At 46.8% G+C, this 72,089-nt stretch overlaps 1 protein-coding gene across 1 annotated transcript; it reads right to left on the reverse strand.

Annotated features, from left to right (window-relative positions):
- Positions 1 to 22,574: 22,574 nt before the first annotated feature.
- LOC123398066 (syntaxin-132-like) lies at positions 22,575 to 26,152 on the reverse strand. Its single transcript, XM_045092575.1, has 13 exons — positions 25,838 to 26,152; positions 25,085 to 25,201; positions 24,912 to 24,968; positions 24,532 to 24,580; positions 24,339 to 24,427; positions 24,122 to 24,195; positions 23,983 to 24,025; positions 23,666 to 23,726; positions 23,542 to 23,567; positions 23,369 to 23,446; positions 23,212 to 23,292; positions 23,061 to 23,126; positions 22,575 to 22,949 (listed from the first exon to the last, which is right to left on the reverse strand). The coding sequence occupies exons 1-13, from the start codon at positions 25,853 to 25,855 to the stop codon at positions 22,788 to 22,790; spliced, it is 921 nt and encodes a 306-aa protein (XP_044948510.1). The 5' UTR covers positions 25,856 to 26,152; the 3' UTR covers positions 22,575 to 22,787.
- Between the last annotated feature and the right edge of the window lie 45,937 nt (positions 26,153 to 72,089).

Consider the following 72,089-nt stretch of genomic DNA (forward strand, 5'->3'; position numbering starts at 1 on the left):
TTCACCTTTCACCATCACTATCTTCTTAGTGCCGTGCAACTTTCGCCGGTGCACAAAACCTACCATTAGCCTCCCTCAAAACAGCCACCATACCTACCTACTATGGCTTTTTCAAAGTCATTCGGAGATATATTGCCATGCAACTACCACCATGACATGTGCCACCACGTCTACTTACCTTTGCATGATCGTAAGATAGCTAGCATGATGTTTCCATTGATGTCTATGCCATGCTAGATCGTTGCCACGGTACACTACCAAAAGCATTCCATATAGAGTCATAATTGCTCTAAGTTTTGAGTTGAAAGTGTGATGATCATCATTATTGGAGCATTGTCCCATGCGAGGAAATAAAAGAGGCCAAAGAATCCCATAAAAAAAGAGGCCAAAGAGCCCACCAAAATAACTAAAAAAAATGAGAGAAAAAGAGAGAAGGGACAATGCTACCACTTTTTCCACACTTGTGCATTTTGAGCACCGTGATCTTCATGATTGAGAGTCTCTCGTTTTGTCACCACCATATAGCTAGTGGGAAATTCTCATTATATAACTTGGCTTGTATGTTCCAATGATAGGCTTCCTCAAAAATTGCCTTAGGTCTTCGTGAGCAAGCAAGTTGGATGCACACCCACTAGTTTTCTTGAAGAGCTTTGACTTACTTGTAGCTCTAGTGCATCATTTGTATGGCAGTCCCTACTCACTCACATTGATATCTATTGATGAGCATCTCCACAACTCATTGATATGCCTAGTTAATGTGACTATCTTCTACTTTTTGTCTTGCAACCTCCACCATACTCCACACCATATATAGTGCTATAACCATGGCTCACGCTCATGTATTGTGTGAGAGTTGAAAATGTTTGAGAAAGTAAAGGTGTGAAACAATTACTTGGCCAATACCGGGGTTGTGCATGATTTAAATTCGTTGTGCAATGATGATAGAGCATAGCCAGACTATATGCTTTTGTAGGGATAACTTTCTTTTGGCCTTGCTATTTTGAAAGTTCATGATTACTTTGCTAGTTTGCTTGAATTATTATTGTTTCCACGTCAATAGCAAACTATTGTTTTGAATCTAATGGATCTGAACATTCACATCACATAAGAGGAATTACAAAGGACACCTATGCTAGGTAGCATGAAAGCATCAAAACTTCATTCTTATCACTTCCCTACTCGAGGACGAGCAGGAGTTAAGCTTGGGGATGCTTGATACGTCTCAAACGTATCTATAATTTTTGATGGTTTCACGCTGTTATCTTGTCTTCTTTGTATGTTTTATGTACCTTTTTATATATTTTTGGGAACTAACTTATTGATTCAGTGCCAAGTGCCAGTTCCTGTTTTTCTGTGTTTTTGACTCTTTTCAGATCTGATTTTGGAACGGAGTCCAAATGGAAGAAAAACCCCAAAATGATTTTTTCCCGAACGGAAGAAGTCCAGGGAGACTTTGGGCCAGGCCAGGTGGGCCCCAGGGAGCCCACAAGGGCCCACTCCGCCACGAGGGGGGAGGCGGCGGTGGGCAAGCTTGTGGCTTCCCTAGCCGCCTCCTGACCTAGGTTTTGCGCGTATATATTCCCAAATACTCCGCAAAAAATCAGGGAGCCTCGAAAATACTTTTCCGCCGCCGCAAGCTTCCGTTTCCACGAGATCTCATCTGGAGACCCTTCCCGGCGCCCTGCCGGAGGGGACTTTGGAGGTGGAGGGCTTCTTCATCATCATCATCGCCCCTCCAATGACTCGTGAGTAGTTCACTTCAGACCTACGGGTCCGTAGTTAGTAGCTAGATGGCTTCTTCAATCTCTTGGATCTTCAATACAAAGTTCTCCATGATCTTCATGGAGATCTATCCGATGTAATCTTCTTTGGCGGTGTGTTTGTCGAGATCTGATGAATTGTGGACTTGTGATCAGATTATCTATGATATATATTTGAGTCTTTGTTGATTTCTTATATGCATGATTTGATATCCTTGTAAGTCTCTCCGAGTCTTGGGTTTTGTTTGGCCAACCAGATCTATGATTCTTGCAATGGGAGAAGTGCTTGGTTTTGGGTTCTGCCATGTGGTGACCTTTCCCAGTGACAGTAGGGGCCGCAAGGCACACATCAAGCGGTTGCCATCAAGGGTAAAAAGATGGGGGTTTTATCATTGGTTTGAGATTATCCCTCTACATCATGTCATCTTGCTTAAGGCGTTACTCTGTTCTTATGGACTTAATACACTAGATGCATGCTGGATAGCGGTCAATGTGTGGAGTAATAGTAGTAGATGCAGAAAGTATCGGTCTACTTGTTTCGGACGTGATGCCTATAGAAATAATCATTGCATAGATATCGTCACGACTCTGCACAGTTCTATCAATTGCTCGGCAGTAATTTGTTCACCCACCGTCTACTTGCTTTCATGAGAGAAGCCACTAGTAAACACTACGGCCCCCTAGTCTATTCACATCCATCGTTTACAACTCCACTTTTACTTTGCTTTGTTACTTTGTTACTTTCAGTTCTCACTTGGCAAACAATCTATAAGGGATTGACAACCCCTTCATAGCGTTGGGTGCAAGCTTTTGTGTTTGTGCAGGTTGGTGAGATACTCTTCCGCCGGATTGATACCTTGGTTCTCAAACTGAGGGAAATACTTATCGTCGCTGTGCTACATCACCCTTTCCGCTTCGAGGGAATACCAACGTGCCGTAGTAGGAGTATTTCTGGCACAATTGTCAGGGGTACACAGCAAACATCAAGCCACCACCTATGACACGCAAGGCAAACACAAGAAAACGACAAAAGAAGTCAATGCAAAGACCAAAGTAAACCAGAAAATCCCAAAGCAAGGCGAACTGGTAGGACAAAACATTAGAACTCAGGGAACAGCGATAGTACCGCTGCTCAAGCGACAGTAAAAATTTACTACCACTCTAGTAGCGGTAGTACCGTCCTGCCAGCGGTAGTACCACTGCTCAAGCGGTTGTAAAAAATTACTACCGCTCTGACTACGGTAGTACCGCTCCAGGAGGAGCGGTAGTACCGCACGGGCAACGAAGTGCCAGATCTGACAAGGGAACTTGTAGATCCGGTACGACCGGAGACCCAAACCCACATGTTGCAACCTACAGAGAAAAGTTTCTACCACACAAGTACTCTCCAACCCTCCTTGCATGAGAAGATGGTGCCATGAAACTATGAACGAACACACATGCCCCTAACCCTAGATTCAAGAAAAACCAGGCAAGGAGAAGGGAACGAGGGGCAATACCAAGGTCCATGGCACGAGGAAGAGGAGGGAGACGATCCCACCAAACGAAATCAGAGGAGAGTGGTCGGAGAAGGAGATCTGGTGAGTCCCTCCGACAGCATCTTGTGAGGAGAGAGAGAGAAAAAAAAAGAGATACACGAGATGGATGGGTATGGGGGAGAAAGAACTGCCCCGTGCCCTAAAATAACCCCCCATGGCCCTGGCGGTGCGGTAGTACCGCTTGGCCAGCAGTAGTAAATTTTTACTACCGCTAGTTGAGCGGTAGTACCGCTTGTCCAGCGGTAGCAAAAGTTTAATGTCGTGCCTGGAGTGGTAGTATTGTGCCCCTTTTGACAATAACACATTGAACCTTGGCCCCTTTTATGAAAACACTTTGAACCTTGCCAGAGGAAGAGAAAAAGCACAGGAAAACTCAAGGGAAGATAAAAATAAACACGCACACAACTTGAACACAGAACAGAATCTTCTGACGAAGAGAGGGCGATGGCCGGAGCCACCAATGTTTGAGACAAATGGAATGACACCACGAAGAATTATCCTTGGGTTCATGACCACAGCTCGTCTTTGAAGCACAAGTGCCATCAAAAATGGCTAATGTGAAAAACATGATCAATTTATGCATAATGGGGGAGGGAAAGTTCATTGAGAGAACAACACTCCCCCTATGTCCATGCCTACACCTAGAGCAAAATATAATGATGAGTGAGGTGTGGTGTGCCTAGTTTCAATCCACATTACTTGAATCAATGACATTTATCTCATGCCTTAACTCGCGAAACCTTGCTTCATCTAGAGGTTAAGTGAAAATATCCGCAAGTTGCTCTTGAGTGTTGATGAAGAGGACCACAATATCTCCTTGCTTGATATGATCTCGAATGAAATGATGATGAATATCAATATGCTTGGTCTTGCTATGTTGCACCGGATTGAGAGATATCTTGATGGCATTTTCATTGTCACATAGAAGAGGCACTTTGTCACAAGTGACACCGTAATCATTTAAAGTTTCTGTCATCCATAATAATGGAGCACAACAACTTGCGGCAGCTACATACTCAGCCTCGGTGGAGGAAAGTGCACACGGTTTTCTTTCTTTGAACACCAACTTACCAAAGAGCGACCAAGGAATTGGCATCCTCCAGAAGTTGACTTCCTTCCAACACGGTCTCTAGCCCAATCCGAGTCAGAGTAACCTACTAAACTAAAGCTTGGTCCTTTGGGGTACCATAAGCCAAAGTTTGGGGTATGAGCCAAATATTGAAAGATTCGTTTGCCTGCCGCATAGTGGCTTTCCTTTGGCGCGGATTGAAACCGTGCACAAATTCCCACACCCAGCATGATATCTGGTCTAGATGCACAAAGGTAAAGTAAGGATCCAATCATGGAGCGATATACCTTTTGATCCACTACTTTACCATTGGGATCATTATCGAGCTTGCATTTGGTTGGCATGGGAAATTTGACCGGCTTGACGTCCTCGAGCTCGAACCTTTTGAGCATGTCTTGAGTGTATTTGGCTTGTTTGATGAATGTTCCTTCTCTTCCTTGTTTGATCTCAAGCCCGAGAAAGAACTTAAACTCTCCCATCATAGACATCTCAAACTTCTCGGTCATTAGTGCAACAAACTCTTCATTGAAAGATTCGTTAGGAGAACCAAAAATGATATCATCAACATATAGTTGGCATATGAACAAATCCTCTTTGACCTTTTTGGTAAAAAGTGTGGGATCAATTTTCCCAATTTCAAACCCATGATCTTGCAACAACTTGGTAAGGTACTCATACCACGCACATGGGGCTTGTTCAAGGACGTAGAGTGCCTTATTGAGTTTGTATACATGAGTGGGGAGCTTGGGATCCTTGAATCCCGGGGGTTGTTTGACATATACCAACTCATTTAAAAGACCATTAAGAAAAGCACTCTTCACATCCATTTGTTGCAATTTAAAATCATGATGAGAAGCAAATGCAACCAACATGCGAATAGATTCAAGGCGAGCGATAGGAGCAAAGGTTTCACCGTAGTCGTTACCCTTGACTTGGGAGTAGCCTTGAGCCACCAGTCTTGCCTTGTTTCGAATGACAACACCATTTGCATCCTGCTTGTTCTTAAAGATCCATTTGGTTCCAATGATAATATGTTACTCCATTCGCCTTGGCACTACTTCCCAAACTTGATTGCACTCGAAGTTGTTAAGTTCATCATACATGGCTTCAAGCCAATCCTCATCATCGAGCGCATCATGTACCTTTTGGGGTTCAACACACGAAACAAACGCGTGATGCAAACAAAATTTTGATAATTGTTGACGAGTGGTTACCCCCTTATTCAAGCTTCCAAGCAAATTCTTGAAGATATGTTGTCGAACCCGGAGCCTGTTAGCTATCCTTGCAGCGCGGTGCTTCAAGACTTCCCTACTTGATAATTTAGGAGTGTCTTCTTGAACATCTCGAGCAACGTCTTGAGCTTTCTCACTAGTTTGCCCTTGATCTTGTGGTTGCACTTGATCTTGAGCAAACTCGGAGCCTTGAGCATGATCTTGGACATCATTTTGTGCAACACCATCTTCATGAGGTTGATCTTGTCCTTTATCTTGTTCATCGGGTTGAGGGCCTTCACTTTGTTCTTCGGAAGCGTGTGGGTCTAGCAAGGGTGATGGCTCCACTTGAGTAGAGCATTGTCCTTCTCCTTCGGCCACCAGGGGTTCCTCAATGAGGAGTATTTGACCAATCCCCATTCTTCTTATGGCTTGAGGAGGAATTTCATCACGTACATCACAAAGACCACTTTGCTCCACTTGGGAGCCATTATTTTCATCAGACACCATGTTACACGTATCCTCAATGAGTCCGGTGGACTTGTTGAGAACATGGTAAGCATGAGAGTTTGTAGCATAACCAACAAATATGCCCTCCTGAGCTCTAGCTTCGAATTTAGACAAACGAACACTTTTCTTGAGTATGAAACAATTACAACCGAACACCCAGAATTCCTTGAGATTGGGCTTGTTCCCGGTAAGAATCTCATATGGATTCTTGTTCAAGCCTTTGTGGAGGTACATCCGATTGGATGCATGACATGCAGTGCTGATGGCTTCGGCCAAAAGTTGTACGGAGATTTGAACTCCACCATCATGGTTCTTGTCACATCCATCAATGTCCAGTTCTTCCTCTCTGCCACACCATTCTGTTGGGGGGTATAGGGTGCTAAATATTGGTGCTTGATCCCCTCGTCACTAAGGAACTCATTCAAGGTGTAGTTCTTGAACTTGGTGCCGTTGTCACTTCTAATCATCAATATCTCTGCTTCATGTTGACGTTGAGTCTCACTCCCACAGAGCGGTACTACCGCCCACAGAGCGGTAGTAAAAAACTACTACCGCCCCGAGGGCGGTACTACCGCCGGCACCAACGGTACTACTGCTGGCCCTTTTGCACATACAAGGAAAACATGGTAGGAGCTCCATTTGAAGCAAGGGAAAGGTGGTGCAATAGAAATGTGTACGTGTTGATTCCACCCAAACCTTTCCGAAGCGGACCCCCTCTTAATAGTACGGCTTTCCTACGACTCAAATCCACCAAAGAGAAACGTAGAAAGCAACCGTCTTTGAAACACTTCGAGGGGCATCGAATCGTCTTGTGCCTAGTCATGAATTATCTGAAATTCTCAATGCACACGATTAGTCCGCACAGGCATTGTCCTCAATCACGAAAACCACCTAGGGAGAAATATGTCTTAACAGCTTGGGACAGATATTTTTTTGGGAAAGTGTCTGAGTATTTTTGGTGGCTATCTCTAAGCACTTGAGCAACAAATTCATCATAATACCTCATCCCCTTTTAATAGTATTTGCTTTCCTATGGACTCAAAGTGATTTCTCACAAATATAAAATGTAGAGTCTTCTAGCTTGAAGCTTTAGCCAATCCTATTTGTTAGGGCATATTTCTCTCTAAGTGGTTTTAGTGATTGATGGCAATGCCTGTGCGGACTAATCGTGTGCATTGAGCATTTCAGATAATTCATATCTAGGCACAAGACGATTCGATGCCCCTCGGAATCTCTCGAAGACGGTTGCTTTCTATGTTTCTCTTTGGTGGATTTGAGTCATAGGAAAGCCGTACTATTAAGAGGGGGTCCGCGTTGGAAAGGTTTGGATGGAATCATCACATACACATTTAGTGCACCACCTTTTCCTCGCTACAGTGGAACTCCATCCCTAGCTTTGATGCTTATGCAAAAAGGTCAGCGGTAGTACTGCTGGTGTCAGCGGTAGTCTAAGAGCGGTAGTAATTTTTACTACCACTCCATGAGCGGTACTACCGCCCTCAGGGCGGTAGTAGTTTTTTACTACCGCTCCATCGGACTTTTTCGCATACTCCCCCCCCCCCCACAGTAGTAGGCACGGTGGTATTTTTTTTACTACCGTGGCTGGTGAGATGCAGAGTGGTAGTACAACTCTTAGGAGCCGTAGTACCGCTCCTAGCAGCGGTAGTACCGCTCCAGAGCGGTAGTACCACTTGGCTATTGCTGTGGTGGGTGGGTAACGGTTGGATTTTACCCCCACTATATATAGGTGTCTTCTTCCTCTAGAAGCTCACCTCTTACCTCTCCAAGCTCCATTGTTGCTCCATAAGATTATTCTTGCCCGATCTCTCTCCCTAGCCAATCAAACTTGTTGATTTTCTAGGGATTGCTTGAGAGGGCCTTGATCTACACTTCCACCAAGAGATATTTTATTTCCCCACTAATCCCTTGCGGATCTTGTTACTCTTGGGTGTTTGAGCACCATAGACAATTGAGGTCACCTGGGAGACACATTCCATCATGGTGAAGCTTCGTGGTCTTGTTGGGAGCCTCCAAGCTTTGTGTGGAGATAGCCCCAACCTTGTTTGTAAAGGTCCGGACGCCGCCTTCAGGGGCACCAATAGTGGAATCACGACATCTCGCATTGTGTGAGGGCGTGAGGAGAATACGGCGGCCCTAGTGGATTCTTTGGGAGCATTGTGCCTCCACACCGCTCCAACGGAGGCGTATTTCGTGTCAAAGGGAAGGAACTACGGTAACACATCCTCGTCTCCACCGGTTCCACTTGCGGTTATCTCTTACCTTTACTTTGTACTTGTTATTGTTGTGGTGTATTCTTTGCTTGCACTTGTTATCCTTGTAATTAGCATCATATAGGTTGCTCACCTAGTTGTTCACATAGATAACCTTTTGTTGCTAACGCTAATTTGTTAAGACAAGTTAAAAATTGGTAGTTGCCTATTCCCCCCCCTCTAGTCAACCATATCGATCCTTTCAATTGGTAACAGAGCCACGCCTCTTTATTAAGGGTTTCACCATCGGAATAGTATGGTTGACGATGGTGAGGTTTGGCCCGAAGGGTCCGAGGCCGTGGAGGTGGTTTCGGTCACACGAGACGATTTGAATGAGGCCATGGCTTCACTCAAGACGTCCGCGATGACCGAAGTCAAATGCATGCTTAAAGAATTACTTGAGGGGATGAGGAATTCTATGGACCCGTTGCTTGTGGCTAAACCCACCTCATAGGTGTCAGAGGGCAATACCGACAAGGACGCGGCTAAAGGTACTCAAACTTCCTCCCCTCATGACAAGAATGGGCCAGGGACTTTTGCCTCGGTTCCCCCTCCCCCGGTCTATGGAGGGCCGGTTCCTACACCACATATTAATAACCTAGGACCTCCTCCAAAACTTGTTAAAGGCGATTTCGCTAATTGGGGTTTTTCCATCAAGTCTCATTTGAATCACAGCTCAACAAATCTTTGGAGAATCATCGAGGAAGGCTTTTACCCTCATGATCCCAGGAACCTTACTCCAAGAGAAGAGGCGGACAACCAATACAATCATTTTGCGTTGTTCATCCTTCAATCCGCAGTTCCACCAGAAGAACTCCCACACCCGCGCCCCTTCACTCATGCAAAGGATTGTTGGGAGCACATCATGGTGTTGTACAAGGGGAGCTCAAGCATTCAACGGTATAGCTTTGAAGTGGTCCTTGATCAGGCCGATGAGTTTGTGATGCTAGAAGATGAGGACCCCCGTGATCTCTATCGAAGGGGACTGCCCTTGCTGTTGCTCTCCAAGACCATGGGAGCAAAGATACGGATGGCACGTGGATCAAGCGCAAGTTTCTCAATGCCATCATGCCTTTCAACAAAGCCATGTCTTCCGTCATTCGGCAAAGACCATATTTCCACTCCTTGACCTGAGGCGAAGTGTTGGATGAGTTCATTGCTATGGGTATTATGAACAAGACTGCCGACAATGCCCTTGCTCGTGTTCGGTCAAAAATAGCATCACCCAACCTTGCCTTAAAGACCAAGGCCATTGTTGATGAAGAAGAAGAGGAAGAAGATGGCTGCCCCGAAGACACAAAATACGCTTATCATGAGCACATGGCTCTTGCTTCAAGGCAGTTTTGGGGAAACAAAAGAAACTCAAGACCCAAGTTCTCCAAGGACAACTCAAGTGGGTCCAAGAACAAACAATCAGTACGGACATGCTACAACTGCGGCAATGTGAGTCACTTTGTGGTAGATTGTCCTTATGAGAAGAGGGAAGACAAAGGGGGCAAGCTCATTCGCAAGGACAGGCCCAAATCTTTCCCTAGCAAGAAGACCTTCACCAAGAAGACTCGTCCAAGGGGCTTGGTGGCCCATGAAAAGTACACCTCCGATGATGACGAAGACGATACAGGCCGTGAGGGGATGGCAACGGCCACCGTCGCCATTGCCACTTCCTCCCCCAAGGTATCTCTCTTTGGTGCCACCAACGAGAACCGTATCGCCAAGTGCCTCATGGACAAAGGTATCAATAAGGAGTTTGCTTCCGGTGGAGTGTCATGGTTGCTCAATAGTGGAGCAACAAATCATATGACCGGGAGCAAGGACTTGGTGGTGGATGTGCATCCAATACCATCTATGCCCACCCATGTCCAATTTTCTGATGCTTCAACATCTTAGGTAATGGGATTTGGTAAGGTGGTCATCTCTCAAGATTTATCTATAGTGAAGGTCATGCTTGTTGAGTCCCTTGCATACAATTTGCTTTCCGTTCGTCAGCTTGCAATTATGAGCTTTGTCACATTCTTTAATCTTGATACTGTGGCCCTTTTGTGGAGCAAGACTCTTAAAGTAGCCTTTGTTGGATATGTTGAGAACGGTCTCTATGTAGTGAACTTTTCAGAGTGACCTACTAAGATCACGATTTGTCTAATGGCTAAGGTTGATGTGGTTTGTCTATGGCATCGCCAACTAGCCCATGTCAATATGAGATCTTTGCAAAGTCTCCTCAAAGGGGAACATGTTTGTGGACTAACAAATGTGAGTTTTGCCAGAGACCGTGCTTGCAGTGCTTGTATTGAAGGAAAGCTTCATGAAACAACTCACCATCCCACAACTGTCATCTACTCTAAAAGGCCTTTGGAGCTCCTTCACATGGATATCTTTGGTCCTCCTTTTGATAGTCTTGGGGGAAGAAAGTATTGCTTGGTGATTGTGGATGACTACTCAAGATACACTTGGGTATATTTCTTCAAGAGGAAGAGTGAGACTCAATAAACTATCATTGACTTTGCTAATGAAGCTCAACGTCAACATGAAGCAAAGAAACTGATGATTAGAAGTGACAACGGCACTGAGTTCAAGAACTACACCTTAAATGAGTTCCTTAGTGACGAGGGGATCAAGCATCAATATTCAGCACCTTATACCCCCCAACAGAATGGTGTTGCGGAAATGAAGAATCGGGCACTGATGGACTGAACCATGATGGCGGAATTCAAATCTCCATACAACTTTTGGGATGAAACCATTAGCACCGCGTATCATGCATCCAATCGGCTCTACCTCCACAGAGGCTTGAACAAGACTCCGTAGGAGATTCTTACCGAAAACAAGCCCAACCTCAAGTACTTCCGGGTGTTCGGTTGTAAGTGTTTCATACTCAAGAAAAGTGTTCGTTTGATTAAATTTGAAGCTAGAGCTCAAGAGGGCATATTTGTTGGTTATGCTACAAACTCTCATGCTTACCGTGTTCTCAACAAGTCCACTGGACTCATTGAGGAGATGTGTAACGTGGAGTTTGATGAAAATAATGGCTCCCAAGTGGAGCAAAGTGGTCTTTGTGTAGGTTATGAAATTCCTCCTCAAGCCATAAGAAGAATGGGGATTGGTAAAATACTCCCCATTGAGGAACCCCTTGTTGCCGAAGGAGAAGGACAATGCTCTACTCAAGTGGTGCCATCACCCTCGCTAGACCCACATGCTTCCGAAGAACAAAGTGAAGGCCCTCAACCCAACGAACCTGATCAAGGACAAGATCAACCTCATGATGATGGTGTCGCACCAAATGATGTCCAAGATCATGCTCCAGATTCTGAGCCTGCTCAAGATCAAGTGGAGCCCCAAGATCAAGTGCAACCACAAGATCAAGGGCAATCTAGTGAGCAAGCTCAACACGGTGCCCAAAGTGTTCAAGCAGAAACCCCTCAATTATCAAGTAGGTAAGTCATGAAGCGTCGTGCTGCCAGGATAGCCAACATGCTCCGAGTTCGACAACATATCTTCAAAAATGTGCTTGGCAGCTTCAATAGAGGGGTAATCACTCGTCAACAATTATCAAACTTTTGTATGCATCACATGTTTGTTTCATGTGTTGAACCCCAAAAGGTACATGATGCGCTCGATGATGAGGATTGTCTTGCATCTATGCATGATGAACTTAACAACTTCGAGCGCAATCAAGTTTGGGAATTAGTGCCAAGGCAAACGAAGGAACATAATGTCATTGGAACCAAATGGATCTTCAAGAACAAGCAGGATGCAAATGGTGTTGTCATTCGAAACAAGGCAAGACTGGTGGTGCAAGGCTACTCCCAAGTCGAGGGTATCGACTACGGTGAAACCTTTGCTCCTGTCGCTCGTCTTGAATCTATTCGCATGTTACTTGCTTTTGCTTCTCATCATGACCTTAAATTGCAACAAATGGATGTGAAGAGTGATTTTCTTAATGGTCCATTAAATGAGTTGGTATATGTTAAACAATACCCGGGATTCGAGGATCCCAAGTTCCCCACTCATGTATACAAACTGAGGAAGGCACTCTACGGTCTTAAACAAGCCCCACGTGCGTGACATGAGTACCTTACTGAGTTATTGCAAAATCGTGGGTTTGAGATTGGGAAAATTGATCCCACTCTTTTTTTACCAAGAAGGTCAAAGGGGATTTCTTCATATGCCAACTATATGTTTATGATATTATATTTGGTTCTCCTAACAAATCTTTCAATGAAGAGTTTGCTGCACTAATGACCGAGAAGTTTGAGATGTTGATGATGGGAGAGTTGAAGTTCTTTCTCGGGTTTGAAATCAAACAAGGAAGAGAAGGAACCTTCATCAAACAAGCCAAGTACACTCAAGACATGCTCAAGAGGTTCGACCTTGAGGACGTTAAGCCAGTCAAATTTTCCATGCCAACCAAATGCAAGCTCGACAATGATCCCAATGGTAAAGCCGTGGTTCAAATGGTATATCGCTCCATAATTGGATCCTTCCTTTACCTTTGTGCATCTAGACCTGATATCATGCTGAGTGTGGGAATCGGTGCACGGTTTCAATCCGCACCAAAGGAAAGCCACTATGCGGCAGTCAAACAAATCTTTCGGTATTTGGCTCATACCCCAAACTTTGGCTTATGGTACCCCAAAGGAGCAAGATTTAGTTTAGTAGGTTACTCTGACACAGATTGGGTTGGAGACTGTGTTGGAAGGAAGTCAACCTGTGGAGGAATCCAATTCCTTGGTCGTTCTTTGGAAAGTTGGTCTTCGAAGAAGCAAAATTGTGTGTCACTTTCTTCCACCGAGGTTGAGTACGTAGCTGCCGCAAGTTGTTGTGCTCAATTATTATGGATGATGCAAACTTTAAAGGATTATGATGTCACTTGTGACAAAGTGCCTCTTTTGTGTGACAATGAGAGTGCCATGAAGATATCTCTTAATCCAGTGCAACATAGTAAGACCAGGCATATTGATATACGTCATCATTTCATTCGAGATCATATCAAGCAAGGAGATATTGAGGTCCTCTTCATCAACACTCAAGATCAACTTGCCGATATTTTCGCCAAACCTCTAGATGAAGCAAGGTTTCACAAGTTAAGGCATGAGCTAAATATCATTGATTCAAGTAATGTAGATTGAAACCAGGCACACCACACCTCACTCATCATTATATTTGGCTCTAGGTGTAGGCATGGATATAGGGCGAGTGTTGTTATCTCAATGAACTTCTCCTCCCCCTGTTATGCATAAATTGATCAAGTCTTTCACATTAGCCATTGTTGATGGCACTTGTGCTTCAAAGACGAGTTGTGGTCATGAACTCAAGGATAATTCTTCGCGGTGTCATGTCATCTATCTCAAACATTGGTGGCTTCGGCCACTGCCCTCTCTTCGTCAGAAGATTCAGTTCTGTGTTCCGGTGTGAACGTGTCTCTTCTTATCTTCGTTTGGGTTTTCTCTGTTTTTTCCTTGTTCACTGTCCAAGTTCAATTCCTTTTTATTATCGAGGAGAGTAGAGCAAGTTTTCCAGGGTGTTTTGTCAATAGGGGCACGGTACTACCCCCCCAACACGGTAGTAAAATTTTACTACCGCTGGGCGAGCGGTACTACCGCTCAGCAAGCGGTACTACCACTCAGCAAGCGGTACTACCGCCCCTAGCACGGTAGTAAATTTTTACTACCGCTGGGCGAGCGGTACTACCGCTGGCCAAGTGGTACTACCGCAATGACATCGGTACTACCGCGCCGCCACGACCTTAGGGGTTACTTTAGGGTAGGGGGCAGTTCTTTCCCCCCCCTTACCCATTCATCCCGTGTCCTTCTTCCTTTTCTCTCTCTCCTCTCTCAAGTTGCTTCCCAAGGGACTCACCGGATCTCCATCTCGGGCCACCCTTCTCCGATTTCGTTTGGTGGGATCCTCTCCCTCGTGACATGGACCTCGGTACTACCCCTCGTTCCCTTCATTTTTGGCATAGTTTTTGTTGAATCTAGGGTTAGGGGCATGTATGTGTTCTTTCCTTCATGGCACCATATCCTCTTGCTAGAAGGATTGCGGAGTTCTTGGGTGGTAGATATTTCATGTAGTAGGGTGACTTGTGTGTTGGGGTCCTTAGTAGTACCAGATCTGATAGTTCCATTGTTAGATCTGGCACCCTGCCTCCCGTGTGGTACTACCGCTCCTCCTCGAGCGGTAGTAAAATTTTACTACCGCTCGAGTAGCGGTACAACGGTAGTAAAATTTTACTACCGCTCCAGCGGCGGTACTACCGCCCTTCCTTTAACACACACATTGTACCCTCTCCTTTTTGGGATTTTCTGTTGCATATTGATCTTTGCCTTGACTTCTTGTGTCCTTTGTGTTGTGTTTGCTTTTTGTGTGTCATAGGTGGTGTCTCCAGGCGCTCTAACCCACCTCGGGATGCCAGTTCCAAGCGTCCCCGCTCATCAGATGTCCCCGAGGGTTCTAAAGCTCCAAAGCGCAATTTTAAGAAGACTACTCAGAAGCCCAAGAAGAGTGTTGACTGGGATGCCATGCCACTTGCAGAGTTCAGTTCCCTGGAGGTGACATGTTCTAGACTAAGGACCAATTTATTATTTATGAACATGTCATCAAATCGAAGAAGAATATGTATGTTCCTGTGAAGTGGATTGATATCAACCATCTGAAGAAAGACCCTGCATACTTTGATGATGCTCTGTCCATGGTGGAACAGCTTCAGATTGAGGAGCTCAATCACTTTTCAGCAAGATTTTGATTATGAGGTAGTGGCCCATTTCTTTGCTACTGTTCACTTTCACACTGATGGCGACCGCACCATGACCTGGCTGACAAATGGGGAATTACTGTATGCTAAGTGGAAGGACTTCATGGACCTTCTGAATGTCCAGGATGAGGGGCTTGACCACCCAGTTGGCTTGCACCCACATGCTAACCCTACTGCTCTTGCAAAGGAGAAGTTGCTGCCATACAATATTGTGAAGGAAACCCCATTTGGTGAGGTCTCCTACGTTATGAACCTTTTTTTGGATGTCATGCACCGTATTTTTTGCAACACACTGTTTCCACGAGTTGGCAACAAGTACCAGGTCTAAAAGGGCGGACTCGCTCCTCTTGATCACTGGATGTCTCTCATGTTATGTGGAGTGAGCTGTACTCCGCAGTCTTCAACCGTAAGGTCCCAATCTACGGTCCTTATCTATTTTACCTAATCAAGATGACATGGGCCAAGGCATTTCCAGCTATTCAGTTTCTTGCTCCTAATTGGATTCGACATGAGCCCATCAAACTGCGCCAGAAGGACAAATGGGCCAACACCACAACTACACCTGCTGCCCCTAGGGATTTTGATGAGGATGTGGCTGCTGCCGAAGATGGGTCTGTTCCAGAGTCACGTGTGCCTTCCTCTGCCGATCCGCCATGGTCCAAAAAGCTCACAGATAGGATGAAGACCCTGTTCTGCATGCAGGCCAAGGGACATTACAGGACCCATGTCGCCGAGAAGGAGAGCCGTCAGTGTGACAAGCTGATCATGAGGAAGCTTGACGTGCACATCTCCAGTGGGTCCAAGCGAGAGATCACACCGGAGGCCGAGTGGATGCAGAAGAACAATCTGTAGTGGGCTGCGTCTGACAAGGACTCTAAGGAGGAGACTGAAGACCAGAGAGATGAGGATTGTGTTCGGGAGGAGGCCAAAGACTGATGTATGTGTTCTCTCGAGTTCGAGCTACCACCTATGTCGTAGGTGTCCTCTCTTCCTTTTTGGCGTCCCGATGCCAAAGGGGGAGAGAGTGTAGGATTTGCTCGTTTTCTCATTTTCGTGGTTGATTTATTTGTTGAACTTTAGTTGCTTCGTTGGTTGTCTTTGCTTTATGGGTGAAACTATGAGACGTCAAACTTTATCATATGGTGTGAGACATATGCCATATATTCCCTATCTTTTGTATCATTATTATCTAGTTTATTAGTAGCTTGTGAGTCTTATTATCTTGTGCCTTTATCTTCACGTTCACATGCTATGCCTTGCTTCCATACACAATGTTTATTCTTTTATGTTGCAAGGATTGCTTAGTCTAAAATCTAGGGGGAGTGCTTTTTCTTTGGTTGTGTGTTGGTATGCACACATCCAGGGGGAGCTTGTCTCTAGTTTGTAGATTTTGGGTTTTGCATATGCTTTCTCTATATCCTTTTTGTGCAAATCCTGTATTGTCATCAATCCACCAAAAAGGGGAGATTGTTAGGGCATATTTCTCTCTAAGTGGTTTTAGTGATTGATGACGGACTAATTGTGTGCATTGAGCATTTTAGATAATTCATATCTAGGCACAAGACGATTCGATGCCCCTCGAAATCTCTCAAAGACAATTGCTTTCTACGTTTCTCTTTGGTGGATTTGATTCGTAGGAAAGCCGTACTATTAAGAGGGGGTCCACGTCAGAAAGGTTTGGGTGGAATCATCACGTACACATTTAGTGCACCACCTTTTCCTTGCTACAATGGAGCTCCATCCCTATCTTTGATGCTTATGCAAAAGGGCCAGTGGTAGTACCGCTCTAAGAGCGGTAGTAATTTTTTACTACCGCTCCATGAGCGGTACTACCGCCCTCGCTGCGGTAATAGTTTTTTACTACCGCTTCGTCGGACTTTTTCGCATACTTTCCCCCCACAGTAGTAGGCATGGTAGTATTTTATTACTAGCGTGGTTGGTGAGATGCAGAGCGGTAGTACCGCTCTGGGAGCGGTACTACCGCTTGGCTATTGTTGTGGTGGGTGGGTAACGGTTGGATTTTACCCCCCCACACACTATATATATAGGTGTATTCTTCCTCTAGAAGCTCACCTCTTACCTCTCCAAGCTCCATTGTTGCTCCATAAGCTTATTCTTGCCCGATCTCTCTCCCTAGCCAATCAAACTTGTTGATTTTCTAGGGATTGCTTGAGAGGGCCTTGATCTATACTTCCACCAAGAGATATTTGATTCTCCCCACTAATCCCTTGTGGATCTTGTTACTCTTGGGTGTTTGAGCACATTAGACGGTTGAGGTCACCTCGGAGCCACATTCCATTGTGGTGAAGCTTCGTGGTCTTGTTGGGAGCCTCCAAGCTTTGTGTGGAGATAGCCCCAACCTTGTTTGTAATGGTCCGGTCGCCGCCTTCAAGGGCACCAATAGTGGAATCACGTCATCTCGCATTGTGCGAGGGTGTGAGGAGAATACGGCGGCCCTAGTGGCTTCTTGGGGAGCATTGTGCCTCCACACCGCTCCAACGGAGATGCACTTCCTGTCAAAGGGAAGAAACTTCGGTAACACATCCTCTTGTCTCCACCGGTTCCACTTGCGGTTATCTCTTACCTTTACTTTGTACTTGTTATTGTTGTGGTGTATTCTTTGCTTGCACTTGTTATCCTTGTAGTTAGCATCATATAGGTTGCTCACCTAGTTGTTCACATAGAGAACCTTTTGTTGCAAACGCTAATTTGTTAAGACAAGCTAAAAATTGGTAGTTGCCTATTCACCCCCCCCGCCCCCGCTCTAGTCAACCATATCGATCCTTTCACTATTCCTTCCTCACAATCCTATAGCCAAAGCTCTCCGTGGACTATAACTGAAATATACTAGGTAAAAGTGTTAGTCCAAGAGACAATGTATGTTGTCATGAATTATCAAAACCACCAAGGGAGCATATGTGCTTTCAAGAGAGAACCTTGCTACGAGATTTCATAAAGTATACCAAGTGTAGCGAGATAAATCATCAATTAACAGAACATAGTAGCGATGAACACGTTTCAAATCAAAGGGAGCAGGACCCCACACATAAGAATGAACTAAGTAAAAAGGACGTTTAGATATTGACTCACTTGTAGGATATGGTAATTGAGTTTGTTTGCCAAGTCTACAACCATTACAATGTAAAGATACATCTCCAGAGACAGACCCTAAGACACCCTGATGCACCAACGACGACAAGCGGGCACCACATAGGTGACCACGTCGATGATGCCACTCCTCAAAGGTCATAGAAGAGGAGGCAACAAGTGCATGAGAACTCGCAGAAATGGTGGCAACAGAAGGAACATGAAGCCAGTCAACCTCCCAAATACCCTCCGACTCATGGCACCGAGGGCCAACACCAACCAGGGCCTTGGTGCAGAGATTCTGAATAGAGCAAGAGTCGGTATCAAGCATTACACGACAACCAAAATCAGTAAGTTGGGTAGTGGAGAAGAGGTTCAGGGTAAGACGGGAAACATGAGAAACACTAGGAACAGAAAAAGACGGAGTAGAAAGGGTGCCACGACTAGCAACAAGAATTGGCGTGCCATCGGCAATGAGAACATTAAAAAGAGAATCAAGAGATTGAAGAGAAGACAACGCGGAAGAATCAGAAGACATATGAAAAGAAGCTCCATAATCCAGAACATGCGAAGGTGTACCTAACTATGTAGGTGCCGATGGTGATGAAGGGGTGGGAGCAGACACGAAGACAGCGGAACCCGTTGATGAAGAGCCAGAGGAAGCCAGGAGGCGCTTGAGCCGTATAATGTTCTGGTCAGTGAGTGATGGAGTCAAGGAAGATGCACGAGTCCCACTGGAGGAAGAGCGCCTCTGGTCTCGCTGTTTCTGGCGACAATTAGACTTTGGGTGACCTGGCTTAGAGCAGTAGCCACAGAATGCATCACGGTGCGACCGACCCTTCTCAGCATAAGGAGGGTGACCCATCCCCCGTGTGGGTGTGGGCAGGAGCGGTGGTGCAGTGGGACGATGATACGTCCCAAACGTATCTATAATTTCTGCTTGTTCCATGATCTTTTAGGTGACATTGTTATATGTTTTGCTACACTTTTATATCATTTTACACATATTCGGACTAACCTACTAACTCAGTGCACCCAGTGCCAGTTTCTGTTTGTTGATGTCTATTTTGCACGGGCTTTTACCCAATTTTCTGAAGCCCGAAAAATTCCAGAAAAATATATAAAAAATCAGCGAAACGGAAGCTTTCGGATCACCGAAGATGGGCCACAGGGGGTCAGGGGCCTCCCAGGCGACCTGCTGGCGCGGCCAGGCCCTAGGCCGCGCCAGGAGGCCGCCTGGGTGGGTCCCACCTCCTCCGATGCCCTCCTTTGGCCTGTATTTAGAGTCCCAAGAGGAAACCCTTGCAGACTTTCTGGAATCGCGAATTTCTCCATCATTCCCCCGCCGCAACGCTTTCGAGATTGGGAGCGTGAGGAGACCTCTTCCCAGCACCCTGCGGGAGGGAGGATTGACCTCCGGGAGCTTCTCCACCGCCATGGACGCTTCCCGGACGTGTCGTGGGTAGTCCTCCTTGGACCATGAATCCATGACCAGTAGCTATGTGATGTCTTCTCTTCAATCTTGTGCTTCAATGGTTAGTCCTTGTGAGCTGCTATACATGATCAAGGCATCTATGTAATTCTCTTGCTATTGCTATGCTCGGTTTGTTGGGAGCCGATTGATTATGAGATTATGTTCAGATTGTTATGAGTTATATATTTGATTATCCTTTTATATTATGTTCCTTAGTGATTCATGCATGTTCTCTGTTGCTATTTATTGTTTTGGCCGAGTAGTAGATTGTAACTCCAAGAGGGAGCGTTATGCATGATTGTGGGTTCATGCCCCTCGATGTCTAGCTTGAGTGACAGAAACATGATACTAGGGGATGTGCTTGTTGCCACCAGGGAGAAAACAACTGTGCTTGTGACCACGGTTGCAAGGATTGTTTACCTTACGCATAGTTCGTTAATGCAGTTGTCCGTTGCTTTGAGTTTACACTTTGGGTGGGGCTCGCAACTTAATACCGGAGAGATGTTATGGATAGATATCTCATGGTGGATGATTAGTAAGTAGATGCTGATGAATAAATGGTGTACTTGTCTTGGTGTACTGCCCATTACTATTGAACCTCTAACTATCAAGTAACATAATTAGCATTGCGGTGCGATCATAACTCTGTCAATTGCCCAACTTTGATTTGTTTACCCAAGCATAGTTGTTTATCGTCTTTTGGGAGAGAGACATCACTAGTGAACATCATGTGACTCCGGTCCATATCACCATCACTATTTACACCTCCATCATTTACTGCTTTCATTTACTTTTCCGTTGCAATCACTATTACTTTCTCGCTTGTGTTTTGATCCTTTGCAAACTACAAGGCCGGAGAGATTGACAACCTCTCTGTACTCGTTGGGAGCAAAGTTATTTGTTGTGTGTGCAGGTCCACGTCTTCTGCTAGCGCCAGCGTGGAAGACACCTACTTGTTGAGCCTAGGAGTCCTCCTGGTTCGATAAACCTTACAGTCCCCGTGTAAGGGAAATCTGCTGCTGACTACATCTCCACCTTCCACTTGGGGTAACCAACAAGGGGCGAGAAGTATATCCATCAACTCATCATCAGACGAGCAGATGACACAGGAGCTCGGACAACCAACACAGAAGGAACCGCAAGCAACCCAGCAGAACGAAGGCGGGTCTCCTCAGCATGAAGCTCAGCAAGTACCTCTGAGATAGGAACACGACCACGATCAAGTAAGTGAGCATGCCGAGGCTCAAACTCGGAATGGAGGCGAGATAAGAACTCATGGACAAGCTGAAACTCCAAGTCGGACCACATAGTCTGACAACAACTACAAGTTCCACAAACAACTGTCCGAAGAGAGTCAAGCTGACACTAGATGGCGGAACTCTGTGTGTAGAACTCATCAGTAGAAGAGTCACCTTGTTGAAGAGTGTGCTCCTGATGCACCACAGATAGGTAGAGAGCATCACCAGAGGGCTGATAGCGCTGACAGAGATAAGACCACATTGCTGCAACGGTGCCGAGACCCATGAACTCCGAGGCAAACTGATGGAGGACACTCGCAGTGAGAACATCAACAACCCGAGCATCATCATTGCACCACTGAGTGCAAGCAGACAAATCATCTCGGTAGATAGAAAGAGCATCTGAATAAGATGATACCTGTTGATCATAAGCATTGACCGCGACATCATCGAGAGCCTTGGCTGCATCCCGATCAACCTGGGAAGCATCAGCAGCCAGAACAGGCGGCACCGGCGGGGTAGGAGCCACGGGAGCAACAGGGCATGGCGGACAGGGGAGCTCACCAGAGAGAACGCCCCACAACAGAAGCCCGCGCATGTGAATACGCATGAAGCCCACAAACTCAGCATAGTTGGTGCCATCAAAGATCATCGAGCACCGAGGAATAGCGACATAGCTTGAAGCAGATATGTTGATCTCTCTTGCTTTTCTTTTTTCTTTTTTTGGCACAGCCTACCCAAACCGGTCCCGATCTGGATCAAGCCTGAGCGGAGAGCGAGACGACAGCCGGTAGAGGGCGGCAACGGCGGCAGCGGCTAGCAGGCGAGCGCCAGAACGGGTGCCAAAAGGGAGCAGCCTCGGCCGGACGAGAGCAGGAGGCAGCCGGCGTCGAGGCAGAGCAGGGGCTGCGGCCGGCCCGCGAATCCAGGGGCGGACGGGCGGAAGGGGGACGGCCGCGGCCGGACGATGGCCGGCCGGCAACGGATCCGGGCGAGGCCGAACGTGCGACGGCCAGCCGGCGACGGATCCGGGCGAGGCCGAGCGGGAGACGGCCTGCCGGCGGCGGATCCTAGAGAGGTCGATCGGAAGACGGACGACGACGAGCGAGTCTAGGCAGGGGCGGTCGGAGCTAGGAACGGCGACTAGCAACAGCGGTGGCGATGGAGGTGGAGAATGCACGGAGGTGGAGCATGCGGGAGGAAAACCTTGGCATGTGATACCATGTTAGAGAATGAGCAAATAAGTGGCCAAAAGCCAGTATATATACATGTGGTAGAAGTGCAAGAAACTCCTTATACAATGGGGATATAGAGAAAAGGGGCTATACACATCTAACATATGGAAATAATGATCTCTATTTAACCGTGCCAAGAAAAAAGGCAGCGCTCGGATATCTCTTATGTGGAGAAAATTTAATGGTTGGGTCTTCTTAATAAATTTGTGTATAAAAGAACAAAGATGGCATTGTAGCACAACTACTCTTATCACAATGTCATCATTTGGCAGCTTAGAATGACCCTCGGTTTCTCTTTTTCTATAGTCAGTCCTGAGATACGTCGTACAATCGTTATCACGACACAGATAGTGGACACCCATTCCCCCGCAAAAAAAAAAGGAAAAAGATAATGGACACTCATTGTGGCCACAAAAGGGAGAAATGCAGACAAATGCTGGAAAGACAATCACATGATCAAACTGAATTTTGTTATTCGAACCACAAAGTTCACACCCCACCAAAAAAATAACGAGAGAATATACATGACGGCTCCAGCACCATATGGCATTGGCGTATACACAACAAAGACTATACAATGAACATCATATGAAATATCGTATATCGTCCTAGCATAGCATGATGCTTCTTTTCGTTCTTTTTCCCTGCTACTTCTTTGCCCACGGTTTCAACGAGAGGACGATGACGAGTACGATGATCAGCAGGATGATGATTGCTATGCAGGTCCATTTCCGCGAGTTTTTCTGCAGGACCCTCGCCTTCTGAAGGAGGTTTGTTCCAGTCTGAACATGATGTACTGCACCTGTAACCTGAGGCAGCAGAGAGATGATGGTCAGAAAAAGTCAGGAACAAGATGAAGCTTGCAAACAAATACTACGGTGCTAGAAAAGAATTATATGAAATGGACCAATCTTCCCCACCTGCTCTTCGATGTTGTCCAGGATCTCACCTTGCGTCTCAACCAGGACCGACAAATCGAGGAAAATCTGCATTTGGAGGATACCAGGTGAACTGATGCCCAGGCTTTAAATTTCCAATTCTGGAAGAGTGCTCATGCATTTGGTCATTTACCTGCTGCAGCTCAAGGAGCTTTGTCTCGATCTCTTTCACCGTGTCATGCCGCTCCTGGATCTCTTGGAGTGTGTCAAGCACCTGCGAATGCGGGAAAGTCAGGTCAAACCATGCATTGCTGATGGCACAAGAACTAAACAAGGCAAAGAGTTATCACCCTTCCACGCCCTTGTTCCTGAATAGCTCTTTCAAAAATTTGCTCACTGTCTCCTGTTTCTATCAGCTTGTCAATAGTCTGAAAAAAATCGACACGATGTTAGCAACATACAGTATGCGGATTCGCTTAGCGATTGTGGCTTGAAGTAAATGAGAGTACATGGATATTTATACCTCTTCATCAGCGCGCTCGCCCGTTACTGCTCATTGGAAATTTGCAGAGTGAAAAGATTAAACAAGTCAGCTCAACTGAAATGCAAAAGGGTTGGCGTTATGGTGAGAGTTAAGGGCAACAGACCGGTGAAAACACGCCGCTCTACAACTTCCCTGTACTCCATCTGGATTGCTTCTCTTAGTGTCTGAAAATATATTTCATAACATGCTCATTTACAAGTACCATGTATGGTCATATATAGTAGTATAAACTGACATTTTGAAGTGCTTTTCAAGCTTTATCAGACTAAATCTTAGACAGGCCACAAGTACCAAAGGCGATTTGTGTTTAGCTTTCGCGTTTTCGAGACAACATGGGCTATTTTGTAGCAGCAGTTATGGTCTATACGCAAGAAAATAACATGTTTAGCAGGTAGACTGTGTGCAAGAGTAAATGCATACCTGAAACTCTGATATGCGATCTCTCAACCTCGTAGTCAATGTACTGCACATAAGATTATTATTAAGTGGGACCAATCATGCAAAAACTAGAATAGAATTGACAAGAAAAACAAGCAAGAGGATGACAGAAGGAACATACATAGTCATTGAGGTCCGAGATCGGTCCACACCTGATCCCTTGCCAAAGCCCGGCTTTCCTCTGTTTGCAAGATTCTTGTAAAGCAAATCAGAGGAGCGTGTGATTAATATAGTGGAGAAATGGATACATCAAATCTATGAGAATAGCACAATACTATTGGATTACCATGCGTACTTCTCATGTATTAGTTGGTAAAAGTTAGCGCAAATTAACTCACCTCTTTATTCAATTGCTGTAGTTTTGATTTTGCGAGCCGTGCAACCTTTGTCACTTCGTTAACATCCTTCTCCATGCGCCTTTTGATATCTGCAACTCAGTAAAAAGGAACATATTGGAAAAAAATGTGGAAAAAGGGGGAAAATGTTTGCCCTGTCATGTTTGAAGAAAACAATGAAAATTGCATATGGTACCTTTCATAGCTGATGCCTTAGTGACAACTTTTGATTCCTCATTTGAGTTCTACATAAAGATCTAAGACTGTTAGAGAGATGGATGTCATCATTGTTCAAATAACCGTTCAATTAAACTTATTTGGGGGAAAATAACATTATTTAAAGATCAACTTATTTGCATTATTGTTATGATGGAGGCCGGTACACTCTGAATTTAAAGGAAACAGCACTTGATTGGCATCGTATAGGCATATGGCCATAGGTGACACTTGACAGTATAGAAGCCACAAACTGTGAAGTACAGTACTACTGAGGTTTGGTGGTCCAAACTCGTATAGAGACCCTAATATTTGAACTTAGGTAAATTGAACAACTCCAATTTGGTACTCTTTACTCACCTGAAGATCCTTGAGTAGTTTTGTCAACGTCTCAAGCAACTTCTCAATCTCCCTGACCTGAATGTCATAATAACAGAGTTCAAATCACAAGAAGAAAATCATGCCACATGAATTCTACCGGCTATGCTCACACAGAAGGAGACTCGAAAATACAGAAAAGGAAAAGGATGCACCTGTTCAAAGAAGCCATCCAAACCCGGCTGTGCGGTACCTGATACATCGCCTTGCAAACCTAGCTCAATATCAACATTCCCCGGGGGGCGTTCCTCCTTGTTGAGCTCAAACGAATTCTGTTAAATTGGCAAATGTAACTGTGGAATTACTTTTCAGTGTTATAAAGGCAAAGACAGTATAACCTTTTACCCAAACTCACCGTAGAGCAGTTAAAAAAACTCACTGAAGAACAAATTATCTCGAATCAGGGCATGTGGAAAGAAATTACTGAAGCTTATTTTTGTTTTACCCTCCACGCAGAAAATAAGAGATTTTTGGAAACTTATGTTCTCTTGAAGAGTATATCAACGTGTACATGAAAAATGGTGAACAAAATTTAGCAGTGCAAGCGCTTTCTCTTGGCCTTGAAATTTCCCGTGTCAACAAGATACTCAATTCCACGAAAGATCTAAAGACTGAACTTCCAAAAATAAACACCTAAAGTGTTTAACAAACATCAACTCAGCTCAGCAGTGCATCTAGTTGGAGTCGGGACACAGTTTAAGGCCGATCCAGTCACGAACTAATCCTAAAAATAATCCAAGTCTTGACATGACAATTCAGTAAATCCTCCCAAGAACTCAAAGTTGGCTAGAAGAAAACAAGAACCGCCAGAGCAGAGCAGGAACTCTTAATTTCACATTTACGCCGCCAAACCACCACAAGAATCACCGATTAACACGAAGATAAACAACATGGGAAAGAGATCGCACCGAAAGGAGGTTGCGCATCCTGGCGGGCGGCGACCGGCGACCGGCGAGAAGCCGCGGAACTGCTCCACGAAATCCCAGACAAATTTCGCGGGGAAAGGGAGACGGGAGAAGCGGGCGGGTTCTTGGAGACCGGAACAGATCGGGGAACCACGACTTTTATTACCGGTGATTTTTGCGTTGAAAGGAAGGAAGGTTCGCGTCTGGAGACGAAACAATCAAAGGGAGAACTCGTCTGAGGTTTATTGCCTGCGAAAGGAAGGAGAAGCGAGGCTTGTTGTAAGACTTGGCATCCGCTGTGGCTCAACACAACACCAAACACCATTTTTTGGTGACTAATGGATGCTGGGTAAGGGTTTCTTTTTCTTTTTTTCTTTTAGTTTCTCTTCTGTTGACACAGATGGGTCTAACAAGAAAAAAACTTTTTTCTTTGATGCGTAATAAGATAATCTAAACATACACTAGGTTCTATCATATAGCAAATCAACGGAGGAAATGATAATTTTCGAACTAACGTAAGAAACCATACATTATGTGAGATGCCCTCTTTCTTTATTGCACCTTATTTTAATTAATTTAATCATAGCATACTTTTATATGCTTGGGAGTATTACCTTCAAGTGAGATTTAAAAGAGCGTTATATCGACTAAAGGGGTTGAATAAACGATTTTATATGAATTCGTCACTCAGGAATTTCCCTGTGAGGAAACTGCTCGGTCACGAACTACGTGCAGCGGAATAATTATGCGCGCGTAAGTGAAACACAATAAAAACATAGTCATCACGATGAAATGAAACATACACTTAGCGCGAGTAGCGTGATCAGGATACGCAGGTGATGAACAAGTGAAGTGAAGAATTTAAGATGAGGAAATTGAGAAAGTCTTCAGTCAAATTATTCAATTAGTAAAGATCAATTTTATGAACATGTGATACGTCCCAAACGTATCTATAATTTCTGCTTGTTCCATGATCTTTTGGGTGACATTGTTATATGTTTTGCTACACTTTCATACCTTTTTACACATATTTGGGCTAACCTACTAACTCGGTGCACCCAGTGCCTGTTTCTGTCTGCTGATGTCTTTTTTGCAGGGACTTTTACCCTAATTTACAGAGTCCCAAAAATCCCGAGAAATATATATGAAAAACAGCGTGACAGAAGCTTCGAGAGGTACCAAGGTGGGCCAGAGGGGAGCTAGGGCCTGCCCAGGCCGCCTCCCTGCGCGGCCCCCCTCCTGGGCGCACCACCAGGTCGCTTGGGTGGGGCCCACCTCCTCTCGTGCCCTCCTTCGGCCTATAATTACCTCTCCGAGAGAAAACCCTTTCATCGGATCCAGAATCGCGAATTTCTCCATCGTTCCCCCGCCGCAACGCTTTCGAGATTGGGAGCGTGAGGAGACCTCTTCCCGGCACCCTGCCGGAGGGAGGATTGACCTCCGGGAGCTTCTCCACCGCCATGGACGCTTCCCGGACGTGCCGTGAGTAGTCCTCCATGGACCATGGGTCCATGACTAGTAGTTATGTGATGTCTTCTCTCCAATCTTGTGTTTCAATGTTTAGCCCTTGTGAGCTACCCTACATGATCAAGGCATCTATGTAATTTACATGCTGTTGCTATGCTTGGTTTGCTAGGATCCGATGGATTATGAGATTATGTTCAGATTGTGATGAGTTATATATTTGGTTATCCTTTTATATTATGTTCTTTAGTGATTCATGCATGTTCTCCGTTATTTTTTATTACTTTGGCCGAGTAGTAGATTGTAACTCCAAGAGGGAGCGTTATGCATGATTGTGGGTTCATGCCCCCTCATGTCTAGCTTGAGTGACAAAAACATGAGACTAGGGGATGTGTTTTTGCCACCAGGGAGAAAACAACGGTGCTTGTGACCACGGTTGCAAGGATTGTTTACCTTGCGCAAAGTTTGTTAATGAAGTTGTCCGTTGCTTTGAGTTTACACTTTGGGTGGGACTCGCAATTTAATACCAGTGAGATGTTCTGGATAGATATCTCAAGGTGGATGATTAGTAAGTAGATGCTGATGAATAAACGGTCTACTTGTCTTGGCATACTGCCCATTACTTTTGAGCCTCTAACTTTCTTGTAGCATGATTAGCATTGGGGTGTGTTTATAATTCTGTCAATTGCCCATGTGTAATTCGTTTACCCAGCACAGTTGTTTATCGTCTTTTGGGAGAGAGACATCACTAGTGAACATCATGTGGCTTGTCTCTCTCCCAAAATACGATAAACAACTATGCTTGGGTAAACAAATCACAGTTGGGCAATTGACAGAATTATGAACCCACCACAATGCTAATTATGCTACTTTATAGTTAGAGGTTCAATAGTATTGGGCAGTAGCCAAGACAAGTAGAGTGTTTATTCATCAACATCTACTTACTAATCATCCACCTTGAGATATCTATCGATAACATCTCGTCGGTATTAAGTTGCGAGCCCCACCCAAAGTGTAAACTCAAAGCAACAGACAACTGCTTTAACGAACTATGCATAAGGTAAACAATCCTCGCAACCATGGTCACAAGCACCATTGTTTTCTCCCTGGTGGCAACAATACTGTGACAGCCCGAGACCAACGTTCCAGAAGATTCCCCCTTCTTTCCGTTTTCGTCGTATGTCTATTTTTATTTGTCGCATCATCATCGCATCATGCGCATCATCAGCATTACATCGGCGTTTCCGTTGCCGCCAGTTTTCAAAACTTGCATTCGTTAGTAGTTGCCGGTTCTCGTCGTTGTCCGTTCTGAGTCCGACCGCACTCGCACGCGCCCGCGGCACGGTCGAAACCCTGTGTTTAAAAGTGTGCGTAAAACTTTCTTTGATCGGGGTGAAACTTGGCTTGCGGTCGTAATTAGTTATAGCTAGGCCGCCTGTCGAATTTCGTCGCGATCGGAGTCCGTCTGGTACCCGAACGGTCTACCGTAGCGGCACCGTCTTCGGGTATTCGTCGGACGTACGTCGGTGTTTTTAAATTCGTTGCCGCGTCGCCCGTTTTCCCTCTCGTCTCCGGTAAACCACTCTTCACAGCCACTCGTCCGTCCCGCGTTCGGAATTAGTCGAATCCGACCCCGCGGTTGGATCTGGAACGGAATTCCGGTTAACCTAGCCCCCCATATGTCTATATATAGACCCCATGCCATTATTTAGACAAACCCTCTCTCTCTCCCTCAAAATTCGTGCCTTGCCCCAAATCCCCACCTACCGGACATGTCCGCGGTCAAATCGGACACGTCCGGGTGACCGCAGTGCCCGAGCCATCCCCGTCGCCTCCCTTCTCCTCCCGAGCTCCTCCCATGGCAGCCCCTGTGCCCGCTGCCCTGCGCCAGATCGGCCCTTCGGCCTCCGCGCCGCCATGCGCCGCCGCGCACGTGCAGCTCGCCGGAGCTTGCCCGGATCCCGCGCCCCCAGGTCCTCCTCGTCGGATCCCGTCGGATCCCGGCCGAACCCCACCCCAGTCGCCGGCCACTGGTCCTCCTCCGCCTCGGGTTGCCGCCCCGGCCCGGATCCCAACAGATCCGGTCGGTCCCCAAGTCCCCCGGCCGCTCCCGCAGCTGCTCGTCGCCGGCAAGAGCCGCCCCCAGCAGCCCCTGGTCGGGAGCGACAGGGAGCGTCGCCCTACTCCCGCAACCACCCGTCGCCCGCTCCCGAGCGCCTCGCCTGGGCCGGTCTCCCGCCTTGCCTGGGCCGGTTCCCTCCCCTCGGCCCAGTAGCAGCAGCCCTCCACCGCGTCGGCCAGGCCTCGGCCCCTCCAGCGCCACCAGTGGGCCTTGCGGCCGGCCCAGATCGCAAGTCCCGACGGCCCAAGCGGCCACGCAGGTGAGCCCACTCCCTGCCGCTATCCTCCGCTGTGGGGTCATATAGCTAGTTCACGCATGCCCCTCTCTTTAGGCTTGTTAACAGATTCGGCCCAGTATATATTTAGGATTTAATCCGAATTTAATTCTTTTTCAGTAAATAGACGTATATTAGAATCCCCGTATCTTTTAATCCGTAAATCGGATCGCGACATGTAGCATATGGTTTACGTGTAGAATTTCGCGTAGAATCCGATTATAAAATTTGCATATTTGTTTGTGGTAGTTTAGTGTGCCTAATGCCTGGTTTTGCGTGCTGTCTCGATAGAATATAGCCCGTATTATTTTTCCCCGCGTGTTTGGATAGCCCGTATACCGTAGAATAAATGTCCATGTTTTTGGGACCATTTTACCATGTATTTTAGAGCGGTCATTGATATTTTTGCGTGTAGGGATTGCCGGTAGTTTATTTTCCCGTGAATAGGTTATTTTCTCGCATTTTTCGGGTGGCATTATATTGTTGTGGAACCTCACATATTTTATATGTTTCCGGGGTAGAAAAATCCATGGGTGGGGCTCGCAACATATTTTGCATATTTTATATTGTTGTGCAATTAGTTTTAGCTTTTGAGCAAGTTAGTTCGCGCGATATTTTGCCGTGATGCCCTTTTGTTTAATTCGTAGGATTTATTCCGTGCTCCGTTTGATTAAGTTGTCAACTAGGGAGTTGTTCTTGGGTGTTTAGACTAGCCCCTGGTATTTTTAGTTGCAATAGAAAAGCATGTTTAGGTGTGGTTTGATCACCCTCAAGTTGCTAGAAATAGTGCTGATTTGGAGGTGCTGAAATATTTCTAAGTCTGGAATCTGTTATATTTTGTTGCTGTCTTGTCTTGGTTCTGTCTTTTGATCTGTAGCTCTTTTGAGGTTGGTCCAATGGAGTTAGTTGTACCCCTTGTGTTTCTCTAGCTTGCTGTAAATTTTCATGCCTTTTGGAGTCCTGTAGCTATTGGTTTTGCTGCTGTCAATATAGCTTCAGATCGAAAACTGCACTTTCATGAGGTGTAATTTTCACCAAGTCTGAAATAGTGTGTGAGATGCCATTTTGTGTCTTCTTGTCTTAGTGCTCCTTGCTGCCACGCTAGTTGTTGTTAGTTGTTTGTAGTAGAGCTTCTTGCCCTCTTCCGTGCCATGCCTTGCTTGAGCATATCGGAGTTGTGTAGCTGTAGTTGTGGGGCGTAGAAAGTGCTATGTGGCTGATTTTGGCAGATTGTAGCCATTTCTTGTTTTGCTCGTAGTTTGTGAACCGTAGCTCCGATTTGATCGTGTCCTACATGAAACTTGCTTAGAATCTCGTGTAGTTTCATTTTCTCTTGCTGTTTGTATGTTTTGAAGTGCTCGTGACCGTCGTTGCACACATATTGCATTCATGCCATCATATCTTGCGATGCTTGTAACTTTTGACCCGTAGCTCCGTTGGAGATGTTCTTTATGTGTAGATTGCTTGTCTTGACGCGTAGAATCACGTGAACCTATTTGTTTTTCTGTTTAACAACCAATTCAATGTGTTAGTTCAGATCTGGACAGAATTGTAAATTAACATGTGAGGTCGTTTCGAAGGTGCTATATGACATTTCCGACCTCATTTAAAATGCCTAGATAGATAGTTTAATTGCGCTTCACCTCTTGCCATGTTTAACCACATTTAATATTGCCGTGTATCTAATCGGGATAGAACTAAATAATTAAACGTGGAGTTTCGTCTATATGCAACTCGTTGCATATTGAACTTCACTTAAGGTGTAGTGTTTGTTTGTGTGAATTGTCATGCTGTGACTTGCTTGCATTCAGCTGCTCATGCATCATATGTGTTGTGCATCGTGGGGTGAATTTCGTGTGTTGATTTGTGTTTCCGGTTTGCTTCGTCTCGATAGAGTTCCGTAGCGTGCCGGATTGTAAGGACCCGTTCGACTACGTCGGTTCGTCTGCTTCACGGAGGCATTCTTCTTCCAAGCGGGATCTCAGGCAAGATGATCATTTCCCCAGATACCATTACTATCATGGCCATGCTAGTTTTATCGCTTCTATCGATCATGTCTCGTTGCCTACCACCTGTTAAATACCAGCCTCTCAACAATGCCATGATTAACCTTCAACCTCTTCAACCTAGCAAATCACTGATTGGCTATGTTACTGCTTGCTTAACCCTGTGTAGCGTTGCTAGTTGCAGGTGCAGATTGCTTCCATGTGATAACATGGGTTCCTTGTCATATCACCATATTTAATGCTATTTAATTTAATGCACCTATATACTTGGTAAAAGGTGGAAGGCTCGGCCTTTCTAGCCTGGTGTTTTGTTCCACCTTTGCCCCCTTAGTTTCGGCTACCGGTGTTATGTTCCATAATTGAGCGCTCCTAACACGATCGGGGTTGTTATGGGGACCCCCTTGATAATTTGTTTTAGATTAAAACTGGTCTGGCAAGGCCCAACTTTGGTACTACATTTGCCTAATCACCTAATAAAATTGCATAGGGACTTCCCGGGCCCCGAGGATAATTTAATCAACCCCCGGGCCAGTGCTCCTCATGAGTGTTGGTCCAAAACTAGAGCCGTTTGCGGGGCCAACCCGGGGCAACTCGGGAGATTTCTATCAGGCCACCGTACGCTGTGCTTATCCGTCGTGTCCTGAGAATGAGGTACGCGACTCCTATCGGGATCGTCGACACGTCGGGCGGCCTTGCTGGATTAGTTTTACCTTTGACGAGATATCTTGTGCATCGGGATTCCGGTGATGCTTTGGGTAATCTCAGAGTTGAGGTTTTCCACTAGGGAATCCGACGAGATCGCGAGCTTCGTGATTGAGGATTTCTATGCGGCTTGTGGTAATTTGTGATGGACTAGTTGGAGCACCCCTGTAGGGTTAAATTTTTTGGAAAGTCGTGCCCGCGGTTGTGTGGCAACGTGGAAACTTTGTTTAACACTGGTTCTAGATAACTTGAAGTTAACTTTTAAAAACATGCCAACTGTGTGCGTAACCGTGACTGTCTCTTTCGTGAGTTCTTTCTCCGATCGAGGACACGGTGGGGTTATGTCTGACGTAGGTAGGTGTTCAGGATCATTCATTTGATAATCAGTAGTTCACGTCCGATATGCGTAGATCTTCCCCCTCTTATTTTCTTGTACTCGTAAGTTTAGCCACCAAACATATGCATAGCCGCTGCTGCAACCTCACCACTTAACCATGCCTCACCCATTAAGCTTTGCTAGTCTTGATACCTTTGGAAATGAGATTGCTGAGTCCCCTATGGCTCACAGATTACTACAACACCAGTTGCAGGTACAGGTAAAGGTCACTTGAGGCGAGCGCGTTGATTGTTCATTTGGAGTTGCTTCTTCTTCTTATTCTTCATCGATCTAGGATGGGTTCCAGACCGGCATCCTGGGATAGCAAGGATGGACGTCGTTCTTATTTTTCTCGTTTGTTTTCGTCCGTAGACAGACCTGCTCTTACTCTTGATGACTATGTAATGTACTGATGTGACTCTGATGTAGCTTGTGGCGAGTGTAAGCCAACTCTGTATATATATATCTTCTTTTCAGTACATGTACTTGTAACGATATCCATTCTTGCGACACGACGAGATGTGCTCCTATCCCTGACGAGGCCTTCGTGCCAGATTGAGGATAGGGTCGCATCTTGGGCGTGACAAACACATCCCCTAGTCTCATGTTTCTGTTACTCAAGCTAGACATCGAGGGGCATGAACCCACAATCATGCATAACACTCCCTCTTGGAGTTATAGTCTACTACTTGGTCAAAGCAATAAATAGCAACGGAGAACATGCATGAATCACTAAGGAACATAATATAAAAGGATAATCAAATATATAACTCATAACAAGTTGAACTTAATCTCATAATCCATCGGATCCCAACAAACCGAGCGTAGCAATAGCAAGAGAATTACATAGATGCCTTGATCATGTAGGGCAGCTCACAAGGACTAACCATTGAAGCACCAGATTGGAGAGAAGACATCACATAGATACTGGTCCTGGACCCATGGTCCAAGGAGGACTACTCACGGCACGTCCGGGAAGCGTCCATGGCAGTGGAGAAGCTCCCGGAAGTCAATCCTCCCTCTGACAGGGTGCCGGGAAGAGGTCTCGTGACGCTCCCGATCTCGGAATCGCTGCGGCGACGAAACGATGGAGAAATTCATGATTCTAGATGTGATGGAAGGGTTTTCTCGCGGAGGAGTAAATATAGGCCAAAGGAGGGCACCAGAGGAGGTGGGACCCACCCAGGCAGCCTCCTGGCGCGGCCAGGGGGTAGGCCGCACGAGGAGGTCGCCTGAACGGCCCTTGCCCCCCCTATCGCCCATCTTTGGTGATCTGGAAGCTTCCGTTATGCTGATTTTTTATATATTTTTCCTGGAAATTTTTGGGCTTCGGAAAATTGGGTAAAAGCCCGTGCGAAATAGACATCAGTAGACAGAAACTGGCAGTGGGTGCACTGAGTTAGTAGGTTAGTCCAAATATGTGTAGAATGATATAGAAGTGTAGCAAAACATATAACATTGTCACCCAAAAGATCATGGAACAAGCAGAAATTATAGATACGTTTGGGACGTATCAGGTGGGTGTTGTGGTGACGCTATCCCAACATGGCTATGCCTAGAGCTACCGAAACTTCAAATGGAGGAGAAAACGATCTAGGGAGAGAGAGGGGTGCCAAGGGCTTAGTGTGTGCTCTTGGGGACCCCCTCCTCTCTATATATAGGTGGAGGGGCGTGGGGAACAACCCCGCCTAGCCCTAGGGCGCAACCAAGGGGGGAAGAGGTAGAATCCTAGCCCCTGCCTTCCCTTCCATACAAAGGTGGACTTTCCACCTTTCCCAACTGCATGGGCCTTGAGGGACTTGTGCGCTTGGCCCAATAAGGTCACGACATCTCCTATCAGCCCATGCAAACCCTTGGGACATGGTTGAACCCTTGGTGGACTTATCGACTCCTCTGGAAGTTTTCAGAACCTTCTAGAAGCTTTCCCGTACAATACCGGAAAACCCGAAACTTTTCCGATAGCCAAAATATGACTTCCCATATATAAATCTTTACCTCTGGACCATTCCGGAGCTCCTCGTGATGTCCGGGATCTCATCCGGGACTATGAACAACTTTCAGTTACTACAACACATAACTCATTAATACCAAATCGTCACCAAACCTTAAGTGTGCAGACCCTGCGGGTTCGAGAACTATGCAGACATGACCGAGAAACTCTCCGGCCAATAACAAATAGCAGGGCCTGGATGTACATATTGGCTCCTACATATTCTATGAAGATATTTGTTGGTCGAACCACGATGTGAAGGATTCAAACAATCCCGTATACTGTCCCCTTTGTCTATCGGTATGTTACTTGCCTGAGATCCGATCGTCGGTATCTCTATACCTAGTTTAATCTCGTTACCGTAAAGTCTCTTTACTCGTTCTATAATACAAGATCTCTTGAATAACTCCTTAGTCACATTGCTTGCAAGCTTCTTGTGATGTTGTATTATCGAGTGGGCCCTATAGACACCTCTTTGTCATATGGAGTGACAAATCCGAGTCTCGATTCACGCCAACCCAACACACATCCTCGGAGATACATGTAGAGCACCTTTATAGTCACCCAGTTACGTTGTGACGTTTGATACACACAAGGAATTCCTCTGGTGTTCGGGAGTTGCATGATCTCATGGTCATAGGAACAGATACTTGACATGCAGAAAACAGTAGCAATAAACTCAGATGATCACATGCTACATTCATAGTTTGGGCCTTGTCCATCACATCATTCTCCTAATGATGTGATCCCATTATCAAATGACAACTCTTGTCTATGGCCAGGAAACCTTGACCATCTTTGATCAACGAGCTAGTCCATTAGAGGCTCACTAGGTACAGTGTGTTGTCTATGTATCCGCACATGTATTTGAGTTTCCAATCAATACAATTCTACCATGGATAATAAATGATTATTATGAACATGGAAATATAATAATAACCAATTTATTATTGGCTCTAGGGCATATTTCCAATATTGGGTATGTGTAGGCTTTGAGATGAGCATCAGCTCTAAACTTTTCCTTAGTTTTACCTCGACCCCCTTTAATAGTATGGTGTTCCTATGACTGAAAAGAAAGGAAATGAAACTACGAAAACAAAAATCTTCACGCTTGAAAGTCCTCGCATCAATATCTTCAAGGACACACCAATTTCCTCACTTTCAAAGTCTTCGAGGAATTATCATAGTCTTCAGCTGAAGACATTCATTTTTTGGGGTCGATATTCTTCGAATAACTCAAACTCCTAAGTGACTTATAGAGCCTGTGTACACTCACAAACACATTAATCTCTTAACCTATAAGTCCTCAATACACCGAAATCACTAAGGGGCACTAGATGTACTTAGAATCTCCCCCTTTTTGGTGATTGATGAAAAATATGTTAAGTTTTCAACGGGGATAAATATATGAAGTGGAAGTACAAAATTTGAGGAATTTGATTGCAAGAAATAGAGAAACCCCCGTGAACATGTGCATATTGAGGAATTTACTTTGGACTACAAATGCACATTGTAGGTTTATATCATGGACACCCCCCTATATCTTGTAATCCATGCAAGCATTTAACATATATCTTGAGGAAATTGAAATGCATGATGGAAAGTGGTGTTTGACGAATTTCAGCATGCGTGCATTAATCAACATGAGGAATAAGCATGTGAATAAAATGGTTCAATAGTGTCATACCATCACCAAACTTAAGTTTACAACTCATACATCCAAACACTTCAGAAGAACGAGAGTTGTAACTTAACAAAAATATAGCCCATAAGGTAGACCCGCTTGAAGACTAATTCAGATTTCTCCCCCTTTGTTATCAAGTGATGAAAAGGGACAAAACTGAGGACTAATGCCCCTGAAGAATTTCAACTTGTTGGTGGAGGAGGAGCATCAACGTTGTTGGGGTCGTTTGTCGTTGTCGGGTCGGCAATAGTGACGTCAAGATCCTCAGCTTCATCCGTTGTGCGCAATGAAGAAAATGAACTAGTTACCAACAGAGGAACTTTAACCTTTGTGAATTTCTTCTTGGGCGTCCACGAACAATCAAAGTCCTGTTGAAATTCCGTCTCCTTGAGTTCTTGAGGAGTCTTGAGGTGAGACAGAATGGCCCATGTGCGGTTGAAGATTTCGTGAAGATAGTAGTGATTTTTCCTCATGACGTTATGCGTCATAGTCAGATCATGCACAATGGCACAAAACTGACACTTTACCCACTTGTGATTACGATCGACCTTTTGATGAAGACTTAGCAGAAGTTCACGGTCGGTCATCACGCGTGGGGCAGACTCATGAGTCATTTTAGCTGAGGCATTTGTAGCGGAGTCTTGTGATGAAGTGTCATCATTTTTTGAGTAGGATGCTGCTTTGCGAAATTGTGCATCAAGGGGACGAGATCCTTCATCAATAACTGTCTTGCCCTTGCCTTCAATCAGCTCAGATGATTTCTTGAGGACTTCTAGTGGGGGCAGATAGCTAAAGTGATTTTGAAAATCAGCTTTCTAAAGAATTGAGGATCTTGCTCTGATGAATTTCATGATCCATGGCGCATAAAGCTTCAGTTCAAACAATGACATAGCAATACTGGCCAAAGTCCTCATGAATAAACCATGAAGATTTATGGGAATCCCACGAATGATGTTGAGTAGCAAATTCTTCATGATTCCCACCACGTCTTCTTATTCAGAGTTGTGACCCTTGAAGGGGCTGAGGGTTTTGGTCAAAATGCAGTAGACACTCATTGGCACATATAGCAGATCCTTGACGAGGAAAGTGGTTTTTGGTGGCTTGCCAGGAGCCAAAGGCTTCATCAGCACTTGCATGAGGTGATTGGGCAGCTCAGATTCATCATAGATGCATCTGGCTCCTTCTGAGGGGATTGTAACTGGGACCACATGAAGCAATTCCATTGCAGGAGCAGTGTAGTGTGTGTTTTCAGTCATCGAGTTAATAACCCATGTGTTTATGTCTTGTGCTTCACCAGGCCGATGCAAAGTTGCAAAGAATTGAAGAATTAGCTCTTCATTCCAATCGCATATATCCGTGCAGAATGACAATAGGTGAGCATCATGAAGAATATTGAGGACTGGCATGAAGCAAGGAATGAATTCCATGTCTGCATGAGGAATTTGCTGATGTTGAAAAAGCTTATTATTCCAAAGAGCACATCACCTTTGAAGTTCATATGAGTGGCGGTCCAAAATCTCTTTCACCTTATCCTCGCAGAGTCATACGGATTTGCACTGATGAAGAAATGATGTTCATAAAAAAAATCTCTCCTTGAGGAATTTGGTTATGTTTGTACCGTTGAAGGGCTGAAGAGGCTTGGGTTGAAGATTTGGCTTGTATCTGCCCACAAGTCTTCAGAGTTCTTCTTCAGTCTGAGGAACTTGAGACACTACTACTGCCAACTGAGGATTTTGAACATGAGGCTCGTCAGCAATATCCTCACCTTGAGGAGCATTTTCTTCAGCTACAATTTCTCCAGTGTGAGGAACATGCTTTGCACATTCATCGATGACCGGTCGAGCAACGTCCCGAGTGGCGATTTGTTTCATAGTTTCTTCAGCTGATGCATCTGTTTCTTCCTCCGGGATAGATTTCATCGGAGTGTGCTTGTCATCAGACCCTGTATGAATTTCTTAAGTGACAACAGGGGACTGAGGATTTTATGGAAGTGGAGTGGCCAGCGGTGAGTTGGGATGCGCTTCTTCCGAATAATCATCATTGATAACAGGTGTTTGGCATCCAGTGTCCATGTCTTTATGTGACAGCCCGAGACCGACGTTCCAGAAGATCCCCCTTTCTTTCCTTTTCTGTCGTGTGGTTATTTTTCATTTGTTGCATCGCCATTTAGTTTGCATCATCGCATCATGCATGGCATCATGTCAACTGTGTTTTGTCGGTGTTGCTTGGTGCTCCGTGATGTTGCTTGTGAGTGCTTGTGAGTGTGGCATTGTTCGTTGGTGTGACGAGAGTGGGTGCAACAGAGCCGATTCAAACCCTGTTGCACCGCGGATCTAAAACCCTCTCTCCCCTCCTCTCCCCTCTTATTTCGTTTTTGTGGTTTTGCTGAAGTCTTCGTTTAAACCCCTATTTAAAAAGGTTCGTCTTCTTTTAAAGAAAATCATTTTATTAAATGTGGGGGCAACCCTTGGGTTTTTATTTTATTTCTCCTTGTGTTTTATTTTAAAACAGTCTCATTTTCTTTTGTTCTTTAAAGAGCTTTTATTTTATTCTTTAAATAAAGAGGTTTTGTTTAATTCTTCAAAGGGGTTTGATTTTTATTCTTTTGTAAACGGGTTTTAATTTTAATTCTTCAAAAGGTTTTATTTTATTTCTTTTGAAAATGCCCAAACTATTATTAAAGTTGGGTATATTCTTAAAAGGAGTAAAAGGCATTTTCTTCATTTTGTTAAAAGGCTATTTTTTTATTTATGTCTGTTTTTCTGATTTTGTTAGAAAGCAAAAAAAAGAAAAGAAAACTAGCACGGAGAGGGAGCCCAGCCGGCCAGGCCCAAGGCCCAGCCAGCCCCCCTCCCTGACCTAGCGAGCAGCTCCCGATCCCCTTTCTCTCCTCCCCTCGTCGTGCAACCACATCCCCTTGCCCTCGTGTTCGTTCTCCCGCGCCTCCAGGCCGAGCAGCTCCGTGCGCTGCGCCCGTCGTGGACACCAACCCCGAGCGTAGCAGCTCCATGCGCTAGCTCCCCACCGCGCCGCCTCCCTCATCCCCCGCGCTGCAAGCCCCTGCCCGAGGCACCGCCGTTCCTCGCAAGCTCGCTGCCCCGGTCGCCGCCTCCCTGCCCGACATCGCCGGCCTCCCAGGCGCCGCCAGGCCCAGACCGCCTCCTGACCGCTCTCGGGGCTCGCCCTGCTGCCCCCTCGCCGACATCAGCCCGTGCCCCGCCGTTCCCGCGCGGCCGCCTTCCGTCGCGTTGCCGTGCTCGCCGCGCCTGCCTCGCCCTCGTCTCTGGCCCGCCGCCTGCGCTCTCCGCCGGAGCTCGCCCTGCCATGGGCCCTGGCCTCCTCCTCTTGCCCGTGCGGAGTGCTGCTGATGTTGATGCGTGTTGCTGTTGCTGTTCTGTAGCCTGTGCTTGCTTGCGGGGCCGTTGCTGTTGCTTGTTGCTATCCGCTGTTGTGTTGCTAAGCTGCTGCTCCTGCTGCCGATGCGTGTCGCCGTGTGCTGCTGCTATTTGCGTTGTTGCCTTTTGCTGTTGTTGTTCGTGCTGCTTGTGCCGTAGCCCTTGCGTGCTTGCTGCCGTGCTTGCTTGCGTTTAGTTGCTGTAGATGCTGCCGTCGCTGCTGTAGTTGCTTTCCGCTAGCTAGTAGTTGCTAGTTAGAAGTAGGTTGCTTGCTGCTAGGCTGCTAGTGCTAGGTGTCGTAGCTTGCGATTAGTTTCTGCCGCTTGTAGCCGTGGCCTCCACTCGCATTTGCTCGTGCTGCCGCTTGCGTCGCCGCTTGCTGTTGCCTTGCCCGGTTGCCTGTTGGAACGTCGCCGAAGACCGCGTGCACCATCCCCTCCTTCGCGGACCCGACAATTTCGCCGTGTACGACTACTTCCCCTACGAGATGTGTACAACTATGTCGTCGACGACCCCGAACATCTACGGAACCGTGTTCGACTACCGGCGCCGAAGACCGTGTACCGATGACAAGAGAACGACTACCGTCGACGAGACCGAGTACCAATACTTCCACGACGACCACGACGACCACTACTTCCACGACGACCACGACGACAACTACTTCCACGACGTCCATGACGATCGTTGTTCTCCTTCACCGAACCGAACCTCTCCGATTCGCACGCGTCGAAGGTATACCGATGAGACGTGTCGTGTAGCGAATGCATGTGTTGTATGAGTTGTATGTATGTTTGCACCGTATGTTGCCCGTTGCACGTTGTTCCTCTTATGTTGTCCCCGACACATGGGAACCTGATGGCGGGATCACCCCATTCTTTATTTAGCGTTCCCGCACGCGCTCCCTATTCATTGGCACGATTGCTCGTCGAGTTATCGGGATAGGAACGTTGCCGTGGCATCGTTTCCGATTTGCCGCCATGGTCCCCTTTCGCTCGCCGTGGCGACACTTGTTTCCTTCTCTTCTTGCCGTGATGTTGTAACTTGCATGCATGTCGCATTCATGGCATAATATATTGTGTTGTATGTCTCTTGTGCCGTAGCTCTGTTCCTTGCTCCGTGTGTTAAACCGTCTAGGATGCCTTGTAGGATCACCGCTTCACCCCTTGCCATGTTAACAACAATTTAATATTGTCGTGTAAATAATCGGGAGTGAATTAAATAATTAATCATGGAGTTTCATCGATATGCAACCCGTTGCATATCGAGCTTCATTTAATGTGTAGTGTTTGCGTGAGGTGAATTGCCATGCCATCCCTTGCATGTTGAACTGATCATGCATCATAGTAGGTTGTGCATCATGTGTGCATCGTGTGGTGAATATCTGTGTTGATGTTTGTTGCCGGTTTGCTCCGTCTCGATAGAGTTCCGCAAGCGTGTCGGAATGTGAGGACCCGTTCGACTACGTTGGTTTGCCGACTCCACCGAGTTGTTCTTCTTCCAAGCGGGATCTCAGGCAAGATGACAATTTCCCCAGATACCATTACTATCATTGCCATGCTAGTTTTATCGCTTATATCGATTATGTCTCGTTGCCTACCACATGTTAAATATCAACCTCTCAAGAATGCCATGATTACCTTCAACCTGTTCGACCTAGCAAACCACTGATTGGCTATGTTACTGCTTGCTTAACCCTGTGTTAGCGTTGCTAGTTGCAGGTGCAGTTGCTTCCATGTGACAACATGGGTTCCTTGTTATATCACCCTATTTAAATGCTATTTAATTTAATGCACCTATATACTTGGTAAAAGGTGGAAGGCTCGACCTTTCTAGCCTGGTGTTTTGTTCCACCTTTGCCCCTTAGTTTCGGCTACCGGTGTTATGTTCCATAAACGAGCGCTCCTAACACGATCGGGGTTGTTATGGGGACCCCCTTGATAATTCGTTTTAGATTAAAGCTGGTCTGGCAAGGCCCAACATTGGTATTACATTTGCCCAACATAATAACTTTGTTAATACTGAAAGCATAGGGCGTCATGAACCCGAGGAGTAATTTCACATAATACAGGGGGCCAATGCTGTTGGTGCTGGTCCAAAACTAGAGCCGTTTGCGGGGCCAATCCGGGGCAACTCGGGAGATTTCTATCAGGCCACCGTACGCTGTGCTTATCCGTTGTGTCCTGAGAACGAGATACGCGGCTCCTATCGGGATCGTCGACACGCCGGGAGGCCTTGCTGGATTAGTTTTACCTTTGACGAGATATCTTGTGCATCGGGATTCCGGTGATGCTTTGGGTAATCTCAGAGTTGAGGTTTTCCACTAGGGAATCCGACGAGATCGCGAGTTTCGTGATTGAGGATTTCTATGCGGCTTGTGGTAATTTGTGATGGAATAGTTGGAGCACCCCTGCAGGGTTAAATCTTTTCGGAAAGCCGTGCCCGCGGTTATGTGGCAACGTGGAAACTTTGTTTAACACTGGTTCTAGATAACTTGAAGTTAAATTAATTAAAATATGGCAACTGTGTGCGTAACCATGACTGTCTCTTTCGTGAGTTTCTTCTCCGATCGAGGACACGGTGGGGTTATGTCTGACGTAGGTAGGTGTTCAGATCATTCATTTGATCATCAGTAGTTCACGTCCGCCATGCGTAGATCTTCCCCCTCTTATTTCTTGTACTCGTAAGTTAGCCACCAAATATATGCTTAGCCGCTGCTGCAACCTCACCACTTAACCATGCCTCAGCCATTAAGCTTTGCTAGTCTTGATACCTTTGGAAATGAGATTGCTGAGTCCCCTGTGGCTCACAGATTACTACAACACCAGTTGCAGGTACAGGTAAAGGTTATTTTACGCGAGCGCGTTGATTGTTCATTTGGAGTTGCTTCTTCTTCTTCTTCTTCTTCATCGATCTAGGATGGGTTCCAGGCCGGCAGCCTGGGAGAGCAAGGATGGACGTCATTCTTCTTTTCTCGTTTGTTTTCGTCCGTAGTCGGACCCTGCTCTTACTCTTGATGTTTATGTAATGTACTGTTGTGACTCTGATGTAGCTTGTGGCGAGTGTAAGCCAACTCTATATATATCTCTTCTTTTCAGTACATGTACTTGTAACGATATCCATTCTTGTGACACGACGAGATGCGCTTCTATCCCTGACGAGGCCTTCGTGCCAAATTGAGGATAGGGTCGCATCTTGGGCGTGACAAGTTGGTATCAGAGCAGTACCGACCTAGGAGCCCCCTTGATTGATCGAACTTGGCCGAGTCGAGTCTAGTGAGAAACTGCTTTGAGTATAGTTATATATCGGAGCGTAGGATTATTTTTTCTCCTCTTCTATGCTGTGGTGAGGAATCTTGACGTAAGAATTTAATTCTACTCCTCTTCTCACTCAATTTTTTTTAGGATCACGCGGATATTTTTATAATCTATATGATGCCGATGTGACGGAGTTCTGTCCTGGTGCCTCCTGTCTGCTTTGAGTTTTAGGGGAGTTGAGCTGCAGGGGATTCTCGAGCACATCGTTATCATTCTGGTTTCTTAGTATCTCAGAATGATGGATATTCATAATTGCTTCAATACTAGTAGTGGCGAGATAACCCCGATGTCCCCAGTACTGGTGCAGATTGTTCGGGAGTACTGTCATACTTTGTATCATTGTGATCACGAGGGTCTGTAGTAGATGAAGGTCCGAGATTCTGGTTGTGTGTTGACGGATGTGATACAAGTGATGGGTTAGTATAGGAGTTGTGTGATATTACTCCTTGTATCTGTGTACCAGATTGCATGACCAGATATTTCGGGGATTCATAGGTGGGAATTCAAGTAGTTGCTTATAGGATAATCTTCCAACAAATTTGTGTTGCTTCGATGTCAAGTGGTGATTTTAGATCTTTCCTAAGTGGTGTTCTCATATTTTTATGAGAGTATTAATCCTTTTGCGTAATCAGCTCTCTTGTCAGTTCTTGTCAACCGGAGTCGTCGTATCAATTCCATTTTACCGGTGTGCTTCTCTGCAACTGAATTCAATCTTCTCCAGGTGTTGCAGATCATTCTCTCATTTTATTCCGGAGTTCATCTCATCTGTTCCATGTTGTCTTTGTTTTTCCCGCCCTCCCACCCTTTTTCTTCAGTGATTCAATTTTCATCCAAGAGTTTTTCTTTTCATTGTGCTTCCACTGTCTGTTCTTTTCTCTCTTACTCGGTGATTCATTGTGAAGATTCTCACGAGCTTCGTGTTCATCTTTATTCAATATTGTTATCTTTTCCGGTGAATTCAATTCAGTTATCCGTGTTCATCATATCCTTGTCATCCTTTAAATTCTCTCTTGTGTTAGAAATTCTTATGTAGTCTTGTGTTGGCATTTGTCTCTATTCTATCCGGAGTGTTGAAGATATCTCAGAGTTTCTTGTTTCAGATCTTTAATTATTTCGAGGTGCTCAACCTCATCTAGTTCTCTTCATACCGGTGCAATATCTCTCTTCTAAGCAATCTTTTCATGGTGGTTTCTTTGAGTGGGCCCATAACCCACATGTTTTTCCCAGGATCTTATATAGCTCTTGCAATCTTTTCCAGAGATCTTTAATTCTTTTCAACTATGACGTAAGTATGATTTCCATCAGTCATATTACTTCTTCAAGATCTATTTGAAGAATTTATTCTCTTATTTGGCTCAACCTTTCATTCTTCACTATTCCGGAGGTCTCAGTAATTCTTGGTGGTGTTCTTCTCGTCATTCTCAGCTTGCACTCTGAAGGAGTGTTTTTTCTCGAATCTTGGTCCGTTCTCTTGAAGATTTCATTTCAGCTTGGTGTTGTCATCTTATTTGTTCCAGTCATGAGTAATCCCTTTCTGGCTATCCGTTGCATTTCTGAGTTGTTTTTATTCTCGATCCTCCGAAGGCCATCATTTTAGAAGATTCTTCGTTCTCAGCTTTCAGCTTTCATCCTCAATTCTTCTCCATTGTTGTCTCTTCGTTCGTCTCTCGATTATCCGGTGCCTTGTTCAAGTTTTCTCTCAGGTGGCTCATGAGCTCTTCATTCTCATGTTTCTCCATTAATTCGTGGTATTCCCATTCAATTGTGAATTCTTACGAGTGCTTCTTTTAATTATGCTTCAAGTGGTGCTTATCTCTCTCTCTCTTCAAGATTCATTTCAAGAAGAATAAGTGGTATGCTAAATCCGTTGCTTGTCATCAATTAAACTTGATGAAGGATAAGAATAACATAATTCTTATTCTTGTTCATAGTAATCTGAATTCTTTTTCCGGAGTGGCTCATGATATCAATTTCTTTTCTCAAGTGTGCTTATCTTTATTTTCCGGAGTTCCAAGTTTTCTCAAGTATCTCTTCGTGAAGCTTCATCGAAGACTTTGCAAGGCTTCAATCTTATTCTTTCTTCCTTCTTATCTTGCATCATCCTTTTGATACGGAGGCTCGTCATGGTGGTTCTTCAAGGATGTGATTCATTCTCATGTGTTCTTCAAGATTCTGTTGGAATACCTCAAACATTCTTTCTCTTCCATTTTCAGTGCATTTGTTCTTTCGTTATCCTTTGAGGTGGTATTATAGCATTCTTGTTAGTGTAGGAGCCTCGAAGAGATTTCCTTTCAAGAATGAGATAATTAAACCCACCAATTCTATGATCATGAGATATTTCAACCCATGATTTCTTCATTGAGCTATCTTGGTTTGGATTTCACTTAAAGCTTTTCCTATGGATTGTTGCTATCATGGTGCTTGTCATTAATCCAAGTTCTCAATGTATCCTCTTGGTGTAAGGAATTGTTCATATCTTGTTTCTCCCAATCATTCATTGTTTCTTTTAGTGGGTGGTTGTCACCTCATAAATGTGAGATGATTTTCATAAGCCCACTACTATCTTGTTCCTCGATGTTGATTTTCCAACTACTACATCAATTCTCTGTCCGGAGGCTCTTCAATTCTATTGTGATGATAGTTGGCATTCTTTCTTCATTCTCTTCTTCCGCTTGAGCTAGTTCATATTCTCTTGTTCCCCAGGCATTGTGATGTTGCTCTTTTGGGTCTATTATGTTGTTCTATCAAGATCATGGTGTTCCCTTGTTCTATTTACTTGTTTGTTGTGAATATTGTCTAATTCTCTCTTCTATCGATTTTTTTGTCCCATTTTCCTACCGAAGTGGTGCCGAAATTTTCCGTGAATTCTTGCTTCTTTCTCATATCATTCCTCATCCTCATCGCTTTGCAACCTTCAAGGATCGTTGGTTTCACTCATTTGTCAAAGAAGCGACTAAGTTTTTACCTCTTGTTCTTTCTCATCCTCTCCCCCTTTCATTCTTGGTTCTCGGGGCGAGATCCTCTTGTAGTGTAGGAGAGTTGTAAAAGCCCGAGACCGACGTTCCAGAAGATCCCCCTTTCTTTCCGTTTCCGTCGTGTGGTTATTTTTCGTTTGTTGCATCGTCATTTAGTTTGCATCATCGCATCATGCATGGCATCATGTCAACTGTGTTTTGTCGGTGTTGCTTGGTGCTCCGTGATGTTGCTTGAGAGTGCTTGTGAGTGTGGCGTTGTTCGTTGGCGTGACGAGAGTGGGTGCAATAAAGCCGATTCAAACCCTGTTGCACCGCGGATCTAAAACCCTCTCTCCCCTCCTCTCCCCTCTTATTTCGTTTTTGTGGTTTTGCTGAAGTCTTCGTTTAAACCCCTATTTAAAAGGTTCGTCTTCTTTTAAAGAAAATCATTTTATTAAATGTGGGGGCAACCCTTGGGTTTTTATTTTATTTCTCCTTGTGTTTTACTTTAAAACAGTCTCATTTTCTTTTCTTCTTTAAAGAGCTTTTATTTTATTCTTTAAATAAAGAGGTTTTGTTTAATTCTTCAAAGGGGTTTGATTTTTATTCTTTTGTAAACGGGTTTTATTTTTTTCTTTTGTAAACGGGTTTTAATTTTAATTCTTCGAAAGGTTTTATTTTATTTCTTTTGAAAATGCCCAAACTATTATTAAAGTTGGGGTATATTCTTAAAAGGAGTAAAAGGCATTTTCTTCATTTTGTTAAAAGGCTATTTCTTTCTTTATGTTTGTTTTTCTAATTTTGTTAGAAAGCAAAAAAAAAAGAAAACTAGCAGGGAGAGGGAGCCCAGCCGGCCAGGCCCAAGGGCCCAGCCAGCCCCCCCTCCGTGACCTAGCGAGCAGCTCCCGATCCCCTTTCTCTCCTCCCCTCGTCGCGCAGCCACATCCCCTCGCCCCCGTGTTCGTTCTCCCGTCGCCTCCAGGCCGAGCAGCTCCCTGCGCTGCGCCCGCCGAGGACACCAGCCCCGAGCGCAACAGCTCCCTGTGCTAGCTCCCCGTCGTGCCACCTCCCTTGTCCCCCGCGCTGCAAGCCCCTGCCCCAGGCACCGCCGTTCCTCGCAAGCTCGCCGCCCCGGTCGCCGCCTCCGTGCCCGACCTCGCCGGCCTCCTGGGCGCCGCCTCGCCGCCAGGCCCAGACCGCCTCCTCGCCGTTCTGCGGGCTCGCCCTGCTGCCGCCTCGCCGGCGTCAGCCTGTGCCCCACCGTTCCTGCGCGGCCGCCGCCCATCACGTTGCCGTGCTCACCGCGCCTGCCTCGCCCTCGTCTCCGGCCCGCCGCCTGCGCTCTCCGCTGGAGCTCGCCCTGCCATGGGCCCCGACCTCCTCCTCTTGCCCGTGCGGAGTGCTGCTGATGTTGATGCGTGTTGCTGTTGCCGTTCTGTAGCCTGTGCTTGCTTGCGGGGCCGTTGCTGTTGCTTGCTGCTATCCGCTGTTGCGTTGCTAAGCTGTAGGTGCAGTTGTTTCGATGTGACAACATGGGTTCCTTGTTATATCACCCTATTTAAATGCTATTTAATTTAATGCACCTATATACTTGGTAAAAGGTGGAAGGTTCGGCCTTTCTAGCCTGGTGTTTTGTTCCACCTTTGCCTCCTTAGTTTCGGCTACCGGTGTTATGTTCCATTAACGAGCGCTCCTAACACGATCGGGGTTGTTATGGGGACCCCCTTGATAATTCGTTTTAGATTAAAGCTGGTCTGGCAAGGCCCAACATTGGTACTACATTTGCCCAACGTAATAACTTTGTTAATATTGAAAGCATAGGGCGTCATGAACCCGAGGAGTAATTTCACATAATACACGGGGGCCAGTGCTGTTGAAGCTGGTCCAAAACTAGAGCCGTTTGCGGGGCCAACCCGGGGCAACTCGGGAGATTTCTATCAGGCCACCGTACGCTATGCTTATCCGTCGTATCCTGAGAACGAGATACGCGGCTCCTATCGGGATCGTCGACACGCCGGGCGGCCGTGCTGGATTAGTTTTACCTTTGACGAGATATCTTGTGCATCGGGATTCCGTTGATGCTTTGGGTAATCTGAGAGTTGAGGTTTTCCACTAGGAAATCCGACGAGATCGCGAGTTTCGTGATTGAGGATTTCTATGCGGCTTGTGGTAATTTGTGATGGACTAGTTGGAGCACCCCTGCAGGGTTAAATCTTTTCGGAAAGCCGTGCCCGTGGTTATGTGGCAACGTGGAAACTTTGTTTAACACTGGTTCTAGATAACTTGAAGTTAACTTAATTAAAATATGACAACTGTGTGCTTAACCGTGACTGTCTCTTTCGTGAGTTTCTTCTCCGATCGAGGACACGGTGGGGTTATGTCTGACGTAGGTAGGTGTTCACGATCATTCATTTGATCATCAGTAGTTCACGTCCGCCATGCGTAGATCTTTCCCCTCTTATTTCTTGTACTCGTAAGTTAGCCACCAAATATATGCTTAGCCGCTGCTGCAACCTCACCACTTAACCATGCCTCACCCATTAAGCTTTGCTAGTCTTGATACCTTTGGAAATGAGATTGCTGAGTCCCCTGTGGCTCACAGATTACTACAACACCAGTTGCAGGTACAGGTAAAGGTTATTTGACGCGAGCGCGTTGATTTTTCATTTGGAGTTGCTTCTTCTTCTTCTTCTTCATCGATCTAGGATGGGTTCCAGGCCGACAGCCTGGGAGAGCAAGGATGGACGTCGTTATTCTTTTCTCGTTTGTTTTTGTCTGTAGTCGGACCCTGCTCTTACTCTTGATGTTTATGTAATGAACTGTTGTGACTCTGATGTAGCTTGTGGCGAGTGTAAGCCAACTCTATATATATCTCTTCTTTTCAGTACATGTACTTGTAACGATATCCATTCTTGCGACACGACGAGATGCGCTTCTATCCCCGACGAGGCCTTCATGCCAAATTGAGGTTAGGGTCGCATCTTGGGCGTGACACTTTATCAATTTCTTGAACGCCCGCCTCTGTTCTCTATTGAGGCGAAGGTTATGATGCTTGAGGAATTGAAGTATTTGGTTCCACTTCAATTTCTTCATAAATCTGCTCTTTGGAAGCAGCAGATCGGTTATCTTCAATTTCTTCATCCATTTCCGGGATGACATGTTCGACGCCAAATGGTACCATCTCATAAGACGATATCGTGCTAATCGGAGTAGCATCAATAGGTGCACTTGAGGAACTTGACAAAGTCCTCAAGCGTTTGGCTTCTGAGGAATATGTGCTTGTTGACGCCTTCTGCTTCTTAGCGGATTCCCTTTCAGCAGCCTTAGTTATCTTCACTTCTGATGCAGAAGGAAGTGTCAATTTATTCACTCTTGAAGATTTTGTTGGTGGGGCGGATTCTTTAGGCACGGTTGATGTAGTCGTCGTGGCAGGAGATTCTTGAGGCGCAACAATTTCTTTAGCTGGCGTGGCAGTTTCTTCAAGTGCAATACCTCCAGGCCCTTGAATTTCTTCAGGCATGACAATTTCTTCAGCAGGCTGAGCGGAGGAGCTAGCGTGAGGAATTTCTAGTTGCGTTGGAGCTGCAACCTTTGTATTGTGATCTGTGATGGCCTTGGTCGCCAGGTTGACAAATCTGGCCTTTGGGCCCTTCCAGTCCGCATGATAGTGACTATATTCCTCACTTGTAGGTAATTCACACTGGCAAAAACCTAACTCCTGAGTTAGAGAAATTTCCCGAGAGACCATAAGATCTTCGACTCTTTCAGTGAAGAAATTGACTAAACTGTAAAAGATTTCCAAAGGCTTCAATCGAAGGATTGGGTATGTGTAGGCTTTGAGATGAGCATCACCTAGAAACTTTTCCTTAGTTTTACCTCGACCCCTTTAAAAGTATGGTGTTCCTATGACTCAAAACAAAGGAAATGAAACTACGAAAACAAAAGCCTTCATGCTTCAAACTCCTCACATCAATATCTCCATGGACACACCTATTTCCTCGCTTTCAAAGTCTTCGAGGAATTATCAAAGTCTTCAGCCGAAGACATTCATTTTTAGGGGTCGATATTCTTCAAATAACTCAAACTCCTCAGCGTCTTATAGAGCATGTGTACACTCACAAACACATTAATCTCTTAACCTATAAGTCTCCAATACACCAAAATCACTAAGGGGCACTTGATACACTTACAAGCTTTTTCTTGCCAAGTTTTTTAAAGTGAACTTCTTCTTTAGGGCAATTTGTGATCTTAGGTGATAGTAAATTTTTAGAGATAATCACTGCAATGCATCGTCTCTTATTTGTTGTTTCTAAGTGTTGCTGCATTTAAATGGTTTATGGATCACATTTTGTTTATTACGAATAAGGTTTATGGATCACATATGCATCTTAATAATATGTCATAGTTGTAGAGAAGAGCAAAGGAGGAAAACATAGGAAAAGAAGATGCACTGGATGAAAAGATTAATTACACTTTGCATAGAAACGTGCTAAGACCCGTATCTTCGGTAAGCTACATCACCCTTTTCTTTTTTCTTTAATTGATATGCCTCATCAAAATTTTGCTTATAAACTCATGCTAATAAACGAGCATTGAAAGTGACCTACATATATTATGAAAACAACTCCTGAAGTATCTTATTTTCAACAATAACAAAAACAAAAAACTACCTAAAGTATATGGCTAAGCATAAGTGGTTATAGATTTGATTATATTTTGTCTAGTTACATCATATGGGGCAAACTTTCTAAAAGGAGATGCATCTTGTTAATCAGAGGGTTAGGAGAAAGACTTATCTAGGCTGGCGAAATTATCCTTTTTTGTATTCTTGCTACATACATGGGTTTTATGTACACATTACAATAATCTATTTGCCTATTATCTCAACTAAAAAAATGGTTTCCTTGTTGCCAACCCAACTATCGGAATTGATCCAAAGCATGGTTGATGATTTACATGATGAAACCAGCATGGCATGCAAAATGCCAATGTTTTTTCCTGAAAAGGAGGATCACAACTCGTGCCTTTGCATCAATTATTGAACACAAGCCTATAGTATTAATTAGGTCATGATGCATAATGTCGAACGACAAGGCTTGCGGGAAATAAAGAAGATGGTATTAGCACTTGCAAAAATGTCAATGGTACTAACACATGGAAGGTGACGGTGAACACTTTGCACACAAGACCCACAAAAGTAGAACCTACATCCTCTCACTTAGCACTGGCTGATTGTGGGCCAGATCTTTGTCTTGAAAAATCACATGTTGGAAGCTGCCACTTGGCTAAGGGATCTGTCGCAGATACACTTGTATATGACCAACCATGTGAAGATTTTCCACCTTAGAGGCACACAAGCTATCCATATATTTTACTCCACTGAAAGACTCCTTAAATTATCAGATGCAATAGTAGTTCTTTTGTTAATACTTCCTCCGTTCCTAAATATAAGTATTTTTAGAGATTCCACTAGTGGACTAAATACGGATGTATATAGACATACTTTAGAATATAGATTCATTCATTTTGCTCCGTATGTAGACCACTAGTGAAATCTCTTAAAAGACTTATATTTAGGAACAGAGGGAGTAGAAACAAGTGGACTATGGTTCGACAATGGAACAAAAAACACCACTGAATCGGACCTCCAAACCCAGCCCATATGTTCGGGTTGTCCAGACCCCTCAAACCCACACCAAATCCCTTCATATTGAGCAAATCAACTAAACCGATCGCCCTCTCTCCCGAGTCCTTTATCTCTATCCTCCATACGCACATCGCCCTCCTCTACCCTTGCTCCATGTGCATGTGATGGACCTCCTCCACTGTCCTAGTCATCGACACTCGCTCTATCATCCGCCCATGCCATGGTGGATGGCTACACGAAGTCCATAATGGTCCCTAACATCATGAACATGAGGTAGTCCATTGCCCCAAGGGAGGGGCGCACCTCGAAGAACACCCACAAGAATGCTCGAAAGACAGAGAAGGATGTCATTCAGATGGAGTTTATCGCATTCATGCTCTCCGCCACGCCCCATGCCAAACATTGTTTCACCTTTGTATTGGGGTGTCATCCCAGATGACTTCACGTAGGTAGAAGAGGATGGACCACCAGAGTGGCATACGAGTTGTTGCAACTCCAACGATCGTGGAAAATGTCTAACATCTTCGATGTCGAACATGCCCATCAACTGTTCGAGGATAGTTCAAACCAAAATTTACAGGTTTTTCTTACCCCATATGAATTTTCAGATAAATGGTAGCATTGTTGTTTCATTGTGATTCATCTTTAGGGCGCATTCATGATGAATTTGATAAATGACGGTCTAAAACCTCCAACTTATGAAATGTGTGATACCAATTTTCCTTTCTGTAATGTTGGGTAATTATCGGGCACTTGAACAAAGAAGGCTCTTATTTGGCCACAAACATGGATCCTATTTCTGGAACATAGTACAAGGAATTGAAGTAGTGAAAAATGCATGCATAGTACCATGAACACTAGCACTATGTGGAGCTAAATCCTATTCATACCACCTACAAAAAAGGCCCTTTATAGCATAGTTGGTCCATCATCCAAGATATTTAGGCCGATTATTTGGCATTAGCATTGCCTTGCCTGAATGCCCATGTTTGGATGGTCTAGACATTCGCTTGTAGAGTTCGGGATTGATATTGAGAGGCTAACCCCAATACTAGCGCGACGCTCCACAAACTCTAAGCCCCATTAAGGGAGTCCGGGAATAAGGGGTCCTTGGGATGCTTACTTATTTCTATGGGCTGTACTCCGGGGCCGTCCTATTTGTCATTATTGTACTTCGAATAGATGAGGGTGATGTTGTGTTCAAGATGGAATCTTCCGAAGACTTGGCGTGCACTCCATGGCTATGGGAAGATCGGCATGTTTCCTTCATGATTGAAACCGATGTGTGTAACCATAGCACCATTGGTATCTATATAAACCAAGGTGATTTAGATCATAGGGGGGATTAAGCTCATTACTTTGAATTTTATAAATGACAGTCTAAAACCTCCAACTTATGAAATGGGTGATACCAATTTTCCTTTCTGTAATGTTGGGTAATTATCGGGCACTTGAACAAAGAAGGCTCCGAAGGAAAGAAGACTGTCGTGTGTATAAGTCTGATAGTAGATGTGTAGGGTACGAAAGGATGGGCAGAGCCTTAGCTACGGTGAGGTTGTATGAGTTCAGGCCCCTCTGCGGTGGAGGTAAAAGCCCTACGTCTCAGTGCTCTTGGGAGCTTAGTGTCGAGTGGAATATAGGATTAAGTAAATGCCAACCCCTGCACCAGTGGGGAAGGGCGGCTTATATAGAGTGCGCTGCTCTTCACAACGGCCCGGTGGACAGGGGTGGAGTAGTGGCGATAAATGCCTATGTTACATGTAACGTATGCCTTAAATGCTAATAATGGTGTATGAAAACGTATGACCGTTGCCCTCCTGGGAGGTTACGATGTACAGAGTGGAATTCAGTCGGTACGATAAATATGCTCCGAATGCTCGTCACTGACTGGATGATGGGGGGTCCTTAGTTCAGTCGGAACTGTCTAAGGGCCTTGCCCTCTATGAAGGGTAGTCCTTGGGTAGGACCTATAGGGCAGGCCTATGACCCTACCCTGGGACTATAACCCCATCATTAGTCCCCGAATGGATCGGGGTTGGAACGACGAAGTGGTGCCTGGAGTACGGATCCGACTGGTATGGATGTGACTTTGGCGTTGTTTGCCTCGATCCATTTTATCCTTTCGACCAGTGATCCGAGTGAATATACCAGTGAAACGAACCGTCAGGGACCGAGTGCTTCCGCGGGATCTTTCGATGTGACCGGTCAAACTAACAGCGGCAGATTTTCTGGGATCTTCAAATTTCGGTTGCCGCGCGCTCAGCGGGGATGTCGACATCGTCATCGAGTAGCTTCTGCTGCCTCGATTACCGCGCCTTTATCTTCTCCACTAATATCGCAGCAGCCGGTCGGGGATAAGATTTCGGGGCCACCTGTTAGTGACCCAGTCGGAACCTTATTTAAGCCTCTCCGGCGGGGGTTTCTTGTCGCGCTGCTCTTGTTACTCGCACTCGCCTCGCTTCTCCTGTAGCTCCCTGCGCGTTCCAAGCCTCCTCCTTCCTCTCCTCCTCTGCGGATCTGCTGCCTTCACCATGACGAAGGGGCAGACGAGCAAGCTCGAGTCGCAGAAGAAGAAGAAGAAGGCGGCGGCTCCTGCTCAGCGGCGACAGCGAGCACTACCGGCGGGTTGGATCCAGGGGATTTCCTCCCCTCCATGGTGACGGCGGACGACCTGCTGGAGCTGGTGGAGCAAGGCATGATTGCCAACAAGTCGTGGAGGCTGCCGGCGGAGGGCGAGACGGAGCCGGTGCCGCAGGATGGAGAGCGCGTCTTGCTGCTCAGCCACGTGTACATGGGCTTCTCCTTGCCTCCCCACCCCTTCTTTAGAGGTATTATGAATCACTTCGGGGCGCAGCTCCATCATTTTCCTCCCAACGCGATAGCCCATCTCGCCGCATTTGTCACTCTGTGCGAGTGCTTTATTGGATGTCCCCCCCATTGGGGGCTCTTTAAGTACATCTTCTCCGCCAGGTCTCAGATTGTCAAAAAGCTTAGCCAGTCGGACGATAAAACACATCTCCTCCAGCTCTGCGGGGGCTTAGGTTTCCAAAAGAAAACAAAGAGTAGCTACCCCCCTCTCCAGCTGTCCGAGTCAGTTAGGAACTGGCAGTCGACCTGGTTCTACTCCCAGGACATAGCTTGTCCGAATGCCGCGACTGGGTTGCCGCCCTTTAGCCTAGACCGTCCGGCCCCTCCCAGGCAGCTTGCGCTCTCAAAGTTGGAAAAGATCCAGATCCAACCTCTGGTCGACGCGCTGATAGCTGTCGTCCGCAAGGAAGTCATCGGCACAGATTTGCTCGAGACTTTTCTGGGTCGACGCATCCAGCCGCTGCAAGCCCGACACCACGCCATGTGGCACTACGTGGGGCCCGAGGATTCCACTCGGACTCTCCAGAGTGCGTGACCGGGGAGACCGTGACAGCGTGGGTCCGTGGCATTACAGGCGCATGTGACAACCCCCAAGGAGCCCGACGAGTGAGGCCCTTCCGTGCCGACAATCCTCCTCCGGATGAGGTGAGTGCATCTTGTCGAGTGCCTTCAATCTTCTTAGATCTATCGCTTTTCTTGTGTCGCCGCCTGGTGTCTGACGTTGTCGACTGTATTTTGTGCAGGAGTGGACCAACTGGCACTCTCCCGTCTCGAACGAAAATCCCTCTGAGGAAGAGGAGGGCAGCGTGGATAGCGCCGAGTACGTCTCCGACAGTGGGGAAACGGAGAAGGAGTCTGGAGAGGAGGAGGGCGATGTTGGGGAGCAGAGCTTGCCACCTCCACCATCAGAGCCTCAAACTAAGCGCCGTCACGAACCCGCGGCTCCGCCGACTCCTCCAGCAGCTCCGAGTGCTCCGCCTGCTTCTCCCGTGGCGCCGAGTGCTCCGCCAGCTCCTCCCGTGGCTCCGAGTGCTCGGAGCGTGAAGAGGACCAGGGACGCTGCTGCCGAGCCCACGGACCAACCGTCCAAGGTGGCCAAACCGAGTGGGTCCAAGCCTCGGAAAGCTTTGCCTCGGATGAGGATCGCTGTTCCAGTTGCCTCACCGTAAGTGTCTTGTTCTCCCATCTTCTTTCAGTATTTGACTGAACTCATGCTTATCGGTCCAGTGGATTTTACTCGGCAGAGCTGCTACCTCCGCCACCTCTCTGCCGCGCCAGGACGATGATACCATGGATACGGATAACGCGTCACATCCCAGCAAGGTACGTTGTGACGACTCCGAGAGTTTGCGTTATTGTTTCGCGAGTGCTGCCTTTAATCTTGCCCTTTTTCTGTAACCTCATGTTGTTCAGTCGGGCTTCCTTCGGAGGTGATTCATCTCGAGGAGGACGACCAAAGGGGATCATGGCCGCCTGTCTTTGAGGTTGTTCCATCTGCTGCTGCTCCCACCACGGACGCGCCGCCGACCGAGACGATGCCGTCGACTGAGGCGGTGACCCTCGCGACGGAACTGACTGGAGCGGGACTTGGGGTGCCCAAGGAGTCTTCTGTCATGCCAGGTCCGTCGACCGTCCAGTACGACGCCCGACACCTCCCAGAAGACCAAGTGGGAGCCGCCAAGGAGGCCATGGTGCAAGTGGAGTTGATGGTGGATGATGCCAAGGGAGTGTACGACTCCATCGCGTCTTTGTACAAGAGAAGCTTGGAGCTCCTGGACGATATCTGAGTAAGTGCGCTAGTAAGTGTTTACTTTCCTCTTGTAGCCCACTGGGGGTTTAAGTGATATACTCGGATACAGTAGGATTATTTTGTAGTGGGTTCACTCCGAGTGAACCCAGTGGGTGTAGTCCCCGAGACTTCTGTCGAGTGCTTGCACCGGCAGTTGTCTTTATATGCATTTTCAGTTATCTGAGCAGATCAGAGCTGGTCTGCCCGAATATTACCAGTGGGGGCACTCAGAGTGCATCCAGTGGATGTAGTCCCCAAGAGTAGTGTTACTCAGGTCGGGTAATAGCATTCTCATAGATTTGTCTGTTTGTCATGTAGCTCAATAGGGCCTGCCTGTTCGAGCTTCATGCCACTGGGGTCACTCTTAGTGAACCCACTGGGTGTAGTCCCCGAGACCGCTGTCGAGTGCTTGCATCGGCAGGGGTCTGAAGAACTTTGAGCTTTGTTTGTTTTCCTTGTTGAATGTGTCTGAGCTTCCCTTTGCGCTGATTTGGCAGAAGACTTGCGAAATGGGATCCGCGTACAATACTCTGAAGGCTGAAAAGGTTCAGCTTGCTGCGGAATTGGAGGCGGCTGTGAATGACTTGGCTGGTGTGAAGGGGGCTCTTACTGGCCGAGAGAAGTCTTTGGAGGAGTCCCGGGATACCAACAAGGCATTGGTGGCCGAAATTGAGAAAATGGGCAAGCAAAGAACTGAACTAATGGGTCAGATGAAGGTGATGAACCGTCGATGCATTTCGTAGGAGAAGTATGTCAACGACTGGGCAAGGAAGATGATTGCACTGCTCGGTGGTAAGTTTGCCGAGTGCTTCTTGACTTTGTAATTCATTCTGCACTTATTTTCTGCTCTTCTTTTCTTTGCAGATTTTTGTCTGGACGCTGAGGCTGAAACAGCCGACATTGAACGGTCGGTTGTTCCGAACGTTCCACTCGGCGACGAAGCCAATCGGGACATGCTCCGAGCACATATTCGCCTTGGCAGAGTGGGACCTTTCATCGGCCGTTTGAGAGAAGTCATCGGCCGGATCGACAAGGAGCTGTGGCCCGAAGACGATTCCCGGCAGGAAATAGAAGGGTTGATGACTCGGCTGGAGGACGTCCCGAACAGAGTGCAAGCATGGAAGAAGTCTGCCGCTCGTTGTGGTGCGGACGTGGCGCTATCGCTGGTCCGAGTGCACTGCAAGGAAACTCGCAAAGAAAAGCTGAAGGCGTTGCAGGTTGCCAACACCAAGAAGCTTCGATTTGAAGATTTCATGGAGACCTTCCTCGAGACAGCCACTCGTATCACGGACGGGATCGACCTTGAGACCTTTGTGGAGCCTGCCAGTCCCGGTGCCAGTCCTGATGACGCTTGAAAAACTTTACCTCGGTATGCCGAGTGGTATCTGTATCAAACTTGGGCCACTGCTGTTGGCCGTCACATTCGTGGTTCGGTGTGGATAAGCTTGATCCACACCGAGCCGACTATCGTAGATCCAACTTTGAATTCGAATCGAATATTTTGCTCTTCTTTCGCCAAGTTTATTGTCTGACACGATTTTGGCTCGTGGTTTTTGTTTGGCGTTTCTTGGTGAAGCCAATGGCAAACATGCGGAGCATGTAATTGTCAGTTGTCTTCCCATCCACATGAGCCTCAATGAGGGTCTGCTAAGCCTTCGAGTGGATCTCGAGGATACACTCGAAGGAAGCTTTTTTACTTAGGCGATTCTGGATTGCAGCTAAGTCCCTGAGTGCGGCATCTCGTGCGCACTCGGAGTGAGTTGATTCTCATGTAGTTGTCAGTTGTCTTCACATCCGCATGAGCCTCAATGAGGGTCTGCTAAGCCTCCGAGTGGATCTCGAGGATACACTCGAAGGAAGCTTTTTACTTAGGCGATTCTGGATCGCAGCTAAGTCCCCGAGGGCGGCATCTCGTGCGCACTCGGAGTGAGTTGACACTCATGTAGTTGTCAGTTGTCTTCACATCCACATGAGCCTCAATGAGGGTCTGCTAAGCCTCCGAGTGGATCTCGAGGATACACTCGAAGGAATCTTTTTTACTTATGCGATTCTGGATCGCAGCTATGTCTCCGAGTGCGGCTTTTAGTGCGCACTCGGAGCGAGTTTTGTACTTAGGCGATTCTGAATCGCAGCTAAGTCCCCGAGTGCGGCTTTTGGTGCACACTCGGAGCGAGTTTTGTACTTAGGCGATTCTGAATCGCAGCTAAGTCCCCGAGTGCGACTCTTAGTGCACACTCGGAGAGAGATTTTTACTTAGGCGACTCTGGATCGCAGCTAAGTCCCCGAGTGCGACTTTTAGTGCACACTCAAAGAGAGTTTTTTACTTAGGCGACTCTGGGTCGCAGCTAAGTCCCTGAGTGCGGCTGTTAGCGCACACTCGGAGAGAGTTTTTTTACTTAGGCGACTCTGGGTCGCAGCTAAGTCCCCGAGTGCAGCTGTTAGCGCACACTCGGAGAGAGTTTTTTACTTAGGCGACTCTGGGTTGCAGCTAAGTCCCCGAGTGCAACTTTTAGTGCACACTCGGAGAGAGTTTGTACTTAGGCGATTCTGGATCGCAGCTAAGTCCCCGAGTGCGACTTTTAGTGCACACTCGGAGAGAGTTTTTTACTTAGGCGACTCTGGGTCGCAGCTAAGTCCCCGAGTGCGGCTGTTAGCGCACACTCGGAGAGAGTTTTTTAGACCGGAGTCTGCAAACGCGGAAGAATTTTGGACCTGCAAAAAATTAGTCTGCTTTGTATTACTTCAATGATACTTGTTCTTTACATTGCCTCCATCGGCGGTCACGTGCATAAGCGCTTCAGGAGATCTCCGTTCCATGCTCGCGGCTCGTCCGTTTCCCTGTCGAGGTTGTAGAGTCGATATGCTTCGTTGTTCAACACCTTAGAGATGATGAAGGGTCCTTCCCAGTCGGGAGCCAACTTGTGAGGCCTCTGCTGGTCCACTCGGAGCACCAGGTCACCTGCTTGGAATGTGCGACTCCTGACGTGCCGCGCGTGAAAACGCCGCAGATCTTGTTGATAAATTGTTGAGCGAGTCAGTGCCATCTCGCGCTCTTCTTCTAGTAGATCCACTCCGTCTTGCCTGGCCTGCTTCGCTTCGGCTTCGGAGAAGAGTTCGACTCGTGGAGAGTTGTGAAGCAAGTCACTCGGAAGGACTGCCTCTGCTCCATAAACGAGGAAGAACGGGGATCGCCCTGTAGATCTATTCGGAGTTGTGCGGAGGCCCCACAACATCGAAGGCAGCTCGGTGACCCATGCGCCGGCGGCATGTCCAACTTCTCGCAGGAGTCGAGGCTTCAAGCCTTGAAGAATAAGTCCGTTCGCCCGCTCTGCTTGCCCGTTGGTTTGAGGGTGCGCCACAGATGCAAAATCCACTCGGATACCTTGGCCTGTGCAAAAACCTTTGAATCTGTCCGAGTCAAAGTTTGTGCCATTGTCAGTGATTATGCTGTGCGGGACTCCGAATCTGGAGATGATGTCTCTGACAAATTTGATGGCCGTAAGGGCGTCGAGCTTCTTGATGGGCTTGGCTTCAATCCACTTGGTGAACTTGTCGACTGCCACCAACAGATGAGTGAATCCCCCTTGGCCAGTTCTGAATGGACCGACTGTATCTAATCCCCACACTGCGAACGGCCAAACAAGAGGGATTGTCTTCAGCGCAGACGTTGGCTTGTGGGACTTGTTCGAATAGAACTGACAGCCTTCGCATCGGTCGACCATATCCTTTGCCATTTCATTCTCCTGCAACCAGAAGAATCCAACTCTGAATGCTTTGGTGACGATTGCTCTTGAGGAGGCATGATGGCCGCAAGTTCCCGAGTGAATTTCTTCCAGGATTAACTGTCCCTCCTCAGGGGAGATGCATCGCTGAAGGACTCCTGAAACACTTTCCTTGTACAACTGTCCATCAATGACGGTGAAGGACTTCGACCTACGGACGATCTGCCTCGCTTGGACTTCATCCTCTGGTAATTCTTGCCTCAGGATGTGTGCAATGAACGGCACAGTCCAATCGGGGATGATAGCAAGAATCTCCATGATCAAATCAACCACAACGGGGACCTCGACTTCAGTCGGATCTGTTGAACTCTTCGGTTGTACCGGTTCCTCTGTAAAAGGATCTTCTTTCACCAAAGGGAGATGTAGGTGCTCGAGGCAGACATCACTCGGGATTGGTCTCCGAGTGGATCCGAGTTTTGCCAACTCATCAGCTGCTTGGTTCTTCAGTCGCGGAACATGGTGAAGTTCCAGACCTTCAAACTTCTTCTCGAGCTTCCTTACTGCATTGCAGTATGTAGTCATGGTGGGGTTCCTGACATCCCACTCCTTCATCACTTGATTAACCACCAAATCTGAATCGCCATAGACCATCAGGCGACGGATGCCGAGTGTGATGGCCATGCGCAATCCGTAAAGGAGAGCTTCATACTCTGCCTAATTGTTGGAAGAATCGAAATGTATCTGCAACACATACTTAAGCTTATCACCTTTTGGTGATATGATCACTATGCCAGCGCCGGAGCCATTCAGCATCTTGGACCCATCGAAGAACATAGTCCAATGAGCCGAGTAGATGTGAGTCGGTTGTCGTTGCTCTACCCATTCTGCTTTGCCTTTATAGCCTTCTTGGCTTCAAACTTGATGTCGCAATATAACATCTCCATAGCCCACTTCGCCACTCGGCCTGATGCGTCTCGATTTTGGAGCATTTCGGACAACGGAGCATCAGAAACGACAGACACCGAGTGGTCTTGGAAATAGTGAGCCACCTTCTTTGCAGTCCTGTAGATCCCATAAATAAGCTTTTGATAATGGGGATACCTCTGCTTGGAAGGAGTCAGGACTTCAGAGACATAATATACTAGCCGCTGAACCTTGTACGCTTTGCCTTCTTCTTCACGTTCGACTGTGAGAACAGTGCTCACGACTTGATATGTAGCCGCGATGTACAGAAGAAGGGGTTCTTTACTGAGCGGGGCAATAAGAACCGGCTGGGTGGAAAGCAGGGCTTTGAGGTCGTCGAATGCAATCTGGGCTTCATCTGTCCACTCGAAAGTATGTGATTTCTTCATGAGTCAGTACAGAGGTAACGCCTTCTCGCCGAGTCGAGCGATAAACCTGCTCAAAGCCACTAGGCAACCTGTGAGCCTTTGAACATCATGTATTCTGACCGGCCGCTGCATTCGGACGATGGTCCCGATCTTTTCGGGGTTGACATCGATTCCTCGTTCGAAAACGAAGAAACCGAGTAAATTTCCACCGGGAACACCGAATGAACACTTGGCAGGGTTGAGCTTGATGTCGTACCAAAGAAGGTTGGCAAATGTTTCTGCCAAGTCAGTCAGCAGGTCGGAACCTTTGCGTGACTTGACTATGATATCGTCCATATATGCCTCCACATTTCGACTGATATGGTCAAGGAGGCATTTCTGGATCATGCGCATAAAAGTTGCTCCTGTATTCTTCAAACCGAATGGCATAGTGATGTAGCAGAAACACCCGAATGGGGTGATGAAGGCTGTTTTTAATTCATCCGGACCATACAGACGGATCTGATGATAGCCTGAATAGGCATCAAGGAATGATAAACGCTCGTAACCCGCAGTCGAATCAACAATTTGATCAATGCGGGGGAGCGGGAAATGATCTTTTTGGCAGACCTTATTGAGATGCTTGAAGTCGATGCAGATACGGAGGGACTTGTCCTTCTTGGGCACCATGACAACATTGGCGAGCCACTCGGAGTGGTGTACCTCGCGAATGAAGTTGGCTGCCAAAAGTTTAGCCACCTCCTCTCCGATTGCCTTCCTTTTGTGCGCGGCGGACTGACGCAGGCATTCTCGGACGGGCCGAGCGGTAGGATCCACATGCAGTCGGTGCTCAGCCAACTCCCTGGGTACACCTGGCATGTTAGCGGGCTTCCATGCGAAAATGTCCCAGTTCTCACGGAGGAATTGGATGAGCTCGGCTTCCTATTTTGGATCAAGGGTGGTGGAGATGTTCGTTGGGGCGGCGGTGTCGTCCGTCGGGTGGATGCTGACTTTCTTCGTGTCGCCCACCGACTGGAATGCGGACTCTGAAGCTGGCTTCTTCGAACGCATCAAGTCAGCGAGGTGAGCCGTCTTCTTGTACTCATCCTGCTCGAGGATAGCCATCTGCTGATCGGCAATCGGCGACCCCTGCTGCAGACACTGTTCGGCCCGCTGCCGATTGCCTGTGATGGTGATCACACCTTTGGGACCCGGCATCTTCAGCTTCAAATACACGTAACATGGATGGGCCATGAAACGTGCATACGCCGGACGGCCCAGAATTGCATGGTATGCACTCTGGAAGTCCACCACCTCGAATGTCAGCTTTTCCTTGCGGAAGTTCTTGTCGGAGCCGAAAACGACGTCCAACACGATCTGGCCGAGTGACTTGGCCTTTCGTCCTACGACGACTCCGTGGAACTGCATGCCGCTCTCGCTAAGTTTGGACATCGGAATGCCCATCCCCTTGAGAGTGTCAGCGTACATGATGTTCAAGACGCTGCCGCCATCCATGAGGACTTTGCGCAGTCGGACTCCTTCCACCACCGGGTCGACTACCAGAGCCTGCCTCCCCAGGGTGGGCACGTGTGCTGGATGATCTGAATGATCAAAGGTGATCGCAGTCTGAGACCATTTGAGGAACGTGGGGTTGGTCGGGGTGGCCATGTTCACCTCCCTGTTCACCAGCTTTAGTCGACTCTTGCTTTCCACGTCAGCAAAAATCATCAATGTTGCGTGGACTTGGGGGAACGGATCCTCCTTGTCCTCATCATCCTGCTCGTTGTCCTTTTCACTCGGCTGCCCTTCGCCGAACCCTTGGATCAGGAGGCGACATTCCCGAGTGGTGTGCTTAGGGAATATGGCGTTGCCTTCTTCATCCATCTTCGTGTGGATTGGACATGGCTGATCCAGGATGGAGTTCCCGAACTGCTTCTTCTTGGGGGTGTACTGAGCTTTCCCCTTGCCCTTGAACTTGGCATTTGTAACGGCAGCTGCCTCTGCGTGCAGAGTGGACGGAGCTTTCTGCTTTTGCTTCCGATTGCTGTTCCCATCTCCGTCGGCGACTGCCTTGTGCTTTACGCTACGTATGCGGTCCTCTTCTTCGCCATTTGCATAGCGTGCGGCTATCTCCATCATCTTGCTCATGGAGATGTCGCCTGTCCGACCGAACTTCAGGTACAGATCTCTGTATCGCACACCTGCCTTGAATGCGCAGACTGCTTGATGCTCTGTGACGTTCTCCACCGTGTGGTAGAGGGTCGTCCAGCGCTGGATGAAATCGCGCCGGGGCTCATTCTGCTTCTGTACGCAGTGCTGGAGCTCCACGAGACCAGCAGGGCGTTTGCACGTGCCCTCGAAGGTCCTGATGAACACTCGGGACAGATCTTCCTAGCTGTAGATGCTTGATGGAGCCAACTGATTCAGCCACGCTCGTGCCGAGCCATCGAGCATCAGGGGGAGATGTTTCATGGCGACCTGGTCATCTCCGCCACCGATCTGGACCGCCACTCGGTAGTCGTCCAACCACGTTTCTGGCTTGGATTCTCCTGTGAACTTGCTGATCCCCGTCGCCAATCGGAAGTTGGGAGGGATGTCAGCTGAACGGATGGCCCGACTGAAGCACTCAGGGCCAGAGACAATGGTCCTGCTTCCACTCAGACGGTCTCTATCGTGACCATCACGGTGGGCTCGACTCCTGTCGACCTTCCTCTGGGCGATGTACCCTCTTGCGTCGAGCCTTGGATCATACGTGTTACCGACTGAACGCCGATCATCATGATGTCGGGGCCCGTAAGGCCCACCCCGCGGAGGGGTGCGTGAACGGCGACGATCTTCGGGATTCGTGGAATGGCTGCCCCCTCTGCGTCGCTGATGAGAGTGGGGGCTGTAAACCGACCGATGCGTTTTCACGTGAACAGAACTGTTGTGGATCCTGTTGTGCGACTGGGAGACCGCCGAATTCTACTGCTGCGCCGTGTGCAATAGGGCACGGATCTGTTCGATCCCTCTACCAGCCTCCGAATCAGTCGGTTTGAGGGAATCGGCTATCTTGGCAGCGGCAGCCAGGTTGAGGACGGGTGTACGGAACACCTCGACGTTGCTCTGACGAGAGCGTCGACTGACAGAACGGTGGTGTTGACGGCGAGCGCCGAACGATTCGCCAACCTCGTGCTTGTTCCGGCCAGTCCGGTGGGGACTTTCATGGGAATTTGCCATGAGAACTTCGGCTGCAGGCCCGCGACCCAAGTACTTGGAAGGTAACTCAGTTGGAACTGAGTCGAAGCACTCGGACGGCGGCGCGACCACAACCGACTCGAGGACCGCCACTTGAGAGGACGCGTTCTGGCGCGCCTAGGCGTGTCGCACCCAACGCTGGAGCCGCGGACGGCGGGACCGCTTGTTGCGGCGCGTGACGGGGGCGAAGGTCGACACAGGGGCCGACTGCTGGAGAAGAAGGACGCCACGGGCAGTGGCACGGAAGTGCGTAGCCCCGCGACTGGGGAGCGCCTCGATGTCGAGAGACGCATCCCGAAGCCATGCCGAATCGTCGACGATGAAGGAGAGTGCGCCGAAGAGGATCTCCTGACCCATGCATAAATCTCCACCGGACGACATGATGAAAAGATGAAGCTGCAAACTCACCGGAAGTCGCTTAGATGCCTGCCCCACGGTGGGCGCCAACTGTCGTGGGTATAAGTCTGACAGTAGATGTGTAGGGTATGAAAGGATGGGCAGAGCCTTAGCTACGGCGAGGTTGTATGAGTTCAGGCCCCTCTGCGGTGGAGGTAAAAGCCCTACGTCTCAGTGCTCTTGGGAGCTTAGTGTCGAGTGGAATATAGGATTATAGTAAATGCCAACCCCTGCACCAGTGGGGAAGGGCGGCTTATATAGAGTGCGCTGCCCTTCACAACGGCCCGGTGGACAGGGGTGGAGTAGTGGCGAATAAATGCCTACGTTACAGGTAATGTATGCCTTAAATGCTAATAATGGCGTATGAAAACGTATGATCGTTGCCCTCCTGGGAGGTTACGATGTACATAGTGGAATTCAGTCGGTACGATAAATATGCTCCGAATGCTCGTCACCGACTGGATGATGGGGGGTCCTTAGTTCAGTCGGAACTGTCTAAGGGCCTTGCCCTCTATGAAGGGTAGTCCTTGGGTAGGACCTATAGGGCAGGCCTATGACCCTACCCTGGGACTATAACCCCATCAAAGACCATCTTTTTCAACCCATGAAGATGTCTTGTTGTATAGATCTTGTTTGGCCACAAACATGTCTCCTATTTCTTGAACAGAGTAAAAGGAATTGAAGTATTGAAAAAATACATGCATAATACCATGAACACTAGCACTATGCGGAGCTAAATCCTATTCATACGACCTACAAAAAGGGCCCTTTCTAGCATAGTTGGTCCATCATCAAAGATATTTAGGCCGAGTATTCGACATTATCATTGCCTTGCCTGAATTCCCATTTTGGATGGCCTAGACATTCGCATGTAGAATTCGGGATTGATATTGTGAGGCCAACGCCAAGACTAGCGCGACCCCTCCACAAACTCCTAGCCCCGGTGAGGGAGTCCAGGAATAAGGGGTCCTTGGGACGCTTACTTATTTCTATGGGCTGTACTCCAGGGCCATTCTATTTGTCATTGTTGGACTTCGGATAGATGAGGGTTATCTTGTGTTCAAGACGGGATCTTCCGAAGACTTGGCGTGCACTCCATGGCTATGGGAATATCGACATGTTTCCTTCCTGATTGTAACCGACCTGTGTAACCCTAGCACCCTTGGTATCTATATAAACCAGGGGGCTTTAGATCATAGGGGGATTAAGCTCATTACTCCCAAGGTTTAGAGCACAACATACGATCTCGAGGTAGATCAACTTTGTACTCGATACTCCACCATCAGTCTAAACAAGAGCATGATGTAGGGTTTTGCCTCCATCAAGAGGGCCCTAACCTGGGTAAACACCGTCTCCTTTGTCTCAGGTTACCCATCGATCCAAGATCCATAGTTCGCCCCCTACCCAAGATCCACCAGTTTTGACATTGACAATGGTGCTTCCATTGAGAGTCTGCTGTGGGACTGCTAAAGGATTGATGGCTCGTCTAATCATCAGTGATGACATCAGTAGAGGGGATGTTTTCGTCCCCGGATAGATCTTCGCGTTCGGCAGCGTCGTGCTACATGCTAATCCAATCTGTCGCTTAGACCGGATCTAAAATCTTTCCCTCGATCAGGAGATCAGGTTTGGGAACTTAGAGTTTGTCGCTGACTCCCGGGGGATCATATTCTGACTGCGTCTTTGGATCTCGATACCGTGACATCGGAAGGGGCGGATCTCGTCCTCGAGACAACTTCCACCCTGGCTCCAGCCACAAGGCCCAAACCACACGACATATATGAATCATCTTTGGATGAACGTTACCCTCACGCGGCTCCAAATATCTCGATTACAGCGGTGTTGCGGGTCGACCCCATGAATTCCAAAAACAAGGACGCCGCGCATTTCACGGAATTACATGAGCTTCTCGGCCGAATTCAGGCCATGGGAGTGCCCCACAGTCAACCATTAGTCTATGAATAGATGGGATCAGACCCGACGATAGGGAAATACATGCCCCACTTATCACACACTTGATTTCCACCATTGAGAAACGAGCTGAAGGTTCGTCCTCTCGACAATCGGAGCTTAAATTCATTTATATTCCAGTCTCCGATAATCTGAATCTCCCTGCTAGTTCGGCATCCCAGCTCCGCCCCAAACTTAATATGGGGCGTGAAAGGTCATATCCGGCCAATAGGTCGGACCCTGAGCCTAGTGCACTAGAATCCACGATGGTGATTGATGCAATCGCTAAGACCAGGGATTCGTGTCCTATCAGGACACCCAATTTTCCCCCACCCACCTCCCAATTTATATGCTCTCTGAATACATCAGAGAAGCCTAACTTACGGGACCTACATCGTGTTCGTAAAAAGCCAGGAGAGACGGTCCAACACTTTTCGGCTAGATTCCTCGTGACAATTAACCAGATACCGGACTATAGAGGCGAGGAAATTATGGAAATATTTCGACATAACTGCCACGATGAGGGAATCCTAAACGCCCTCGCCCGTCGCCACATACACATATTCGTCGAGCTATCTACATTGATACACAAATACTGCGCAATGGAAAGTACATGGCAGTCTGAACAAATGCAAGTGGAATCAACCCACACAAAGCAACCTAGAGGAGCTTGGAAGAAGCGTAGGCCCCAACAATGGTCAACCGATCACGAGATCGATGGGAAGAGGAACAAGATCCTTGATGGATCTCAAACTATCCTTGACAAATTGTTGGACAACCCGTGCCCTATACACTCTGCCTTACCCAAAACTGGCTCAACCCATTGCCTTCGAGCTTGTTGGGTCGTCACGCAGGTAGCTAAAAGCGGAGAGGCTATCCTTGGGGCCCAGTCATCTCAAAAGCGTCCATCCAAACTGCTAGACAACAATGTCATTGTAATCAAACTTTATGATACATTCTCCTCAAATAATCAGAGGAAAAGAGCTCTTAGATAAATCTACCATGTATTCCAAGTGGGAGCAACAAACTCTTGTACAAATACACCCATAACCTTCGCCGAAGAGGACCAGCCGGGAATTCGTTCTAACCGAACACCTGCTGCTCTAGTACTCAACCCCATTATAGACGGTTTTAAACTGTCCAAAGTACTAATGGATGGCGGCAACAACTTAAACCTCATCTACGAGGATATCTTGGATAAAATGCAGTTTGATAGATCTCGCGTCGAACAAAGCAACACAACCTTTCAAGGAATTATCCCCGGAAGAGAAGAACGATGCATAGGCCGAGTCTCTCTCGAAGTGGTATTCGACACCTACAGAACTATAGGTCCGGAGAACTCATCTTTCCTATCATACCCTTTAAAAGTGGTTATCGCACTCTTTTGGGACAGGAGGCCTTCACCAGATTTTAGGCCATACCATATTACGGGTACATAAACCTCAAAATGGGTGGCCCCAAAGACATCATTACCCTCACAAGTGACCCAGACAGAGCTCTTTGGGCCAAAAACAAAACTGCAGCGCTCGCCCTCGAGGCACTTTCCAAAGCCCTTGCAGCTGAGGAATTAACTGAATTACGATGAGTGGTCAATAAGGATGATGTAACCCTCAGGAAGAGGCCCAAGTCCACATCCTTCAAGCCCGCTCACGAAATAGTCAAATTTGAAGTGCATCCGACAAACCTCAATAAAACATCGTCCATTGGAGCATAGCTGGACCCTGTGGTCGAGGAAGCATTGCGCACATTCTTACGAGAAAATTGGGATATGTTTGCCTGGCACCCTTCACACATGCCAGGAATCCCACAAAGACTGGCCGAGCATAGCTTGAATATAACTGATGACTTCAAGCCCATCAAACATACGTTACGTCCCTACTCCGAGCCCAAGCGTCAGGCCATGCGTACCGAACTAGAAAAATTGCTCGAACCCGGATCCATCCGAGATATCAAACACCCCTAGTGGTTTGGTCATGGTACCAAAGAAGGATAAATCCTGGCGGATATGCATCGATTTCAAAGACCTAAATAAAGCCTGCCCTAAGGATCCCTTTCCCTTACCCCACAAAGAGCAAACCATTGATGCCATCACCGGACACGACCCACTATGCTTCCTCGATGCCTACTTCGGATACCATCAAATAACAATGAAGGAATCCGATCAGGCTGCGGTAACCCACAAGTATATGGGATCACAATAGTTTTTGGGGGTAGAGTATTCAACCCAAATTTATAGATTCGACACAAGGGTAGCCAAAGAATATTTGCAGGTATTAGCAGCTGAGTTTTCAATTCAATCACACTCGGAGATTCAGTTTCTGTAGCACGGTGATCAGTAGCACAATAATATGATAGTTTTGATAGCAGTGTAAAACATTAGTAACGGTAACATTGATAGCAGTTTTTAGCAGTTGTAACAGAAGTAGCAATAGTAGGAACTTAGCAAGAAGAATATGTGGAAAACTCGTACGCACTTGATCGGTAATATTGTTGGATGATATTCATCATGTATCAGTCATAACATAGGGCAACACAGAACTAGCTCCCGTTCATCGATGTACTGTATGCATGTATTCCGTAAATAGTCATAAGCACTTATGGAAAAGAACTTGCATGACATGTTTTGTCCTACCCTCCCGTGGCAGCAGGGTCCATAAGAAAACTAAGGGATATTAAGGCCTCCTTTTAATAGAGAACCAAAACAAAGCATTAACACATAGTGAATACATGAACTCCTCATACTACAGTAATCGCCGGAAAGATTCCCAATTACTGTTACCTTGGGGTATGCGGATCCTAACACATAGTAGGTGCATATGACTTGCAAGATCGGATCAAGAACATAGATGTAATGGTGAAAACATAAATGGTTTAGATCTTAAATCATGGCACTTGGGCCCTAGTGACAAGCATTAAGCATGGCAAAGTCATAGCAACATCAATCTCCAGACATAGTGGATACTAGGGATCAAGCCCTAACAAAACTAACTCGATTACATGATGAGTCTCATCTATCTCTTCACCGACCAACAAGCCTATGAAGGGATTACTCACTCTCGGTGGAGAGCATCATGGAATGGGCGATGAAGGAGGGTTGGTGATGGCGAAGACGGAAGATTCCCCTCTCCGGAGCCCCAAACGGACTCCAGATTTGGCCTCCCGATGAAGAACATGGGGTGGCGGTGGCTCCGTATCGTGAAACGCGATGAAACTTCCTATCTAATTTTTTCTCCAAAAATCGGATTTTATAGTGCTCGAATTAGGATCAGCAGAGCCCCGAGGGGCCCCACTAGCCACCAGGCCATGCGAGGGGGCTGGCACGCCCTGGTGCCTAGTGGGCGCCTGGGGCCTCGCCACTAGTGGGTCTTGGTTCTAGTATATTTCTTTTATTCCATCAAAATTCTCCAAAATGTTTTGTTCCATATCGAGAACTTTTATTTGTGCACAAAAACAAGACTGTGGTAGTTGTGTTGAAAATAGCGTTAGTCCGGGTTAGTTTCATTCAAATCATGCAAATTAGAGTCCAAAACAAGAGCGAAAACATTAGGAAAAGTACATATGATGGAGATGTATCAGGCTGCAACCGCTCTTAACACTCCTTATGGGCCATTCTGCTTCAACACAATGCCCTTCGGGTTAAAAAACACGGGCGCTACATATCAGCGCATGATTCAAACATGCTTAGAAAAGCAAAACGACAAGCTAGTCGAGGCATACGTGGACGACGTGGTCATTAAAACTAAACACGTGAGCCAACTGGTTGATGACCTTCAACAATCTCCAGGAATACGACATACGGCTGAATCTGGAAAAATGTGTCTTCAGTGCTCTCGCGGGTACTACTCGGGTTTATCATTTCCCATAGAGGAATAGAGGCCAACCTAGCTAAAATCCGAGCTATATCGCAACTTGTAATCCCGACGGAGTTAAAACATGTGCAAAAGCTGGCAGGCTGTGTGGCGGCTTTAAGCCGCTTCATCTCTCGCCTCGACGAAAAGGCGCTACCACTCTATAGACTGCTCCAACGAACAAAAAACGTTTAAGTGGACCGAGGAGGCAACAACAGGTTTGGAAGAAATTAACACTATTGGCTAGTAATCCCATACTGATAGCACCTACTAGAAGAGAGCCAATGCTACTATGCATCTCGTCCACCAACCAGGTTGTTAGCGCAGTCCTCGTGGTGGAATGAGAGGCGGCATGCCACAAGCTCCGGATACAGAAACCGGTGTATTATGTGTCTGAAGTACTCACCCCATGCAAATCCCGCTATCCGCACTACCAGAAGATAGCCTACATAGTTTTTATGGCATTTCGCAAGCTCTAACACTACTTTCAAGAGTGTTTGGTCACGGTAGCATCTAAAGTACCCTTGAATGATATAATCAATAACACGGATATCATAGGCGTATAACCAAATGGGCCATTGAACTCTTACCTTTTGAAATGGCATACAAGCCACGCCGAGCTATTAAATCTCAGGTGTTGGCTGATTTTCTAGACGAATGTACACAGGTAAGACACTTGTGGGTGTGGGGTCTCGTGTCATAGTTACATGCTCCACCGACGACAATATCCGGTATGTGTTACAAATCATGTACATCGATTCCAATAATGTGGCCGAAAACGAGGCCGTGTTGCATGGTTTGCGGATGGCAACTTTTATGGGCGTACAATGGCTTGAGGTGCAGAGGGGGGCTCTAACCTTACTAGCACTACAGGAATCAGAGACTTTGCTGTCTGCCATGGCAGACGACAAAGGGGAGCACCCCGGAGGACAAAGCCTTCGCCGTCCGTCAGCAAACGGCATACTAGACGGCAAAAAAATATCCGGTGAAGGGGTTCTTTGCCGTCTGCCTTGGGCCTATGGATGGCAAAGAACCTTTGCCATGGGGGTGGGGAGACGACAAAGAATACGGGACGACAGATCCGCGGGGCACCTCCATCAAGTGTTAACGACAGCCTGCTGGGCCCACCGACCCTTTGTCGTCTGCCCTGGCCCCCTTTGCCGTCTTCCATGCTTGTGGGCAGACTGCAAAGTGTGGCACCCAT

Source organism: Hordeum vulgare, chromosome 5H (genome assembly GCF_904849725.1).
Source record: "Hordeum vulgare subsp. vulgare chromosome 5H, MorexV3_pseudomolecules_assembly, whole genome shotgun sequence".
Classification (NCBI taxonomy): Eukaryota; Viridiplantae; Streptophyta; class Magnoliopsida; order Poales; family Poaceae; genus Hordeum; species Hordeum vulgare.

What these genes read in the sequence shown, in the direction of transcription:
- LOC123398066 (XM_045092575.1), bottom strand. An exon ending in TAAGGCATCAGCTATGAAAG is followed by an intron (nt 24,428 to 24,531) that starts GTACCATATGCA and finishes ACTGAGTTGCAG; the next exon opens with ATATCAAAAGGCGCATGGAG. An exon ending in AGCTCCTTGAGCTGCAGCAG is followed by an intron (nt 23,127 to 23,211) that starts GTAAATGACCAA and finishes CTCCAAATGCAG; the next exon opens with ATTTTCCTCGATTTGTCGGT.